The sequence below is a fragment of the Pomacea canaliculata genome, linkage group LG14 (genome assembly GCF_003073045.1).
Source record: "Pomacea canaliculata isolate SZHN2017 linkage group LG14, ASM307304v1, whole genome shotgun sequence".
Taxonomy (NCBI): Eukaryota; Metazoa; Mollusca; class Gastropoda; order Architaenioglossa; family Ampullariidae; genus Pomacea; species Pomacea canaliculata.
The window spans coordinates 11,161,594-11,231,353 of NC_037603.1; the positions used below are offsets into that span (position 1 = coordinate 11,161,594).

The 69,760-nt window shown below is 40.2% G+C and overlaps 2 protein-coding genes across 5 annotated transcripts in view; both read left to right on the forward strand.

Annotated features, from left to right (window-relative positions):
• The window catches only part of LOC112555300 (RCC1 and BTB domain-containing protein 1-like), a 19,924-nt gene extending 7,792 nt beyond the window's left edge, over positions 1-12,132 (forward strand). The window contains 5 exon segments of the mRNA XM_025223642.1: positions 1-50; positions 368-465; positions 4,029-4,159; positions 9,822-9,840; positions 9,843-12,132. The exon segment at positions 1-50 is cut by the window's left edge and continues 4 nt beyond it. Coding sequence (XP_025079427.1) covers positions 1-50; positions 368-465; positions 4,029-4,159; positions 9,822-9,840; positions 9,843-9,961 — 417 coding nt within the window. The 3' untranslated portion in view covers positions 9,962-12,132.
• A 9,415-nt stretch (positions 12,133-21,547) lies between these two features.
• On the forward strand, positions 21,548-59,387 carry LOC112555322 (acetylcholinesterase-like). 4 transcript variants are annotated; one of them, XM_025223674.1, is made up of 5 exons: positions 21,548-22,254; positions 48,321-48,467; positions 48,923-50,522; positions 52,809-52,996; positions 56,130-59,387. In XM_025223674.1, exons 3-5 carry the CDS (start codon positions 48,979-48,981, stop codon positions 56,453-56,455), a joined length of 2,058 nt encoding a protein of 685 aa, XP_025079459.1. In that variant the 5' UTR covers positions 21,548-22,254; positions 48,321-48,467; positions 48,923-48,978; the 3' UTR covers positions 56,456-59,387. The 4 variants fall into 4 exon arrangements, with proteins under 4 accessions (XP_025079459.1, XP_025079457.1, XP_025079460.1 ...); XM_025223672.1 differs by lacking the exon at positions 21,548-22,254 and adding an exon at positions 34,852-35,110; XM_025223675.1 differs by lacking the exon at positions 21,548-22,254 and adding an exon at positions 34,852-35,110 and having other exon boundaries at positions 48,321-48,463.
• Positions 59,388-69,760: the final 10,373 nt, after the last annotated feature.

The window sequence follows — 69,760 nt, forward strand, 5'->3', positions numbered from 1 at the left end:
GAACACTTCAGATCTATGTTTCAGTCATACTGGAATGAACATGAAAAAGAGTGAGTTTGAGTTATTCTTTCTTTATTCTGATTCATTATTAACGTATTCGTTTTTCAGAACTTATGATCCCCCATATCATTGAAAAAAGTTTTTTTCACAGCAGCAGACACATGCATTGAGGACATTAAATTAAATTAATATCCTTACACAGTGCTCTAGCATTGTGAAATAGGGTGAAATAGGATATGGTGTGGAGAGTGACTGTGTTCTTGTCTGTATGTGTATACTTAGCACACCTGTGTATGTGTGGGTGTTTAGAAGCATGCATAAGATATATTGTATGCTGTCACTTTGCTTTCTATTTGCCTCATTACAGCTCCATAGAAATAGTTCAGTATCCTTTTGCTGTGTACCGAGCTTTCCTACAATATCTGTACACAGACAACGTGGAACTCAAGCCAGAGGAAGCTATTGGTGGGTATAGCTTTGTCTTTTCAGCGAGCTTGATACGTTTCCAAGATGCAGTATTGATAATGAAGTAAGATGTTAGCTCTCTTGACAGTGGAGTACATTGTAAAAGAATGTTATGAATGGAAGACAAAGATATCTTTGTGTAGTAAAAAAAAATCTGGGAAAACAAAATCCCTGTCTGTTTTAAAGTTGCATGACCATCAACCTCACCATGTACAGTAAGAGGTCAAACTCCTGAAGTCACATTTGTATGAATACCTTAATCAACATAGATGGTCTCAGCTCCCTTATTAGCCAAGGCCTTGATGACATAGATATATCCATTTACAGTTGTCCTGACGTCTGTGCATGATGAGTTCGTTCTGTGCATGATGATTGTACTCCTGTATCTAGAGAACGAAAAGATTTTGCAAATAGTATAGTAGTATTTTATGCTAAGCATTTCCCAGTCATTCGCATAATAGCATTTTACATTGAACTTTACCCAATCGTTAGAGAAACCGACTAGACCTTTAAGGTAGGTACATGAGCATTGCTTGTGTCTAAAAGATAGAAAAGGGAAGGGGTGAAAGAGAAACACTTAGAACACCGGTTACATTATATTCATCTGACCATATCTGTCTACATACCTGTCTGTACTTGGCTAGATTACCGAGTACCCACTATACTCTATATTGATCAGTCCAAACTTGTCTATACTTGGTTAGAGCACCCGGTACTCACTACACTATATTGATCTTTGCACACCTGGACACATACGAATCAGTGCTACTACCACATGGACTACGATCAGTCGATGCCCATGACTCGCGTCCACTGATGCCCATGCTCATTATTTTGATAAAATCAATGAAACTCCCCCATGGGGCAGGATCGCTATAAGCTTGTTTGTATGCCATTTGGTTTGTAAAAGATTGGTTTCAGATAACATGATCTGAGAGACTTTCTTAAATTTTGGACTTGGAAAAAAAATGGCGAGATAAAGCTGTGGATGTCAAGCTGCTGCTCCGCTGTTATATCTGCTTGTACTCAGTTTTCCATGTTTCATCCTTGTTTTTACGCTTTTCCCTCCCACAGGTTTCCTGCAGTATACGTATTATTTCGTATGTTTTTCAAAGGGCGATTTCTTCGGTAACAAGAGCATACAACTGCTCACCGGCTTATTCGAAAAGAGCCATACCTTTTCAAAGGTGAAGGATTCAGGTCATCTTCCACCTCTTGCATCACATTGCTTTGCCGACTAACACGCTCAAGATAATCACAATACAACCTTCGCATTAGTCCGCCTCGTCCTTGGTTTTTTTGTTGTTGAAAAAATCAGTCCCCGTCAGCGCAGCACGTGACCGGACCAGACGGAATGTACTGCAAGGTCCACGGACATAGAGCACAGGAACCGATTGACGCGACGCCTGGCGGTGTTTGTCAAGGGTGATCGCTGCAACAAGCTCAGTGATAATTTATATTCTGGTCTCGTGGCCTGCCTTCCCGCCAGCTGCAATATCCTGCTGGTCCAACAGGGAGTCCCGCGCATTATTTGGCAATAGCTCCTCACTTAATCGTTGGTTACGAGGTCGGGAACAGCTTCCTCCATGCAATAAGACGGCCATCTTACACAGGAAATGACGCCCCTGCTTTGCGGAATCCTGGAAGGCGTGCAGCCATAGACATCTCGGTGGCTAAGGTTGTCAATCACTTGCTGTCATATATGTGTACGGTAGTCCCTCTTTCCTTCAGTCGGGGCTTTACCTTGGATTGGATCCCTATTAGGTTTACGGAGATCGTTAAGGGGTAGACCTTGCCCTGGCTTGCTCAGCTGGACTTAAGTTCCTTGTTTACCGTCCTGACCTGACTCATCGCAAGCTAAGGAAAAGAAAGAAATGAGAGAAACACATTTTGGATCAACTATTATATACAATTTTTCTGGGTTATTTACTAGATAAAGGTCCTGGAGGTCAATATACGAAATTATATACAGGAGATAACTGTAGATAGTAGCCACGATAAAATGACATGTAGCGTTTCTTTGTTCTGAAAAGAGAAGGAAAGAAAGATAAACGGAAGGTCTTTTCCACAACTTCCGATTTTCAAAGTTTTTGAACTCTTTCATGTAAGGTGTTTTGGCCAGAATCTGTTCCGTGATGCAGGATGCCATTTCAGCGCTTGCGGGTAGAAATAGGACTCGTCGAAGAGGAAGCAGAGAGGTCATCAAGAGGCAATATGAAGGAAGCCGGAGACCGTTGGGAAAAGATTGGCAACAGAAGCGGCTGGTAGCTGGCCGTGTTTATGGCCATAGCGTAAAAGATGACCAAGTCCGTTATCTTTGGGATGACCTTTGAAACTATCTCCCTAGCGACCTCTGTCGATCGAAGCAGAGGCTTCTGGACTGTTGGAAAAAAAAAACTTTTTGATTCAAGTTTTTTTTATTTTGACCGCGGGATTCGCCATGAGGCGGCGGTTAGTGCGTTCGATGTGGAAGCAGAGAAGGTCGATGCCTGGTTTGGCACGATGAACCACTAAGAGTTCCCTGCCCTTTACACTATCTTTTTTCTGTGTCCCTGTATCTGTATACACATGGGTATGATCGTGCATTTAGGCAAGCATCCGTTCTTGTAGCTTTTTAGAAGTTATTGCATCAAAGATGTTTGTAAAAAGAGTCCATGATCCTCTCTCTTCAAGTGACATCATACAGGTGGCTGTTTCCTCCAGTCCTCATTCTGGAAGTGTTGAGCTTTGTACCCCTCTCTGATCTTATCTGTATGAGCAAAGGTCTAATAGCTGAATGTTTATCCATGTGGATGTTTTTTTCCTTTTCTGCACTAACCCTCACTCGCAACTAAAGTGACGAACATCATTCTTGTGATTTTGCTGATGGTTCGATATTTGTCCTTCTTGTTCCTGCCGATGGTTCGGTCGGTGTGGATTGTCTGCCCTGTGTTCCTGATGACGGTTCGATGTATGAGGTACTCGGCAGCCAGTAACTCACGTACGTGTCGTTGCTGTGGTTCGCAGTCGCTTATTATCTGCTCCTAATTGCTCCCCCCTGTATGCATGGTCAAGCTCTGGCCATCGCTGCGCCGCCAATTAATCACCAGAAGAGGCGCAGCATCACAGCTACAGCCGAGTAGGTCACGTGGATTAGTGGAAGCAATCAGTCGTTGCTACAATAAGATGTGCAAATAAGAATTCCAGGAATCACGAACATTCTCTTGAGGTTATGTCTTAGAAATTATGCCGTGTTCCGTTGCCTGGAAACGGGTCAGTAGCCAGGAAATGTTTGCTCAAAGTTCACGTGAGAATTTTGCTTCTTCTGTAGGAACAACAAAGATTATCTGTTCTGATACTTTGTTGAATTTTTGAAGGAAAGTGCTTATGAATTAATACATTTGTGTGATACTGTAATTTCCATTCGCTATAAAAAAAATTGGGATATACTACTTATGCCGCTTTATAAAAGTATATGGCGCTGACTCAGTTTCAAAGATGCGTAAAGCATTATCAGATACAGATGTTATCCTGATATTCTGGCGTCACGTGATGTTTGTTTACACTTCCTCACTGTGTTGCAGGGCTTCTGGACTTGGCCAATGCCTACTGCGAAATGCCATTGAAACGGAAGTGTGAACAGATCATCTGTCAAGGAATCTCGGTGGACAACGTGGCCATGCTGTATGCTGCTGCCATCAAATTCGAAGCCAAGGTAAGCAGTAACTAGCGATAGTTTGTTTGAAACCTGTGTCAACAAACAACTGGTGGAGTTGTGATAAACCGTGAGCTACTGACCGCACGTAAGTGAAGCCAAAGTACAAATGGTAACTATCAGAAATATAGCTAGACTTGAGAAAGTCTTCTGTTGAAAACAGCTGCGCATTTTGTAAATAATTCCAACTTCCTAAAAAATGAGCTGCTGATGAATGTTCTTCCAATAATATAAATTACAGATTTTTACCGTTTTTATTATCCAACAAAAGCGCATTTCTCATTGCCGAACTGTTACTTGCAAACTGTCGATAACATGAGACGAGGTTTTTGTAGTTGGAGGTGAAGTATGTCGGGAAGGAGTGAGTGAGGGATAAAAAAAAAGTGTGGGACTCGCATATAGATAGGGATAGAGCGAGAGGAAAAAAATATAGGAAAGGAGATGAGAAGAAGGTAGCAAAGGAAAGGGGGGATGATGGTAAAGGACAAAGACAGTGACCTCCTCTTCACACACAACCCTCTATCATGTGCGGACCCCAGTCTTTTTTAGTCGCATTCCCAAACACTGGGAGATTTAGAGACACAACACCCGGCTGCTTCTAACGCGATGCGTGTCCCTCGCCACCCAGCAGCCTCCACTGAACTCGAGGATGTACAAGGGGAAGGAAACTGGAAACGTGCGCACGCGGGACCGCCGAGGGTCGGGAATGAAGAGGCAAGGGGAGACAATCGATCCCACTCATGAAATTCTCGCCTATTGATCCCCAATTTTCACTGCGGCCTGACGATGGGCCGAGAATTTCTCGCTTCTCTTTGATTTCCTGTTCTCTGCCCTAAATGACCAGCGGTCTGAGGCGTATGCTTGTTGCTACCTCCCCTCCCCCAGTCCCCATGTCTACCCCACTCTTCTCACCCGTCTTCTCTTCTCCTTGTACGTCTTTTTTTCAACACCACCTTCTTCTCTCTCTCTCACACACACAAAATAAAACCTCATCTTTATTTCGTATTAATTTTAATTATGGATGTTATTTATATTCAGTCTCTCAGTCAATGCTCTCAGTTGCTGCACTAGTTTCACGATTGGCAGTCCAGGTGATGCCGGGTGGATTCAGACGAAAAGTAACCTAGCTGGCTTTGCACGAGCATGGCACGTGACGTGAAAATAACAGCTTTACTGCTTCAGCAAAGGATGGAGGGAAAAAAGTTGATATATCACTGGCAGCTGGAGAAGGAAGTCATATATGGGGCTGGCTCGCTTCCTGCCACAATTAATATATCGTAAATGTTTCTACCAGTCTCATCTGCTTAAGCATTTCACAAGAACGCGTAAACTCATTTATAATTTAAATATGATTAACGGAAACACACCATTAGCAATATTTTTCACAGACCGGTTTTATTTATCATATAATTTTGAAAAAAAAATGTTTCAAACATGTCATTAACGTGCATCAGTGACGCAACAGGATGCTGCCTCAAGTCGATGCGATGACACGGGCCTGCGGTCTGTTAAACATTGTTACTGACATTCCCTGTTACTGAACTTTTGCTGCTGCTGAAAGTGAAAAGCTTAACAAGTCAAAAGCATTAAAGTATTAATTTAAATCCATGCCACATAAGAATGAAATTAGCTTATTTGCGGTATTAATAAAATCCTGCAAGAAGAAGGAGGGTCTGCTGGGTCAAGTGAACTGCGCTACATGGGTATCGAACCGGCGCGCCTCTCAATTCGGATGCCAGCGCTATAATCACTCGGCTATCCGTTGCCTCACAACATTACAAAGTCTCACCAATACATCATTTCTGGCTTTTCCATCATTTTTGGTGTGGATAATTCCATATTTTGATATAGGTGTTTCCATCTTTCGCTATAGCTATTTCCATCTGTTTTCATTGATAATCTCGTGGTGTAACGATTTCCATGTATGGATATTTATAATTTTTAGAGTATGCATAATTCCGTACTTTTATTTGTATGAATAATTCCATATTTGTATGCTGTCGAAGATTCCATATTTTTGTATGGTATGGATATTTCCATTTTACTATGGTATAGGTAATTCTATTTTGCAAGATATTGATAATTTCATATTTGAGTATGGTATGGATAATTTCGTATTTTTGACTGGTATGATAATTCCACTTTCTCACAATGTGAATACTTCCATAGTTTTATTGTATTGATGTTTCCATTTATGTTTCCGTGGATATTTTTCGTCATTCGCCGTGGTATATAGATGTTTCTAGATTTTGATCGAAGCAGAGAGGAAGATTTACACGAATGAAAAAAAAAAAAAAAAAACAGGAGGAAGGGTGAAAGGTCGGCGCTGAAATGCACGTCAAATCAACAGTTTTTAGCCAGTGGCGCGGCGGCAGCTTTGTCAGTCGCCTGACGGAAGAAAACGGATTTGGTAAATCATTAGCTGGCAGCGGGCAGCGTGGGGCTGTACGCATGAAGGCGATGTTGCTGCGGATGTCGGGAGGATCAATGTTCCCCCCCTACATCCAGACCTTCCTTCCGAACCTTTTCGCTGGCCGCTCGTCTTTGAACACTGTCACGGGGGAGCAGGACGAAACGAGTCGCGATTTGTGTCCTCCCGGCTGCTGCAGCTTTCTCCTCCTGTCTTGGCTGACCTCCCCTTGGGTAGCTCTTCAATGGCTACAGCCGCCTTCTTTTCCCTTCCGCTTTCTGTATCCATGCTTTTCTTGCATTTGCTTATTTCTGACGAAATCGCCTTCTTTTTTTATGATCATGTCTTTACTCTTGGTTTTTATCATGCTTCTCTCTCTCTCGCATCCGGTTTGAGTTTATTTTTTCATCCTGAGCCCCGTCTCCTTGTTGAGACGGTGTATGTTATAGCAAAACCTGTTTTCTCACTGTCTGTAGGTTCACATAGTTCGTCGGCCCTGCAAACAGGACATTCGAGGTGGAGTTAAACCCACAGGCCTTCATTTAATTTTTTTTTGTACATTATTTTTAGGAGGTATAATACTACCCCGGTTGTTCGACACTTTCCATGTGCTATCTCCGAAAACACTTGCAGCACTTAATAACCCCTGGTATTTAACAATCAAAACTGCATGAATCTGCTTTTCTTTGAGTAAATAAGGCACTACGAAATAAAATATGACCAAATAAGCATTTTCTGTTTATTTTGTGAGAGGCGGTGTCCCTCGGCACCATTTTGGCAAATAAAGCACACAAAAACTCCTCTCTTTCCCACGTGAAATCAAAAGGCTTTTTTTAAAGGGAAGGAGGAGTGAGTAAAGTGAAGAGGCCAGAGAGGAAGATAAGTGATGATTACAGGGCTAGAGACAGAGGAAAACAGCGAGTTAGCACACGGGCAGCTTCTAGAACTCTCTCTTGGCGGTCGATAAGGAGGTGTTGGCGCGAGTCTTTATCTCATAATCGCAGCCCTGGCATGGAGACTAATCTCCTGGCCTGAGACCCCCCTCTCCTGGTGGCTGGGAGGCTGATACAGCCAGAAAACCTCGTCATCCCCAGGAACAGGTTTCTTGCTTCATTTTAACATCACATTGGGGCGCCATGATCATGAGCAAGACTGTTCTGTTGTAGGGTGGGAATAGGTAGGAAACATCTTCTCCCAGTCTGATACCTGGATTTTTTTCTCTTTCTCATTAAATGAAATTTTTTTCAACGCCAATAATGTGTTCTTTCATTGTTTGCTAATGGTTATGGAATCTCATCATCGTGAAAGGACTTCTTACAGTTGTGAAATTTTTTCACCTGCACAATCTGAATTTTTATTTTGTGTATGGTGAAGATGTCTTCAACCTTTTGGAAATAATCTTTTTTCTTGTATAGTATTGACCAACGACGCCAGGTGGATGCAGATACATCTGTTCGTCTGTTAGTAACATCAGCTGTTTTGTGGGTACAAAAGTTGACCTTTGTAAATCCGTAACCTTACCTTCTACCCTGCACTTAAAAAAATCCTTTCAAGAAATCTTCTTTTGTAGTTAATTCAGCTATTTGTGAAACACCGCTCAGTTCATGTTTAAGGGGAGTGAAAAGGGAGTGGTATAAACTGCCGGCTTAAAGTGTTTAAAAAAGTTTGTCCTTTTCCTTAACTTTGATATTTGTTTGTTTGTCTTTAGCTTCTCAACAAATTCGCTCAGATTATGGTAAGATGGAATGGTTCAGATAATAATGGTAAAAAAAACTGTGTCTCTTGTACTCTGTGGTCCCTCGGGCTTAAAGAAAGCAATAAACGAATTCGTTTTTCATTAATTTCAAGAAAACAGGTTGATTGGGCAAATATCACTGAGGTTTGTGTTGGGATTTTTTTCCAGACGACGGGAGACGGGAGATGTGACTGAATGCTTTTTGGTGTGCTCGGGGTGAGGGTCCTGCTGGCAAAGTTGTCCAGACTAATAAATTAAAGAGCCAAGTGTGTTTTACTGGAGCATAAGAATTGGCTGATATTGGCGATGGCGGACTATTTTGTGCATTAACACGGCTCACGGCATGATACGGTTGTGGCAAGTGCCAGGCTCTGGCCAAGCAGTCTGTTTGCTGCAGACTCAGTTCGCCTCTGCGTGCTGGAGAGCTCTCTGGATTGAAGATGATTGGTGTTTCGTGCCAGGGAACATACATCTGTCCATTTGTAAATTGACCTCCCCAAGAAGCCGAAGATTGCTCTCGATCGAGTAAAGTGACGATGACGTTTGGCTTGGAAATCTGTTCTCATTCTTAGAGTTATTTGCGTCAGCCATCATTAAGGCTCTGTCGTGTCCAGTGTCACATAAATATATCGAGAAAGTCAGCCAGAGAGAAGGAGGGAAAGAGAAATACTGTGGGTGCTATTCGGTTCAAAAATTACACAGGTTGGTTTGCAAAGTAACCCGGAGACTGTCTTGCTACTTTAATAACGATGCCAGCAGGACCGCTTGTCATTGTTGCCTATTCTATGGACGAAAGAATTCAGAACTATTTTAAAATGTTAACTGATTACATCATCAATCATCATCATCGCTATTGTTACCATCCACGCATCATTATCTATTGACTCTCACGTATCAGTGCAGTCCATCATCCTTGAGCTTCGCAGGATTAGTCACATCCGACCCTTCCTCTCAGTTTCTGTCATCGAAAAGCTCATGTCTGCTTTTGTGTTGTCACGGTTGGATTACTGCAACTCTCTATTCGTCGTCTGTCCGAAGTCACCTGGATTACCAGATTGTCACATTATGCTATTTTCGTTATCCCCTCGGGCTCACCCCACCATACCTGTCTGAGGTACTGACGGCTTACCACCCGAGTCGGTCTCTTCTCTCCTCTGTGCCACTATCAGATGCTAGATATTCGGCAGTCGTTTTTTTTTTTTTTTCTCAGGCCCATCTTCGTCTACTTTCAAATCCTTTAAATCTGGCCTCAAAGCCCATCTCTTTAAGAACCACCTTGCATAATCAAGAGCATGTCCACTCTCACCTTAGTTCTTCATCCACTCACTTCATATTTTGTTGTTGTTGTTTCATGATGTCATCTGTTTACTGATGATTATATTTCTTGTGCGGACTGTTAGTTCCTTTAGTTTTACCAAATGGAGAAATGCGCTTTATTATTATTATTATTATTATTATTATTATTATTATTATTATTATTATTATTATTATTATTATTATTATTATTATTATTATAGGGTCTGGAAGAGTTCTGTTTCGTTTCGCCCTCAACCACCTGACGGCAGTAACACAGACAGAAGCCTTCTCCAAGCTGGATGGCGATGTCATGATGGCGTTCATTCGCAAGGCAGGCACAGCGGGCGCCTTCAAGTACTGAGTCTGGACCCACACCCTCGCCCACATCTTTGGTGTTCAAGCACAGATCATCGAAACAACTACTTGCATGTCTCAAGCCGTCTCTTCTACAAGAATTAATGTCTTTCTAGACTTTGGGCGTTGTGTAATTAATTAGACAAGGACACTTTTGCGAGTCCGATTAAAGTATTGTTTACAAGAATGGAAAAAAATATAACAGCAGCAGCAAAATGCATTAAATGTGTAGCTGTTTATAGTTTTTGATATACTATTGTAAAAAATGTCATTTATGTCTGAAGGCGAGTAGACAGGTGAAGGTTTCTTTTTTTGGTTAGGCTGCAATAAGGCTACAAGGCTGTTAAAGGAAGACAACCAGGGTAAGATTATTTTGTTAACGGATCTCTTCCTTAACCCATGGATCTTTGTAGCTACAAATCTTTGTTTAACCACATACACCATCCTAGATATAGACAGCCGAATGCACTTTTTGGTTGCCTTATGCCATTTTTCACTGAGGACTACTCGAGAAACACTAGAATATTCCGAATTACCTAAGTAAATGTGATATCTACCTACGAATTTTTTGACTGTTAATGCTGTCAGAAGAATACTTTTCTAACTTTATTCCCAATGACTTTTTTCTGGGACACTTCCTGCACCTTGGATGTACTTGAACTGTGTTATGTATATTTATTACAAGGAAACAAAAAAGCCACTCAGGCATATAGATATACTTTATTCTCCAAGTTTTCGGGAGGCTTGTCCGTACGTCAGTTGATGTATAGACGAAGATATAGGTTTTTTTTTAAATTTATGTAAAACTGGGGCAAACACCTCGTACCGCTTATCTCCACAGGGTCAAAAATCCTTCGTCAGAAATGAGAAATGCTGGGATACGAACGTCTGAGTTATTAAGTGATAAAGCGACGGATATATATGTTTTTCTTCACCTGTGTAACATTATTAGCAAGTACTCTCCTCACTTGCAGAGACTTGTTTCGGTGGTAAATAACATATGGAAGCAAAAAATGCTATAATCTAAGTCTGGGATTACACATAAGTAATAAATTACCTGCGCAGCGATGGTGAAAGGCTCGAACTGTAAGATCAAACACTTTGGCTAGATAAATTTCTTCGTCTAAAAAATGTGAGAAAATTTTCTGAATACGAATGAGGTAAGTGAGAATTTTAGAAATATACATGTAACCGCCAGTACACTAGTAAGAAAGGTGGAATCAGTGTCGTTTTGTTGTTCGACGAGTGTTGTCATTATCATGCATTCCACTGAAAGGAAATATTCCCTTGAGTTTCTTTCTGAAAAAGAAATGAAGGCCTTAAAAAATAAATCGGTCTCTAACACAATTTTTTTTTAACAAAGTAATGGCTCTCAGTAGATACTTAATTTTCCTTCCAGATTTCAGAAGATAATTTTTTTCCCGTACTGTAAAATAAAATGTTATCGAGGATGTATGTGTTGTTAGCTCTGAAATGTGCGAGGAAATGAATACAAATGGCAGCCATAGCTTCCACATGTTTATGTTTTTGTCTACAGAGTTCTTTCTCAGAATTTAATTATACATCATAAACAATTGCTCAATCACTCTGGTACTAGAAGTTCAAATACTATCAGAAAAGCATCACTGCGGCTTGTTCTGTAGCAGTCGCAGCAACCAAAGACATTATACAGAAAGAGAAAATAATCTTTCTGAGCATGTGCAATAATGGACAGAAATACTTCCCCCTTACCCTCTCCTTCTCCTGGGTGTGAAAGAACTTTCTAGGCTCGTGATCTCGTGAGCAAACTCCATCAAGTTGTCTATTTCCGCAATATTGCGCGTGTGAGATGTAATTTTCTGTTGCGTTCAGTGTAGTCGAATTTATCAGACGAATTAATTTGGTCGTGAATAAATGTTTTTCTCCCGGAAGCCTTCTTCTAAATATTTGGTGGCATTCTGTCCGTGCCACTTTATGGAAGTGGAAGGGAGAGTGGTGTGGAAGAGTGGGGGTCAGCGGGTAGGGGTCAGTTCCCTATCAGTGATGCCAGCAGGCACAAAGGTATTTGAGTCATATACATTCCATTTTGCTGGAGGTTAGCGTGTTAGCGTGAATGCTATCGCGAAAACCCATGTACGGTGCGTGGGGTTCAAAGGCTAAGAGGTCACTGAAGAGGGTAATTCTGGCCACAAAAAAAAAGTCAATAACAAAACAAACAAACACATCGTGTTTCGTTTTTAGGTCTTCCACTTTAGGCTTCTGTATTGAATGAATGGATTTAGTAATATTTCATGTGTGGCGAAAACACTAAATATTTGTAATAATTAAACATGCATTGGGTGTAGCAGGCATGGAATGTCGATGGATAAAGAGTTGCAGTTATTAAGCAGAGTAAGACAAGTAAGACAAGGTAAATACATCGATGTTTACCTGTGTTTTAAGTGATGTTTACCTGTGAGGTTTTCATGAAAAGCCATGAGCTGTCCCCACCCATGTGTCATCATTATTATTGTTATTATTGATGCAAATCTGTACGATAGCACAAAGACACAGCCTCCAGTTCTTTAGTAAATACCTTTGTGATGCAATATAGTTTGTATAGCTCGTTACCAGCTCGGAACAAGTTATGTAAATATTTCATTTGTTTTCCAGACCCGAACATTTCTATTGTCCAATTGCCAACACTCTCAAAATTAGATGACTGACACTGTTGCTAGTGATATTTCGTAAAGCTGTGCCATATTTTACAAGAAAATAAAATCTTGACACAAGCAGGTTTGGGTTATGTTTTGCCATCTGCTGTCTTCTGGATTGTTTTTTTTTCTGTCACGCTGCTTCTTTGCATAGACCACTTCATTTACCAGTGGTCCCTGATGTAACCCATCCTGTCCCTGCATTAGTAGTAGAGATTTAGCTTTCATCTTTTTTCTACAATTTGTTTGCCCCTGCTTGGCTGCTCTAGTAGTAGAGATTTACCTCTCATCTTTTGTCTACAATTTTTTTAATTGAATTTTCACGACTGATGCAGTCTGTCGCTTTTACCTAAATATGTTTCGTGTTTTTTCTTTCTTATTTTTTTTTTATTCATGTTGATGTGTGATGACCTTTTGTGCTCTGATCTGCTTTGATCAGTGTTCGTAGGTGTGTTATGTGTATTTTGCGTCTTTGTGTATTTACTTTTGGTTTATAACGATCAGGGTGCCTTCTGTTAAGCATGGAAATGCGCAATATGAATTTATTTTATTATCATGCCATTCTCACTGTGAGTTTAATAGAAAATGAAGCCAAACTAACAAGCTTTGATCAACTAAATTAGTCGAGAGCGACATGGTACTAGTAGGCTACAAGACCAAGATAACATATCAAACCATAAACAAATAAAAAATAATACTGAAATATAGAATAACAATACAATATAATAGGAATCGAGGAAAAATATATAAAATGCTGAGCCCTGCCTCCCCGAAGTCTATCAGGTTTATCTATCACGCGCGTGCAATTTAATACTATTCAAAATAAAAGGGTAGCTTCTGGACTAAACATGCTGAGCCGGGTACAAAATACCATCCCATAATATAACCATCGTTATGGACAACACGGTGAGGGGTGAGTCCTAACCATGACCTCCCAAATACATCATTAACATATTACTCTTTTCATTAGCTGTGAGCTTGTAAACATAGACGTACACTCTTGTGATTTCCTTGTTTGTGACCTATGTTCAGGTCATAGTTCAACTATTGTATATTGTACAAGCCAACAACAATCTTATTGCTAAACTTTAACATTCAATCACAAGTGGCCAAATAAAATCGGTTATCATTCATTGCAAAAATCAAGCATTCTAAACTGATTCTCCCCACCCAGCCACCCCGTTTCCTCACATTTGCTTGAATTACAAATAATCAAAAGGCAGACGCAAGTTCGACTGAAAAAAAAAATCAGTTCACAAAGTTCTCGTTTTCAGCTGTCAACTGAGTAATCGTTGTTTTTAATGGCGACCCCGGCACCGAGAAAAAAGTCGATGCCGCCTGAAAATTTGATGACGAAATGACTTCCGGTCGACCAGTCATCGCCGCGACACGTCACCGGGTGTGTGCGCCCATTCTGCTGATGTCTGTCATTGGCGAGCAAGATGGAGTGACGTGGCGGGCTGCTACTTGTTCAAGCGGAAGGCAGCGTTACATCACTTAATGACAAGCAGGCTTGCCACTTCTCCCTCCCCAGCCCCTCCATCTTGTCCGTCCACAGATGACAGACGAACAACTGTCCCGGGAACATTCACCTCCCTGGGCCTCTTCACTGTGATCTTTTCCCTCACACCAGACGGCGGCTTGATATGAAGGATGAAAGCAAGAGAGTTAAAATCTTTAAAGTGAAAAACGCGTTAGACGCGTTAATAATAACAATTTATGTCCTTCTATCTGTTCACATTTTTTTCTGTTATCTTGATTTAAGAAAGACATGTCTGTCTCTTTCTGTCTCTCTCTGTCTCGTCCCTCTCACTTCCTTCCCCTGACCAGTTTCACTCTTTCTTATTCTTGAGAAGATGTCGATGATGTTATTCTTTTTTTACATTTACAGATAAATAATAACACATTCTGAACAATGTTTATTTTTTTAATCATACCTTCTGATTATTGTCTTGATTATTGACAACTTCAATTAGTATCTAACACTACATGCTCAAATGTCAGTCAACATCCATAAATATTTATTCACATCCACAAACAAGTTTTGACCTACTAAAAGGTAAACAACTGGAGCAAGATGGCGCGAAAACCGTATTCCGAGAAAAACCAAGATCTCCTTCCCTGCGATAATCGCGCTGATGGTCGGCCAGGGTGGACAACTCGAGTTGGCGTTGGTCCACCGCATCTTTTCCACACGAGGGGCAGATAACTGGCTCCTGGGCTTATTGGTGCCGCGCTGAATGGCCTATAATTGCCAGGCCAGACAGAGGAGCCCAAGCTCAAATTGAATGTTGCAAACCTAGCATTTTGGGAACCTTGCTGCAGCACGGACAACACGCGAAGCCGGCAAACAAAGCTGATAGTTTGTGTCGTGCTAAAAGGCCCGTGCGGCCACCGGCAACTTAATCATCATTAGGCAAGTAGTATTTAGTCTTGTGGGGCTCTTTGAGCATCAGGAATCAGCTGAGAAATAGCGCCATTGTTTGAGGTGGTGCAGCCGATGCCATCATTCAAAAGTGTAGGCTGAAGCTTTGTTTATGGAAGACTTGCAGAGAGACATAGGTGGGTGAGCAGGTGGATGAATAAGGTTGTAGAACTTTTAGACTGGTGTTATCAATCATTTACTGTAGTAATCAATCTGATTGCATTGAACTGGGAAACTGTGACTGGTCACATGGCAAGTCCTTTAATGTACCTTGAATATAATCATGATTAGCAGTCCAACTAAATAGAAAGAGAGAGGGTAGGCAAATGAAAATTAAGATCATAACCTGCATTCAACATCCCTGACTTCAGATTGAGGAGGACAGAACTGACAAAAGGCATCTACTGACAATGAATACAGTTCCCTGTCATACTACGGAGTCTTGCCGCTTCCTTCAAGATATTTGCCTTTAGCTTACACAGACTTTTGTCCAATTAGCTGTCGAGAGAAGCCTGTCCCCAAGTCTTAATTTGGTCCGCATATTGACTCATCGCTTTTAACGACAGTTAAATAAGCCACCATCGACTGGAGCAACTGGTCTAATTGTCTGCAGGACTGCGCCATATCTTATCAACTGGACAGTAAACGAGATTACGACATTTCGTAACAACCGTAGCAGTTCTCGCCAACCCTTCGGTTCAGGAAATGGCTGTCGCTTGCGACAATGGGAAGTTTGTGGAAATGGTTCTACAATCCCTGTTGGTCCGCGTGTGCGTATAATCAGTCTTGTCTCCACAGTAGGAGTGGAAAGGGGTGGGGTCGGCAAAAATGTTCAACTTCAAAGCCTTGCAGGCCATTTTAGCCAAGAAGATAGATCGATACGCACGACTGCACTTGCCAGGTAATGTTTCCAGATTCGTTGTCAAGTGCGGACAGGTTCACGAGCTTTGTGCTGAAATTTTTTTTAAAAAAGAAAACGGCGTTTCTGGAGGTATTAGACACATGAAAGAATAATAAGCATGCTTCGTGCATGGCAAAGCGAGGTGACTCAGGTTACAACTAAAAATTTATAGCTATAATTTGCGTGGCCTCCATCTGACACAAAGAATTGATAAATAAAATTAATGAGCTTATGTCTGTACACTCAAGAAGGCAAGTGAACATAAATTGTTGCAATATTTCCGTCTCACAATTACTCGCTGATGTGGTTGATTGGTTTTACGATGTCGCTGTGGCATAACTGCACGTGGAATCGCTGAATGACATTAAAAGGAGAGTCACGTGATGAAACCCGCATGTTTAAGAAGTGGTCCCTTCGGGAAAATTTAGCTTTCCGGTAGAGTGCGAGTTCCTGGCGGGAGTTTAACCACATTTATCTTGCCTGACTGCACGCGCACTGTTCTACCATATTTTGTTCTGTGGAATGTGTACCCAGTTTTTTTTATTTGCCTGCATTACTAAGCTGCAACCGTTAGACAGGATGGACCACTTGAAAGTAGACACAGGACAGACTCCAGGTGTCCAGCAAGGTATTGGTGGCAACGACACTGTATAATTTATTATTGTTTAACTCAGACCTTTAACAGCAGACTCTTTTGGATAACAAACTCAGTCTAAGATCCAAGTTTATTTAGTGTGAACTAAGTAAACAGAAAAACGTTTTTACATAAACTTAACTGAAACTTATTTTTAACTTAAATAAAGACGGTAAAAATCTTGTGATGTAAAATATATGGGAAATATGTGAAATCATGCGTATTAATTTAGTACTTCTCGGTGATCATTTTTTTGTCGTGAATCGGCATTGCACTGGTATCCTGTGATCTGGTAATCCCTCTGAACGGGGTTACAAATAATGTTACAAATGGATTATGAAGTAATCAAAGGTAATCTATAAATGTTTGCTCAACTAGTCCTTGAATTTCAGAAATTAAAAAAGGACATAATTACCGACGGCATTTAAAAAAAAAATTTTTTAAGGAAACCACAGAAATTTGTTTTCTCAAAAGAAAAAAAAACCCCAGATTATCCACATGAACATTCCTAACGGACATGCCACCTAGACGTTGGCACTTTGCAAATGATTCAGGTAATAAGTCTATTAAAATGGTTTATATTTATATTTGTCGATATATATCTGAAAATTCCTTTTTGGTAAGACAGCAGAGAAGTCCTCTGCGCAACCTGTTCTAGAACAGAACCGAAAGAACAGAAAGTTCTGCATGAGACACTGCGCATCACTACCTAATCTAGGCTCTGAGGCGACAACTCTTGTTGACTCGTGAGTGAGTTATCGGTACTACCACAGATTATCCGTCATTCCAGCAGCATCCTGGAGGCCATGGAATCAATGGTGTCATCCGCGCCACCGACACCCACTTCACGCTTGAATGCAGGATAGAATGTCACGTGACCCAACACGATTTCTAATTTTTGTTTAACCTCTTGAGGTTGCTCGCGAGAGACACTCGAGGGTTAAAAAGATTTGTCACTTAGTTTAGAAGTGAGATATAACTGATGGTGTAATATGCTTTCATTTCTTTTTTCTGTCTGCAGAGCGAAGAAAACTAGTTATCTTTAGGTGCATGTGTGCATGTTTATACTGATTTCAATACCTATCATAATGAATGCCTGAATAGGAGCGAGAAAAGAGAATGACCAAACCGTGTAAGAAATCCTTCATCAACTGGTCCGTCTCACTACGAGCCAGTCACGCACGCAGGCTCGTACACACAATAACAATATTTACCTACACAGATACACGCACGCAGTGCACGTGCACTCACTCATCTGTGCAGCATGCACCCCACACAAGCGATTTTCGCATCCCTGGAGCGGAATCTACTTTCCACGCTGCACAAAAGCTTCATCACCGAGCCGGCAGACAAGCATCATTTCATTAGGAGAAGGAAAGGACAAAGTGGAAGCTAGAGCCAACACAACAGCTCCTGTAGGAACTGTGGAGCTAATGACCGAACACAGTAGTAGGACACCTCATTCAGCTGTGCGCACCAAGTGGCCAAATGACAGTAAATTGCTCATTATGTAGCAAGTGGCAACCTGAAAGTAAATTGCCAGTTATGTAAGAAATAGAAAATGGAAGTAAGTTGCTAGTTATGTACGAAATGGCTAAATGAAAGTAAATTTCTAGTTATGTAAGAAATAGAAAATGGAAGTAAGTTGCTAGTTGTGTATGAAGACGGCCACAGGCAATGGGATGCCTGATTGACCATCATCTCTCGAGACACACTTTTAATGAATGTTTTTTCCGTTGGCCATTTTTCTCGCTGAGCTACTAAACGTTTCCTTTTCGATTCATTGTTTCCGTTTTTGGCTCTTCTTGTCGTCTGCCCAAGTCCCTATATTTTCAAGACTAAATTGCAAACGCCATCTCATGCATATTGTCATATTTTCATGCACACAAGCAATCACACACAAAGTGTCAGGTTTTGGTTTTAAATCGTGTTCTGAATGATCTTCAAGGTTCATCACAGCCGGGAGCAGAGCACACGATCGTCAATTCCTGACATCGAAAACTCTATTGAAAACCGTACAAAGTATGTAAGTATGCATCTGAAAAAAAAAAGGCAAGAAACATCAGTGAAAGACGGAACAACACTCAGCGCAGGAAAAGACCTGAAGGCGAACCAGCAGAAGCAAAACCACAGGAAATGAGAAAGTCGCACAAAATTAACGATGAAAAACAAGGCTAACATTAAAAAGACAGACTGGTTGGCAGACCGGTGAACATGAAAAGTCGAACAGCAGCTGAGGCCAGATGGGAGGACATCAAAGAGCGGATGTTGTAGCTGCACATCATAATGACATACTGTAAGGTAGTGAGGACGCGGACACGACCTCCAACCGTGACACTGATCATTATAGTAGCCACCAAGATGTTAACGACAGCATCCAATCAATACAGCACACGGCCAGCCCCGTCCCCTACCTACCCTCCACATCCCCTACCTACCCTCCACGTCCCCTACCTACCCTCCACGTCCCCTACCTACCCACCACTTCCCCTACCCAAACCCCAAGCCGTCCCACTTCAACCTTTAAACCATAATGTACATAATCTATCATACCTTCCCTCCAGCTTTCCCAGACCAGGTAATTGTCATCTGATCGAATTTTCTCTGCACTGAACACCGTGTAGTGTTAGCTTTTTCCGCAATAGATTCGACCCTAACACTAGTATTTGTAAATGTTATTTTGGCACTAACACTATTTTAAACTGTTATTTTGACACTGATACTACTAAATGTTATTTTGACACTAACACTACTATTTGTAAATGTTACTATGACAAGAAAGTAGTTCTCATTTATGGTCAAGATGGTGTCGTGGTCACCAAGTTGGCCTCAGCAGTAAATAACAGCTGGTGAGAACCATTCAGACATTGAATTCTAAATTATTCATCTTAATACTGGTTATACAATGTTGTTTTTTTCTACATGGCTCTGCTTCCAGGATTTTTGTCTCCGCACATCTGAGATCTCGTTTTGAGTGGCGGAAGGATTATTACTGACGTTTTACACAGTTGTTTTCGTTGCAGGTTTGTTGTCCTCCAGAAAATGCTATATTTATGCATGGTTTAGATTCTGACAAGACGAATATGCTTGAGACTTGACAAAAGATATTTAAGGCTAACAATATTTACAAAATAATGGGACTCGCCACCACCAAATGAGTCGTTAACTCGCGCAGAGAAGTTTCGTAGTCGAGGCCCCGGAAGGTTATTAGGTCAATTTTGTGCAATTTGACTTTTCTTTACAGATTACAGGAAGATACACTGTTGTGTAAAAATAAAATTTAGAGATTGTCTTAAAATACGTTTATTCAAGATATCCCACGGTGATCCATCAATCCTGATTTCTACAGGAAAACGACGAAATTCAAAAGCTGTTTCGGTAGCAGTTCCCTGTCAGAACCCCAGCGTATTGTCTCTTCCCAGAAAACCCGTGACCTGTATTTTTAGTCACGTTAAGACTGCTTCCAATATTAACCAATCAAAAGATTTGTATGAATAGATCTGGACGTTGATCACGATACTACCCAATGTGAGAATTTGATACTGAAGTGTCCTTGGTAACGAAAAGAAAGGCTTTGAGCGATTGGCTGAAGGGGACGAAACTCGTTCCTTCCGCCAGGTTTTGTTCCCACGGGCCGAGAAAAGTGAAAGTATGGCTATTAAATCGTAGCTGAGTGACGAAGCATTATTAGCATTATAATCCACGAATCCAGTGAAACATTTTGTGCTTTTATTGAATAAAGGGGAAAGTGTTTATTCAGTGCTGAGCGAATTAACAGAACAGCACACGTGCATACACAACCACAATCTGGGATGAAAGTTGTTCTTTTTGTACTTTTTATTTTTGTGAGAGTCGCCAGGTCTCCAAGTTTTCCAGTATGTCAAAGCATGTAGTTTTCTTATTTTTTAAAAATTTTCTACTCATTTTGCCATACTAGTAGATATTGTTTAAATATTTTGCTGTTTCTGTGAGTGTGCATGGTAATTAGAATGCAATAACAGTTTTCATCTATTAACGTTTATTTAACAAGGCGCACAAATATTCCTTGATATATGTTTTTGAATTTATTTTGAGATAATGTAGCGTGCTGTCTTTTATCCTCTGCACAATTTGGTACAGTGTGAATGATTAGAAGTAAATGTCGCTAAGAAAAACCTAGTGGAACTGGTGAAAATCTTTAAATCCGCTTTTCTCAAAAAGTCCGCTACCTTACTTGCGCACTTCAAACCTTTATAATTCACTCTAGTTTAGGATAAGATAATAAATTTTGTATCAAAAGAAAAGTCAGAACCTGTAGATTTTTAAAAAATGCAATTACTCTAAATGTAAGAAAATGTCCATTGCAGAGCAAACGGATAATGACATACACTGAGAGAGAGAGGGACCAATGGAAGAGAAATGGAGGGAGCGAGTTAAATCCTCGTGGTGGCGGGCACCTCTCCTCTCCTTTCCCCTCTAGTCCCTTGATCTGGTACAGTGAGCACTGGTCAGCTAGTGGTATAAACTTACCTCAAATCGTTAACCAAAAGATGACTAGAATTTTAGGTGGAAGGGTTTGCAGCAGAAATCAGACACGTCGGGTACCCTTTCGAGTAAATAAATAAATGTAAACAAAGAAAGTATTTTATATTGTTTGATCTTGCATTACGACTAAAAATAAATAACAAAAGGACTATTTAAAAGCGAAAGTATGTCTTTCTTAACTTTCCGAAATAAAATTATATTAAAAATTTAAAAAAAACCAAACAAACAAACGCAGACACAGGAGGACTTCTAAACGGGTCAACAGGTCTGAGGCCTGGGTACTCTTTGAGCTAAGCAAGGCTGTTTCTTAATGATCATCGAGCCCCGCCACCACCCCGCCACCCCGTCACCAAACCCCCTTCCCAGCCTCCTCCCGTGTCTGTGGCCACCAACCTCCTCGCGCACTCTTGGTGGCGTTGCACAGTTGATCGCGGCAGCGCTGGTGGAAGTGGCTACGGTCGTGGCTGTGGTCGACGTCGTTGCGGCAGCGTCGCTCGAGCCTTAACAGTCGCGCTGACGTGTCCCGGGCGCCGGCAGGAAGTGACGACCAACTATTGGCGAGGAGGTCGAGAGTTATGCCCCTCTAGACACTTTTTTTTCTGAAAGGGATGTGCAATTTTCATTTGGCGGAGAGCTAGAATGTGCTTGACGGAGTGCGATCCTAGCGGGCAAAACGAGTTCAGACTGACAAAAAATCAGGTAAGATGTAAAGCTTGGAACAGATGAAGAGAAATAAGAGCATCTCATCTTTCTTGGACGACGGAGACACCCGACTTGTGTAAACTAAATGTTGTGTTAACCGTGGAGTTTTTTGTGTGGTAGACGGAGCAGGAAAATTTTTCTAAACGTTTTCAGCATTCAGACTAGAAACATGTGAATAACCAACCAAAGCGAGGCAATAAGAGGTCCTCCAGTATTTACAGGGACACAGTATCCTACAAGGCGAGCGAGGAAGGAAGACTTTGGTTAGCTCTTGAACTTCTGACAGTGAATTGCATACATTCAACCCAATTTGTGAATAAACTGTGCAAGTACTGCTTAAAAAAAGGGCAAAGAAGAAGAACCCTGGAGGCAGCAGGTGGCAACGACAGTCTCTAGCAGGTGAAGTGACCAGATGACTGGACATTAACAATCTTTGTCTCAGGTAAGTACGTAGAAGCTGTTACTTGAACAAAATGATATCAAAATAACAAAGAACACAACTTTCACACAATTATTGTACGCACAAGTTCCATTGAAGTCTAAAGTAAGGAGAAAAATAAGAAAAATGATCAAGAATGGAGCCATAAAGCAGACGAGAGAAATTCAACAATCTTTAAACCATCGTTTAGAATTTTCTTCCTACTGTCTTCCAACTGGGTCTCCGTTTGAAGATTTCAAATTTTGCCTTAGAAATCTTCATAAAAAATACTTTTTGTAACCCAAGGAGCTCTTCCGCTTTTTCCCCAATTCTTCATTTTTGTCCATGGATTCTGGTCTTGTTTGCCATAGTTTGTTGTTGCTTTTGTTTATCTGATGCATGGTAAAGTTTCGTTTTATTTATAATCTTTCGTACACAGCAGAATGGGCTCGCGTTCATACTGGGGTATACGGTCTACAAATTATTATATTATTATTATTATTATTATTATTATTATTATTATTATTATTATTATTATTATTAAAAAGTTTCTCAGCTTTATTATGAGTTCTGTAATATATATTTTTTTTGTTTATCGTTCTTTTTAAATTAACCCAGAGAGCTTAAGTAATTTTCTTCCTTAAGTTTTTTTGCCTTGCCTTAATTGTAAAGGAAACTAAATGGCTAAAAGCTCAAGCATGCGGATGATAATATTTTTTAAATTAATGCAACGCGGCGAAGAAGTATGACAGGACAAACACATGACAACAAAGAATGGGAAAAAACACTTTGCATCAAACTTCATACCTTTTTCTCCTGGCATAAGATGTTCTCTCTTTGACGAAAACTCAGATGATGAGGAACAAAGGATGTCGTTTAATGTCGTTCATTCAAGCGTCGCCTTATTTTCATCCACCTTTTCTGCGGCATCTTGTTTTGAAGACTGCCAGACCTTTTGAAGCTCGACACCTATTGACCTCCTCATTGGCAACAAGATAATGCAAAAAGATTAACATTTAAAAGACGTATGGAGAGAGTGAGAGAAGAGAGACAGAGACGGAGAAGCACTCTTTTCTTCTGATCTGCTAGAACTAGAATTTCACCTAATCTTTCTTCCACAAGAAAACCGCACAAAACCAACAAACTAGGTTTTAAAACCCCTGGAAGTAAGTAAAACAATTTATGTAGAATGTAATATACACTTCCTTCTTAGTGATAGCTAATCGGAAAAGCTAGGTGGCTGGTAAAACCTTAAAAATATTATCATACTTGCTTGTCTGTGATTTCAGTTGAAAGCGTTGAGAAATGTTTAGCCGCGTGTCCGCTTTGATCTCAACACAAAGACAAACAAAGTGTGGGATAAGGGAAGAAATTGAGAGGAAAGACGATAAGAAAGAATGAGAAAGAGAAAAAGGAGAAGTGAGAGTGAGAGAAAGAAAGATGGTAAAAGAAAAGGAAAATGAGGCAGTGAAGGAGGGAGAGAAGATTTAACTTCTAGCACAGTTCAGAACGGAAAAGAGCTCAGTATATTGAACAAACAAACAAACAAACAAACAAACAAACAAACAAACAAACAAACAAACAAACGACACTTACAGAGTCGTTGGTAGTGCATGACTTTTACAAATTGTTTGTAAAAAAAGGATATTTTTAGAAGAACCTTAAGCTGCTCACATACAACTAAGTTTTCATGGAAGAAAAAACTAAAAAATGTAATTGTACCATCAAAGCAAGTAGAATGTTGAAAACGAGGCGAACCACAGTCTTTTCATTTTCAGTTTATGACATCAAACATGACAAGATGTCCACAAACACAAGCTTATATCCAAGTTCTGTCGCTGATACACTGTTAAACAGGGAAAACATTTAATGAATAATAGACTAAGAGTTGATGGAGAACGAGAAAACTTACATTTATTTTTGTCTTCATCTTACGTTGAACATTTTCTTTTTTTCTCTCTCTTTTTCTCTTCTCGTTTTCTTTTGCTAATTTTTTTGGTGTGGGGATCGAAGAAGGTGAAGGAGTGGACTAGTCGTCCTGTGCAAGACCTACTCCCTTTCGCCCAAAACAGACAAAGGTTGCCGGGTTTATTCGTATTCTCCCTCTGTTACCTGTCAAGGTACTAATGAATAAATGGCTAACTTTCTTACTTCTCTTTTTCTTCCTTTCTTTAATTTAGTCTGTTCTTTTGATTTCTTTTATTCATTCCCTTCTTTTTGCTTCTTTTGTTCAGTTTTTTTCCTTTTTTTTTTATTTTTTTTTATTTCTCAACAATTCAAATATTTTTCTCTATGCCTACATTTACGCCTAACTTTACATTTAATGTCTTCTTGAATATCTGTTATAGTTACACCTATGCTTCATTAAATGTATTATTACAAACTGTGATCATTAAAAATTTAAATAGTCAAAAAAGTGTATGAATATTGACCAAAAGTACAAATTAAAAATAAAATGAACAAAAAAGACCAAAATGCTGAAGTATTTGAGTTTTTCAACACATTATTGTTACAGTTCGGATTTACACGCACGCGCAGACTCTTTGTCTCTCTTGTGATTGTGTGAATGTGTGTATATATGTGTGTGTGTGTGTGTGTAATATATATATACACACACAACGTTTCCCTTTAAATATGAGAGCAGCATCTGGAACTCTCGAACTAGTCGGTGCTTTCAGCGGTCGTGGCTAGCCAGGCAGTTCGATTTTCCCCACTTCTTTGGGGGAAACAAGCCGGAAGAGAAACAAGCGCAAAAGGGGGAGGAAAATCTATGGAGAAGATGTGAAAGAAACGAGCAGAACAAGATCGATTAGTGCTATTGCCACTCGATCTTGCATTTTCTTCGTTTCTTTTCTCAAATTCCACACCCGCCCTACAACCGGCAGTCCGTTGAAGGCACGCGCTCCCTTCCGAGCATCCTCTGTGTTCTGGACGGTCACTGAAGTTATCCTCTTCTGTTTGTAACAAAGAGCAACCTGCACACATCTACATGTTCCGACACTAGTCAAAACATGCAATTTTGCCATAAGTATGAACCATGGGATGCTAGTTTTTACTTATTTTAATACAGACTGTATCACTCGTGGTTACTGTCCACTCACGCGTTTTACTGTATTATAAATAAATAAATAAAAGGTTGATCGAATGTAGTTTATGGCAGAGTGATTTGTTCTTAAGGAATAGGCTGATAATCTCTCTTCTCTCCATTCCAATGCATTTTCTTTTTTTCTCTTCTCTATCATCTCGAGCTTGCTGTAGGCTCGAGTTCCAGTATGACAAAAAACTTCGTGGATCACCTGACAGGGTTTAGACAGTTCCAGGTGTCTCCCCATTCACAAGATGAACAGCTTTTGACACTGAGCTTCAAGTGGTAGCTGGCCCTCGAGGATTGAGGTTAGAGGTTGAGGAATGTTTAAAGGGCGACACGAGTCCAACAGTTTTTATGACTGGTTTAAGCTCATTTTAAAATAAGTATTCATACAATATTGGTACATAAGACAAGCTTTCTTTTTCAAGCTGTTTTCAAACATCGGCATTCTCATCTGCCAATAGATGTTTTCTTTTTCCGAAGAATGCATCTCTCATCTCTGGATTCCGTTCATGCAGGCGATGATCTTTTTCGTCGCTTACTGTTTTCTCGACAATCCAGATGTGATTAAAAGAAATTGATATAATATTTCTCGTGTCTCCTCCTCGTAATATGTTTTTGTGATACTTAATGCTCTATTTCCAGCGATTCTCGCTGAGCGCTCGTGTTGCCCTTTAATGAGTGGAGGAACATGGAGAAGCAGACGAGGATGTCTGGACTACCTTTTGACTGCCTCCTTCTCTTCTTTTATCTTCCAGTGTTCGGGACAATTAAATTTAACCCTTTTTTCACCACGTAGCACTCAGCTCATTATACGAAAATAAAAATTATACATCCGCCTACAAACAAATGCAGGTAGATACACTAGCACGCGCGCGCTCACACACACAGACATTTTCTGTATCGCATATCAAAGAGCTGCAGCAGTCGATCAAAGCAAAGCTTTGTGCGACATATGCCATTTCCCTCCATGCGTGAGTTAGACAAATAAATTGATAGGCACCGAACTGACAGAAAAAAGGGAGGAAAAAAATGGTCACGGCGAGAGCTCAATCATTCTGCCCCGTGACAGATGGTACTTCCTCGAGCTTAGGTTGAGCACGACCACTGGTCTTCAAGCCACTCTCGCACGCGGTGCCCGGCATCCAGAGGTAGAGAAGGGTGGATGGATGGATGGGGTGGATGGGGTGGAGGAACCAATCGATAAACCAGTATCACGTGACCGCAGGCCACAGTCTTGAAAATAATGCAGGATCATTTGAAGCTTAGCTCCCTTACGTTTAAAAATCGTTCGCTTAGTTATTCAACCAATCGGGGAAGGGGAATGCCGGGGATGCAAGACAGGCAACCGGCACGAACGTGGGCCATGACGAGTGTTGGAGTCTAGACACCCGGAGATTATTTCTGCCATTCCGACATGGCATTAATGCAGATTTCAAAGCTGTTTTGAGAAATAATTGCTCCAGTCGTATTTAGTCCACAAAGGTAATTCATCTAAGCTATTAAGCGCAGGAACACTGTTCCTGTTCATTTCTGAAAAAAAGCTGTGGTCAAATCAGCAAAAGTTCAAGGGATCATAGTAACGAAAACAAATTTTCTATAATAAATATATTAATACAACGCATATCTATTCAGTGCTTTATTGCAATAATACAATCACTATTCTAAGCACTGACATATTTAAACATTGAAAAAAAATTTACTTAACCCTAAATATAATTTAAGTTGTAAAATATACATAAAAAACAAAACAAAGGCATATATTGAAGAAATGAAGAAAGGCAAATAAAATCAATGCAAAAGATAGACAACAATACAAGAAGCCATAAAGTAAACACTACGTGAACATAAATTACAACAATACAAAAACATACATTGTAAAAATAATAAAAACAATACAAAATGCGTCCAGTAACACAAAAGGAAATAAATGACAGCAAACAAGTTTCGCACGATATGGTCTTTATCAGGAAGACTAGCAAATCGCGAGTGAAAGGAGAACTGTCATCTTGGTCTCTCATTCTTAATTTCTTTTTTTATTAGTCGTCCTGGCCTGGTGGCCTGGTAGTGAGATTCCTCCACAGCAGCCGTATGTCACTGTCAGCCTCGTTCTGAATACAATGTATGACACACATTGTACTGCCGGTGGTTGCCGTGTCCTCAAGATTCCAGGGCGCGCGCCAGTCCTCCAGCACAATAAAATAGAAGTCTAGTTAGAAAAAATACAAAATAAAAAAAATTATCTCTCTGAATTAGGGTAATGCGACACGATAAGAAAAAAGCATCACTGGAAATTATATCTCTTTTTGGCTTCGTTACGGATTCTGCAACAGTGGGGAAAAAATGGTAAGTGGGAATAAATGACCATGATTCCGTTTTCGATTTTTTTTCTCTTCCGTCAAATTTTGTGAGAAGTCACGTGATTAACGGGTCTTTTCCACAATGTCAGAACCTAGACAATAGATCTTTTCTCTGTGTTTAATGAAAGCTGCATCCACCCGACATGACCAACTTGTTTGTTCGTGTTCCCTTCTCTCGGTGACGATGTCTGATTCGCTAACTTGTCGAGAACCAGAGTGAAATCTTGGATCCTCGCTGTCCCTCGTAGCTTCTCGCTGGTCCACACTTGTTCAAGCAGGGTGAGACAGGGTGTGAGCCCACCAGGACTAAGTCTTATCGACGAGGGTACAGTGTTTTGCACCTAGCCGAGCACAGACCAGTCTCCCGTGAGATGCTGAAGAAGCTGAACATCGATCCACAGAGGAGTTGGAAAGGGAATTAACTCTCCGTGTCCCCAGGGACGCTCTTTTCATTTATTTGCTCCTGTGGCTACGGACTCTAAATTCTCGGGGTGAATATTTAAACCAAATATCAATTTATCTCCGGCTGGGTTGTCTGCCCCTTGGCCACTTGGCAGTTTTCCTCGAACGCATTAGTCAGTTACTGAGGGTTGTGTCAGAGTTAACTCCCCGGATGTGGGACTCACGAGAGTTTTTTTTTTCTTTTTTTTTTTTTTTTTTGATGCACAAGTTTTACTTAACTCCCAGGTGTGCATGTCAAGAATGCCTAATTTCTTCTTCCACCATTCCATCTCACCCCGTTTTTGGAGTTGTCATGTTGGCTGTGTGCCTGCTCAGGTGTGATTCTCCCCCTTGAATTAAAAGATCAGCAACAGTACATGCCATCATTTAGTTTTCCATGAAAAGTGTAACTGATCTTTTCACAAACAGCCTAAGCAAAACTTCAAATAACCACCTCCAATGAAAGATCTTACGAAGTGACCAATAATTTTGATATCTCAATCTATGTGTGGGCCATATTCACGAAGCAGAGGTAGGGTTACCTCAGGGTTTGTTGTGGCGTCCTTACAAAGGAGTAAACTAGAAACAAGCGCAGACAAGGCTTAAAATATAGAGGTTCTGATCTGGTGTACATACTGCCACAAATTGTCAACTGTCATTCGTTGTTGCAAAAAAAAAATTGACCAAAATGTTCTATAAAAAGATAATTGAATGAAAATTGGTGTGAACATTAATTTTTCATCATATTTTAGTTCTTTTTCTGTGAAGAGAACTTACAATACAAAATGTTTATTATGTCTCAGTACAAGCAGAATAAATTGCTTTATCTTGTTGTGGTTTGTAGTTTGAACAAACGCACCATTTTATGTCTCTTATCAATAACATCTTGACTTCCTTCAGCATCCTACAAAGTATCAGCAAATGCAGAATTGTTCATTTCTCTCTCTCTCTCTCTCACACACACACACAGAGTTTGATTTTTGCAATAAAAGAAAAACAAACAAGGTTACCTGAGTGAGGTGTTAGACCCTCTCTTATCTCAGGACAAAAGTTTTTGTGAAGACGGTGTCGACTGTCTCTCCCTCACCTTGTGCAACTCTCTACAGAATTAAGTACCCCTTTACGGTTTATTCAACCCTCTCCAGTCATGTACCCACTTCACGGTTTATTTAAGCACGAAGCCTACTGTGCGTCACACGGCTATCCACTCGGCTAGTGTGTGCGTGTTCGGGTTGTGATTCTTAACCTCTAACCTTTATCCGCTGACCCTCTGACGCAATGAGGGACACAGGACTGTCTAAAGCTGTAACACGACTCACATGGCTGTCAGATGAAGGAAGACGACCAGACAGCCTTCATACCCAGTAATAAGAACATCAGGACTGCCGCAGCAAGAAGTGCGGCCATCTGAGTGTCGGATGCAGCCCGACGGTTGTAGTGACTGCCGATCGAATGATGTCACCTTCTGGTGCGTCACGAAGCCGACGATCCGGGCACCGATGACTGATAATCTATCATCCCCCTTGTTTTCGAGGGTCTTTAAACAACAGGGTGACATGAGCGGACTGGACGGGCGGACAGAAAATGTCCGAACATGTTACAAGTCAGTGTCTCCAGCACAGGGATGGGGCGCGGTGGAGCGGGTACACAGGTCACGTGATCCTTGCTCCTGCAGCAGGCAGAGTATACCTCTAGCGAAGATTTTCTTACAAATTTTTTATCGACAGATTTTGTTAATAATGACATGAGAAAGACGATTGTCAATGCAATATGCACGTCTGTCGTTCACAGACAAACAGATGATGATGATGATAAAGATGATGATGATGATGGTTTAAAGAAAGCTTGTATTGGTTTGCAACTTTGATGGAAGATTTTGATAGCTGTTGAAGCATACAACAGCGTAGGATGGATGTAGTGTGACGGCAGCAGTAAAAATAGAAATGATATTAATAAAGCGAGCTTGAGAAGGCGTTTGCGTGCGCCATTCGTAATGACGAGACATTTTTCTAGCTTAACGATACGCTCACATGGACAGCAAGGTGGAGATAACCTTTTGCATCGCCCACTCGCCAAGCAGGATGAAGGACCGTCCAGCAATCTCTTTAGAAAAAACATGGCTTCATTTCGCAATGCGGAGGGAATCAAAGAACGCACGTGTGTGTCTCCGCGAAATGGGAAAAGGAGCTGATGTCTGCACATTGCGGGAAACAGGAGCTCTAACCGGCTTGCCTCTGTTTTCCTTCAACGCCTCCACACTCGGAGCCCCCGCGACAAAAGGGCGTGCTAACACTTCTCCACCAAGACTGTGGTTTCTCCCGTCCGTCCAGCCGGCCTCCCGCCGCACGCCAGTAATGACAGAGCCCAGCGCCGCAGCACGTCCGTCCATGTCGCTTGTCTCACGCAAGCAAAGGCTTTGCTCGAGCTCGTTAGTAAACCATTTGGAAGTGGGAGCACGAAATGTCTTACTTTAGTTTCACATCCCTTTATTAAAGCTCCGCAAGACTTCATTTATTGAAATAATAATAATAAAGTGGGTGGACATTAAGTATTTTCACACTCAGCAAGGCTCAATGCTCTTTACAAGAGAAAGTAAGACAAACAAAGTGGACAAAGTATTTGTCATCAAACAAACCGAGACACAAACAAAATGGACATAGTGTTTATCAAAAAAAATAAATAAAATAAAAATAAAAAAAAAACAGAGAAAGGGGAACATTAAAAGACATAAACAAGATAGATAAACCTGCGCACAAACCATATCCGAGAAGCGGAAGTTCTAGCTTGTATTTTGAAATAATTTTGTCTGAAGTTTACTACTGAACCCGTACTGGACATGTGGTCCAAACCCTAACTTCTATTTATCTTAATTAATATTTATCATTGTTTTCGCCTCGATGCATCTTCATATCCTATCTCCACCTGTAGAAGGACTACAGCTTTCAGACTTTTGGAAGATACCTCCCGTTGCTTGGACAATTACTGGTTTATATATTGCTACATGTGTTCTCATTTTCCCCTATCAAAGCTTTCTTTATTTTGTTTGTTTTTTTTCGTCGTTTTTAATTACATTTGGCTAGGTTTACTGAAAGCATGTGCGATTGTTCAGTCATCAAAACAAAGCTTGTAAACAATAGATGCAGAGGTGAGCAAGACAGGAATTTAAAAAAAACAAACAAAAAAAACAGAGAGAGAGAAGGAAAGATTAAAATAAATGGAGTAAGGAGACAAAGTATCTCCGGACATTTAAGAGTACACACCCAAGTAAGTTCACTCAAGGTAGATATAAACAACGATAGTCTGGTAAGGACAGAAAAACAATTTAAGCAGCATAGAAGGAGACAGAAAATTAAAAATAAATGTCGTTATTAAAAGGCTGGAACTGGGCCGGCCAGACATCCCATTGTGGAGGAATAAGGTTTGTGAAGCATCGTACGACAGGTCATTAAGGAGGAGTTATCATTAGATGTCAGTCCCACCCTAATATAATGCAACCTGTCGCATTGTCCCGGCGACCTCCCGAGCATCAGGGGAGGCCCTCGCCAGAGACAGTTACTCGCCCTCCTCCAGCGGTTTGGTCAGAGGTTAGATAACGGAGTGCGCATACTCTGACCCAGATTGTTGCGTACCTTGTCACAGGTTGTCACGCATTGGAAGGAGGTCAGGACAGTTGCATCTCTGCCAACAACTGCAAGGTGGGATATGTTTAATATGTGTTGTGGGAATTTTGACTGCGTTGAATTTTTTGGTTTTATTTTTTTTTTAAAAAAGGAAAGTCTCGTAGAATCCCGGGACAAACGAGAAAATATTTTTAAAATGTTCTGGAAGAGAAACAAGGGTGAGGGTGGAGGTTAGCCTTTTCTTGGGGGATGAAAAACTCTAGTCTTGGGTCCAACACAGACACCATAACCAGGATCAAAACAATGTATCTGTTTTCTGACAGCAAAATGTCCTGTTGGCACACCACCCATACACGCACGTGAAGAGACGAATGAGACCGAGAGATGGAGGAGGAATAAGGGGACCAAGATAAAAAAGATGAAAGGATGCAGACGAAGGGTGCCGATTTAACAATAAATCCAGCAATCTTCTGTCTGACATTCCATGGAACGCCCTGCAGGCGGCAGGACAGAAAACAATACCATTCACTCCTCACACACTTGTGTCTACTATTGCAGGCTGCAGGTGTCGGGTGCATGGAGGCGACAGGCGCCCACCCAGTGATAACCCACAAAGTGCCGCCATGTTTACCGTCTGCTTGCACCACAACACTCCTTCTCTCCATCTTATCTTTTCTGCCACCAGCTCCGCACTTGCTACACCCAGTCTCAGGTTTCGGAATTGCAAAAAAGCAGTACAAACTACCTGGAGAATATTTAAATGTTTGTTTTGACAAAGAGTATTGATGGGTGAGATGGTTGTTGTCCTGTCTTAAAGATTCTTTCTTCTTTCCGATATGATCTCTCTGTTTCGTGTGAGTTTAGACACTTGTTCTAGACATTAAAAATTTTGACTGGTATCCTAACGTGTGTATCCTAAAGTGTATCCTTAAATGAAAACTTTAATATTTAGTCTGTGTTCCAAAAAATGTAGCTCAATACTTGATACTGTGTATCAACATGTAAAACACTCTCAGAACTCATTCTGTGTCCTGTCATAGAAAATATTGTCTGCGATCAAGGTACACTCATTAAATTCTTTTGCTGTTGTATGTTTAGTAAAATAATAAAGTGTGTGCTTCTGTATTTTATGTCCAAAATTTTAAAAATAGGAATATAAAAATGTAAACAATTTCCTCCAAAAATATAATTACGCCTTCGATTTTTGTGTCCCGTGAATCACTGATGTAAGACAGAAGTTCTTTTTTTTTTAAAACAAACAACTTTTTCAGATTTCATCTGGCAATAGATGTAACAATGAGCAATCATGACGACGAGAAGTCAGTTTTCTAGTGAATGGGTTTATTGTACAGAGCACAATATTCTGCTTACATTGTACTGTATGGAGGTTACATTGCTAAGGTGTCTGTCTACCAACAAGAAAGTGTGTAATTTTTTTTATAAACAAAATGCAAAAAAAAAAAAAAAAAAAAGAAAAGAAAAAAAAAAAAGAAGGGTGAAGAAGGTTCTTAAGCCGACATGTCGTCTTGGTAATTGGAGCCAAGCTGAGCATCTATTTATTCTGTTATGAATTATTTCTTACTTACTTTACCTGCTGCTCCTGAAAAAGATTTTAAAAAAAGCTGTAGGTAGAAGAGATTTGGCATAATAACCTTAATCGTAATAAAATGAAATAAACCGTAATAACAAATAACCGTAATCCCATTCGATCAACATGTTTATCGGTCACTTTGTACCTCGACTATCAAAATATCATCATGAACCTTACAGCTTATATCAGGCTGATGTCTTCACTAAACTAAACACCATTCACTGTAAACACTGCCCCGACAAAATCGTTTCCAGAAAAAACAATAATCAGACAACAGACCAACTAAGATTTAAGCTTGTTCGTCCTTTTCTCATGAAAACAAACATAGGAGCATAAATATGCTATTTTACTTGAGTAAACACGGTACTAACTATAGTCAGTGATGACAACGATGGTGACGATAATCATTAAACCTACTTTTATTATTCAATAATTTAGTTCAGTCGGAGATTATCTGTCAGCAGAATGAGAGAGAGGCGGAGAGACAGAGCGTGCAGGATGACTATCAGGGGCTAGAGAAGATTGTAGAACAGTTCACAAAAGGTCTTTTTCTGGACAGAATAAGAATAGATGCGTGCACGTCCTTCAGAACTTCCGAAAGGAAGAGAAATGTAAGAATGAATAAAGTCTTCAGCCAGGCGCAAAATGTCATCGACCTGTGGAAGCTGCCAAGCGCATCGACCTCTTGGTTCCTCCCTCCGACACGCAACAGTCTGGCTTCTGATGTGCTTTTTGCAAAATGTTAAAACTACATTAAAATGTCTGGAGCAATAACGAGGAGTAGAGCAAGATGTATGATCGTCTGTGCCATCTTGTCTGACTTTTACATGGCTCACCTGTAATTCAGAGACATTTGATGCTACATTGATACCTGTCTCAAACTGTGACTCTGCCCTGTCTGCTTGTATAGCATTTAAAAGACTTTGTATGAATGAATAATTTTCAAATCTTCCTGCATGAAGTGCAGATTAAACATATCACAATACAATTTTTTGTAAAAATAAAATTTCTACGAAGTAAAATTTCCACATTCTTACAAGAGTTAAAAAGAATAATAGTACTTTAAATATAGGTAGAATTTTGACATATATAGAATTAGCTATAAATTTTAGAATCAAAGACAAAAAGTTCAAAAGTGACCCCCAAAAATATAATTCAGCAGTAGCTAACAACTATTATGTTTTACAATTCTGCGCAGCATAGTATCAACATTATAAAGACCTTGTCAACTGTACCCAGCTGTGCTCCTTGCACCATTCTTTGCCAGACATCTTGAGGACATCTCTGTACGGGACTAAAACACGAAACACAAACTGAAAATGATCTCAAAGAAACGATAATGCCGTGGACACCAAGACTTTGGGAGGTTGCAATAGGAGCACATGGCTGGCAGGTTCACTGTACCTAAATCGTTTGGTCCTTCGTTGTTCTCCAGCGCCAAGACCTGTTCTCCTACGATTGGTCGAGACTGGAGTAGGGTTGGTGTGTGCCGAGCTGTGGAAAGGCGATGCTTTATAAGCCGGCCTTGTGGGTTTTGTGAGGCCATAAGCTCCACGGCAGTTGTGTCGCAGACTTTCTTGCAGTGGAAATCCTGAGATGGAGCAGACGAGACACGGCGCCAGAGGAAAGTTTGTTTGCGAGTGAGAGGAAGCGGCACCTGCCGGCCCTGCAGCGCTCCAAGATCAAACAGAAGGGGAGACAAGGCATGTGCCCGGGCATCCTTGGCAGACGATCGAACGTCGAGTGTTGGCAATAGGAGTAGGACACGAGAGAGAAGCTGGTCAGTACTGACTGTCATTAGTGCCACATGTCACATACATATCTCGCATCTCTTCCATGACTTTGCAGCAACCACTCTTGTCCTCATCTTGTTCCTTTTCATGCACTTACTCCTACCTTTCCCTGAAATTACTTAGTACAAAAATAATATAGTTTAGTAAATTTAAAAACAAAGAATAATATGTAATTTTATAATATTTTTCCAAGGCCTGGTGGGCTGAAGAACAAATGTTTTCTTTGTCACGTGTGTAGATAGTTGAACATTTTCAATTGGTCACTAACACTTGGCAGTGTGGACAACCAAATACTTGTTTAAGGTATATATTTTGGCTTTTCAAGTTTGGTAATCAAGCACGTGACTACTTGTTGCCTTCCTACTGTGATTCTACATTCTATATTAACTCTAACCCTATGTGTTTGCGAGCGCGGATGTGTATGTACAAGTTCTCTATTCACTATCTCAGAACATGTGCTTGTCTTGGGGCTTGAGTCTTAGACAGTCCAATGATGGCAACAAAAAATAAATAAATAAATAAATAAAAATAAAATAAAAAAATCACACGATAGAATTCAATAGCCAAATAGTCTGGGTTCGAATACACAGTCCTGTGATGAACTAAAAGCACACAAACTCTCTTAAAACAATCTTATTTGTTCACTGTATTCTGATTGTCTTGAAAATCCTGTAAACAGCCAATATTAGGTAGGTACTATAAAGTATGAGACGTGTCCCCCTGAATTTAGTTTTATTTTATGTGTTTATTTCAATATTTTTGTGTGCCAATAACAACTAGTTATCTTCTACTGTTTTCAGATAACTTTCTAAACTGTTTTTCCCCGCACTTATCTTCTATTCTTTGCTCCCACAAAAATCTGAGTTCAGTCTTCTTGCTGTGCTCTTGAAGTCTGTTTGCGTTCTTAACACCGAAGCTTGCAGGGGATTCCTTCACAGACCCATCCATACCTCCCCAGCCCTCCTCCAGGCAAGCTATTAGTGACGAGTTGTGGCTGTCATTTTGCAGCAATTATCCGGGAATAGCGGTGTGGCTACAACTCGTGTTCTGGTCCTCCTGGTCAGGTGCTTCCTTCCCTCCATCCCAACCACCATCCAAGTGCAGATGGGAGGGTAACCGGGGCCTTGACTGAGGTGAGGTTGGCCAGTCCCTCCAGGCAAAGCTGTAGTTTATCGCTTCTTGGCGAAAGCAAACCAATTACTAACCGACCAACCACTAGACAAGACCCTCGAGAACAGTTGAGACAACATGAAAATGATGACAAACAATTCGTCATGATAAACATGATGATGATGGGTTGACATAAACCTTTCCTATTTCCGTAAACCTAGGTTTCTGGTCGTTAGAAGACTGACGAGATCCTACTTACAAAAATACTTACATTTTATTCAGAACAAGGTGACTAAGCACAACCTACTAACCAGTTGAACAAGACAAAGCAGAAAATTAATGAAGTAGAAATAAATCCTAGTAGTCATGTCTTATTGGTTTTCAATTATTATTTTTAAGAAGTCAATACTAAACAATTCCCAGACCTCTCTCCCAACTTTTCACAATGTAATTGATATGTGCTTTATACAGATATATAAGTTTTGTGTATATTTTGTACATGTAGTATGGTTGACATATGATCTGCGTTTCAATACATCGATACATGACCACACATCATAGGACGGTCTGCCGATAGTGTATGGGAGTTCACTGGCCCTCCTGGGCTGTATTCCCGCATTAATCATCCCACTGACACTTCCAGATAATTAAAGGCATAAAAAGTTTGCCGAGGATCGAGCCCCAAGAGATTACGGCCAGAAAAATGGCCAAACCCCTGAACGCCAGCATCTTTTGAGTGGCGCTTAAAGCCCCTGATGATATACTGACCGGTGCAAACACGGTCATTGCCACCAGCCAGAATAGAGTCCAGAAATAAATCTGAAGGAAGGTTCGTCTCTCAGCACTTCACAGGCTGGTACCTGCAAGCCACTTCCATCAGACGCTGGAGATCACTAACGAGGATGGTCGTAAAAATGGCGAAGTTCGGGTGGCTGGATGCTGGGGTTATGTCACACGGGGCTTCTTGATAATTTCCCTTGTGCACTGTAGACGATCTTGTGGGGATGATGTTCGAGCTGCAAAGATGTTCTGCTCATTGCAGCCGCAGTTTTTCTCCATAATATCCAGAAATTTTCAAAGTAATAAACTGAGTTCAAAGGCCATCTTCTGAGCGAGGGCAAAAGTTGTTTCGTGCGGTTGTCGGCACCTTATGCTCCCCTCGTCCCACATAATCTGTAAATATTAAACATTATTCTGTAAATACTATTCTGACAGGCTGTGGAGATGTAAAACTGTGGGGCTGTAGTCATGATGCGACATAATGTGACTTCTTGCACGTTGGTCGAGTACCGAGCAAGTGGTTGAACACCGATAAAGAATTCTCTCGAAAAGCAGTTCAAATCCTAAGCACCACTGTATTATTATATTTTACAGTAGCAGTGTATACATTTCTATTGATTAACAATTCGAAAGAAAAAGTAAGCAAAAAGCTTGAAAAGGCAGCTATCATCACCAATTTAGCCTTTCTACTTCCCATTCCTGAAAGATATGATAGTGAAAAGATTATTATTTTTGTAGTAGCTTTTCAAATACTTTTCCGTTTCTTACAAAATTAGTAACTTTTTTTGACTGTTTCATGCCTCTTAAACTATTTGCACAACCCTGTGTACCAGAGTTCAAGATACAGCATACATTTTTTCCTATCCTTGTTATTTATTTTATTTTTAATTTCATTCATGTCGAAATGCTTGAAAGTTTCTGGTTTTGTGCGTTTGTTACAACTCGCATGAACCTGACGGTTTTTTAAAATTATAATTAACAATGATCAAAGGGATAAATTACAGTAGTTTTTCTTGGTAACAATTGTCTAATTCTGGTCTAATATTTCACGGAGTCTGTGAAACACAGTTGATATTTAGAATTTGCAGCATAGAAACTAGAAACTGGAAACTGGAGGTGTGTTATGGACCTCGGTCCACTCTCAAAATAAATTGGTCGCTGACGCTTCTTCATCATTAAAACAGATTTAATATGCTGAAGAACCAGTTAGCAGAAATTACACCACTTGAAAAAAGTAGTGCAAGGTGTGGGTGGAGAAACCAGAGCCAGAGAACACAGACTCTTCATCCTTTTGTTGTCAGCTTGTATGAGCTAGTGATACAGCATGGATTTACATTTTTCACATTAGTTTGTAATTTTAAAAAAATCATTACAGAAATGGATGACACAGTGTGGATTGTATTTATCTTTAAACTCAGTTCTGTCTATAATCATCTCCATACAAAGAAAACAGTTCAAAACAAAAATTTCAAATAATTAAGAGAAAAGTACTCTGATTGTATAAAATTTTGACATCGACGTGAACATTTGACACGTGACATTCCTTGCACGTCTGATTTGCTGAATTCATTGAAGGATGATACCTCCTGTCCTGGAAATAAGAGCTGGACTAGTTAGTGAAGCTTTGATTTTCTGTGCCCGAACCATCCTGGAAAGGTTGTTCAGTAAGACTAAGCCGCTGCTAATCTCCTGACGAGATCGAAAGCAGAATAATCTGATTGATTGAACCTGATTGGCTGGCAGTGTTGACAAGTTGTCCTGGCTGCAGTTTGCATGGCCACCAAGCTGGCAGTCGAAGCCTTGGCAACGACGAACCCTTATGTATCCCGTGATGCCTTGCTACCAGCCTCTAAAATAAACGGAACATTTGTGAACACTGCGAATGAGGCTCTAGGCAAGATTCCGTTTTCAAAAAACAAACAAACAAACAAACAAAAAAAAAAACAAACAAACAAACAAAAAACCAAAAACGGAGCGACATATTTAGCTGTTACCAAGGTTGTCTACATTCCTTAATGACTACGCCTACATTTGTAAAATGAACAACAGACTTCAAGAATCTTCAACATGAGTAATGAGATCGAAAGATATGGTTTATTATGAAAGCCATGATGTAGACGGCGTCCCAACATCATTCGTTGCTTTATTGCCAACCGAACGGTTCCCGGTTTTCGCATATCGATATAAACGATGTAAAAATAACCGTAAATCATCCTCCATTATCTATCCGTTAATCAATTGTCCGGTAACTGGTGATTCGCACCTGAGATCAATCAGCGCCGCCAACAATGTGCTACGTCACACTAGTAGACCAATCATAACACTGCTTCCAGTCGAAACCAGAGAGAGAAATTTTTTGATTATTCAGATGCTAAAAGTCAGAACCGGAGGAAACTGCAACAAATAAAACTGAATATGTTCAAGCCAGAGGCTTACTCAGTCTCAAACACATGGGAGGCAATTTGTGATTGGTGTACTAGTGTGACGTAGTACACTGTTAGCGTGACGTAGTACACTGTTCGCAGCGCTGGTTGATCACAGGTGTGAATCACGTAGTTTGTTAGAGGATAATTAATTAACGGATGGATTTTGAGTCTGAAATTTTCAAGTTAATTTTACATCGCATATATCCATCGATATAAACCATTCGGCTGGTCTTTTGTTTTTGTTTTTTTTTAATGGACCTTCTCTGCACCCTGCGCTTTACCTTATGTACATCACCTAACACCATACTAACTGAAATCCCTCTATGTAGTAGTTTCCTAATTATTCTAAATATTGATGAATATTTCTATAATATGATAAGATATAAAAAAAAAATACTGTGCCTCCATTTTCTTCATTATCCGAGACTTTGCATGCAAAGACTGATTGATCAAGCAGACGGAAAGTTTACTTTAGGCCCAGTGAGCTGTGAGCTGTGAGTATTTGTGTTCGGGTTTTCTTGCCGCATATTTTTACAAGCTCGCCGGCCTATTTCTAGAAACAGCGAACGCATTTCGCATCACCGCCTCGTGCCGACACCGAGGAGTTCAACTCTCGACAAAGTCTCAACTCTTCCGCGGCCTGCGAGACAGGTGCTGCCATCTGACGTTACGCTGACGCCACAGGGTGATGGAGGGAGTGAACAGAGCACCTGTCGGCGTGAAAAACAAACGTGAGAATAGAACGAACTGAAAATTAAAAAATATAATGGTGAAAGAGTTTGTCAGGGAATGAAGCGCACGTGGAGCCCGGGAAAGTAAAAGGCAGCCGCTGGAAATACGATGAGAGTTGTAATGTTATCAATGATGATCTTAGCAACGAGACTTGATATTATTGTTACTTTCAATGTCGATGTTATTGTTCTCGTCTTATTTAGTCATCAGACGGACACATGAAGGTAGAAAAAGATCGCGATCAAGAGAGAGAGAAGGCGCACACGCACGGCAAAATTCGCACATTAGCAGACAATTTGATGGGAGACTTTCAAACCCGACTTTTTTAACGGCCGACCAATGACGTCATCGTGTGCGCGCCGTGCACGTGAAAACTTCGCCGCTGCTCGGTAATCGCTCAGCACGTGCACTCAGGCAGCTCCTTCTGACAATGTAGTCTCTCTTTCTCCATCTCCACATTGGCTGAACTCCGACAGGTAGTCGGCTGTAAGCATCTGTACAGGCAGCCTCTGTAGCCAAGGTGTTGGGGGAAGACAACCCCGCAGCTGCCTAGGGAGGGGGAGTGAATGGAGGGCGCTGCTAGCGGGCCACGGGAGAGGTTGAGCACCGCGCAGTACGTCGGGTGAAGTCGTGGATCCCTCAACCTTTGGGAGGAGAGGACTCCTGTGTGAACATGGGGCAGAGGATGGACGTTGGTCACGTGACAGACGAGCACTCGCTGGGTCTGGTCGAGTCGAGCTCTGCCAAGTTCTCCTCCCGAAGTATCCCCAGAGAAGCATGGATGTGAGTCGGCAAGTCTCGATGAAAGGACTTCGTAACTCGGAAATGAGAAAAACAACCTCGGCAGCCTCAAAGAAAGGTAGAGTTGGCAATTATGGCTTTCTTACTTTCCGAACAACGTGTGTGTTCGTTAGTGTGTGACAAACTACAGCACGGACTAACCAGCAGAAACATAAACAAGTAAATATTGTCACCGAGGCAGAAGTACTTTAACATAAAAAAAAAACCTCGTCGCCGATTTAAACGTGAACGAAAAAAAAAATTCGGGTAAGTGGATTAACATCTTATTGTATCTTTACCCGACTTCTTTATTTATGTCACGATCTGAGTTGATGTGATTCATCTCTTAGGTCAAAGGCTATCAACAACCAATCAGCAGCATTTTAGTGTTCTTTGATGACAGAAAACTTTTGAAGGGGAGAAGAATAACTAAACCGCATTTATTACCAAGAACTTATTTGTAGTTCTAACCTTCGTAATTACTTTCTCGTCTATCTTCAACCATCTTTGATTTTTTGAAGTAGAAAAAAGAGATGAAGATGGTTTGTTCTGTTAGTTGTCGCTAATAGTTGTTTACCTCCTCAAATCTCTTTGAAGATGTTTCAAGTTTTATTGATCTTAAACGGTTAATTTGTTTGTGTCGATCTGCAAATCATTTGTTTACATTTTGCTTTCATAGTGTTAAAGGGATTTTTTCAAACCGAGGCTCTAGTAAGCATGTATCTTCCTCATTCAAATTTCTAGATGATTTATTTTGTTCCATCAGATGATGACTGTCTTTATCAAGTCAGTAGATGATGTCAATATTTATTATCAATATTTATTATGTTTGTCGTTCTAACCTGCGTAATTTCAATGGTGTCTCCTTTTCGCTGCTGGTGGAGGTAAACAACTCCAATCAACAAATCCACAGTGAACTGTGGACATATCGCATTCATCTACACAGCAACAATGAAGTACACTGAGTGCAAAATACTCACCAGAGAATAAATACATTGACTACATTATCTCACCAGAGTATAAATATATTTTGTACATTACAATGCCTTAATAGAAATGCAGATATAAGATTGATAATAAGGTGTTAATAGGGTGTACACACACACACACACACAGACACACAGACACACAGACACACAGATGTACACATACACCAACAGCTAAACCGATGCATGCTTGAGTGACAGAGCAGGACGAGGGAGGTACAAAGACTGGCGCCCCATAGGAAAGCCAAAAGCTATTTTTAGTTGTAGGGAGTCGGAGTGAGGGAGTATTTTTGTTGGACGGAATGTTTCTCTTCCCCCAAACCTCTTCTCTTCGTTGCACTAGACGCAGCACCGACAACAGCAGCTGGTGAGAAGGGAGCACAGTAGTAGGGGCCAGCAACACTACTCTGAGTGGATATACAGAGTGGAAACTGAGTTCTTGAATCATGGAACCTGAATTTTAAGAGGTTCTATTTCAAGGAGATAGCGAATAAAAATTTGTTCCTCTATCACCTATTGTAGAGATGCTATTAATACATTATCTTTAATTTTTTACAGTCATTATTAGTCATTACTGAGGAACATATTTTCATACAAACATTAATTAATTCCTTTTTTTTCATTTTTAGCAAAGTTGTTTGTTTCCTTGTAGACAAATTGATTTGTTTACGGACATCAATAGCATCCTTACAAATACTAAACTGTAGGTGGAGTTTCAATAACTGAAAACAGTCAACAACATTTTGTTGATCAATTGTGTACTTGCCACCTGGAGACAGCAACCATTAAATCATCTTGCTTTAATGTCTGAAGTAAGAGGCTTAACTCTTTGAACATTTTGCTACACAAAAGTGGTTCAGCGCCATTTTGTCCCACACATGCCGCTGAGCTGCGAGAGTTTGTGGTTTTTATGCGAGAGAGAGAGAAAAAAAAATAGTAGTTTGTGAAAAATATGGAACTAAAGGATGCCAGAAGGTGGATGTTTCAGTAACTACTTTACAGTTTTACTTCCAGCGGTTTGGGGGGCAATGCAACAGCTCCAGGATGGGATGTTTGGTAGGTACTTGGCGAGTATTTGTGCAAAAATAAAATGAAGAAATGAAATTGGAGATGTGGGCTCCTGGCTGCTTTACAGCTTGACGAGGATGTTTATGACGAGTTTTTGATCTCCATTATTCCTTCGTCAATGCATCCTGCACGTGCGGCGAGGATGTTTGTTTTTAAGTGCACAGATGCAAGTCCACACCCGGACATTGTAAGTGTGAGGACCGGGTGCGAATCCCATGGGGTGGGTGGAACTAGCTCAGAGCCCTTCTCTCTGTCTCTTACTCTGAGTAAAGTTTACACGCGTTTATCGTGTATAAACTCCAATAATAAGTTTGAAGTGTAAACCCGGGTTTTACAGGTTTAACATTGTAGAAATACTGAGGACTGGAGGTAAACATGAAAGAGAGGTTTTGAGGATTTACGACAGATTTATCATGAAATTTAAAAGGTCGACTTGTCAGTCGAGTGGCGAGTTGTCGAGGGTCGTAACGGTGGTCAAGATGTTGCACACGTCGTGAGGGCGTCACCCTGATGACCAATGAATATCAACACCTTAGCAACGGTATCCAGGGGTAGCCTCCATGTCATGCTTCGGGGCCACTGACCCACAGACCGGACCACATCGCCACAGACGTTCATGCACGCACACGCACGCACGTGCACATGCCAAGGGTATTGAGAGAAAATGCGTTCGTGGCTGAAAGTGTCTGATCTTCTTTCACTTGTGCACGTGAATACAATCACACCTTTTGTTGCCTTGTGGGTAGCACCGTGAGATCAAAGTCTCAGACAGGTGCAAGAGAGCAGACGTTACAGGCGGTGAGTCACTGATGGCTTTAGAGGGTCGGCGGAAAGAGAAGCCAAACACACATGAGATTGTCGGCGTGTGTACGCACGTGTTTTTATCATTGTGTGTGTATGTGTGAGAGAGAGAGGGTCGGGAGGAACTATTTGCATCAAAATTCAGGAAGGAGTATGTAAGAAGGACGATAAGCATGTTTCCAAATGAGAATAAGAGATTGACAGACCTTCAGGAAAAAAAAACATAAAAGCTAATGGCAGATATATCGTAACGGCTCCTCGTTTGCTGAGAAAGTGTTGTGCATTTTCTACATCTCACATCGTAGTGATCGAACATCTATAATATTATCTCTCAATTTTTCCACACAGATGCACACGTGTTTCCATGTTCACACATACACATACTCATCCTCCAGATGGTCACAGACTTGTCTGAGCACGTGACACGCGCTTGGTGTGTGGAGTACCTCGCATATTAGTATTCCAGAAAGTGATAGATAAATAAATGAAATGTTCCACATTTATTCATTTCTTGAACGAGTGACGATCAAGGACAGCTGTGAACAAACGCTGTGTCCGGTCTCTCGGCTTCATTCCGCCAATTAATTACTTACTACCTATCAGAGACCACCCACCGAGACATTTTTACACATTTGCTCATAAGTTCAAGAACATCAACCTCTTCTCTGCTTCCTCCATGGTAAATGCACTTTCACCGCTCACATTCTTTTGATCTTCGTTACAGGTAGCTGCCTCAAGTGCAGCAATTCCTCCACCAACATCTTCAGGCGCTAAAAATAGTCCCACTTTTTTTTTGATGGGGAGAAAGGTTTGCACAAGTAAATATCGGAGAGTATTTATGAGTTTTTGTGCTCATTGCTCATTGCAGAGAAATGCTGTTTTTTTTTAACCAGAATACCTTGAGAGAGTAGTGCTATATTTAGATTGTCTACCTGACGTACCTAATCAGTGACTGCTGTACAGGTATGTATGGAAATGTTTAGGTGACAGGGTGCATCGTCATGGCAGTCAACCTCGACAGAACTTAGGTGCTTTCTGTGATTCTCACTCACTTCATGTGTGTGTGTGTGTGTGTTCGTGTGTGTGTTTTCGTGTGTGTGTGTGTGTGTGTGCATATGTACGCGCACAATATAACTTTATAATAATCTCCCTCTCCAGAGAATCTATGTTTTGCTTTATTATTTCCGTTGTAATTATTCTCGATTCTTGAAAATTATTCCTGGCAAATACAGACGCCATTAAGGACCTATTATGCAGTCGATAGACACATGCAATATGCTGATTTTATCTTTAATGTGAAATAATTGGAAGATGTCTTTTAGTAATTACAATAAAACCGCAACAGAAGGGGGCGGGGTCAAAAGGGCAACAGACAAAAATATTCTCGTCTACTGCGAGAAGTCCCAGCAAAAATCCAGATGGTTAGACAAAGATTAATTTGAGGACTTCAGTTATACAACCTAATCAAGGATATATGACAAAGACTGAATGTCAGAGCGTATGCACGTGTGTGAGGGGAGGTAGGGACAGGTTAGTGTGTGTGAGTGTGTGTATGTGTGTGTGAGTGTGTATATGTGTGTGAGAGAGAGAGGATGGTTGAAAAAGACTGAAAAAGTGAGAAACAACTACGAAGGAAAGCAAGGGTTCGTTTTCTTTCTTCTCTCTCTCTCACAACAAGTCAGATGTTGTGAGGAAGACAAGCATGTAAAGGCTCGTGACCCCGACTGACAGACGAGCACGAGAGGTCAGGGAGGCTAATCTCGTTTTCCTCCGATCGCTTTTCAGTCGTTTGCAGAGACTGCGTCTCGTATGACAAACAATTAATTTTGTGGACCTTGTTTGCTTGATAATTCATTAAAACAAATGAAGCGCAACATTATTTGAATGTATTTTTGGCATTGTGCAAAACTGTTTACAGACTTGCTCTGCAATGTTTTCCCGAATTTCGTAGAATTTCCTTCAGCTGCTTAGTTGGTCTCTAACAGTCTTTTTTTTCTCCTCCCGTCTTCACATCGTATATTTCTGTAAATTGTCTATCTGTAGCTTTGTTTAGACTCATCGCATACTTTGCCATTATTATTATTCTTTTCGAAATTTTCAAAGAGTTAGTCAAAGATAATTCAATGAGATGATTTATTTGTTCATGCACTTTGCGCCTTCCCACTCACCAAATTTTTATACTCTCCTTTTTTCTGTCTTATATGTGATTTACATCATTAACACGAACATTATGGCGCCTGAAAATATGTGTCGATTGTTTATACAAATCTTGCAGCCAATCAGTAAGAATGTGGATACAATCCTTCCTCGCTCCGTCTCTGTCAGTCCTCCTCGCTCCGTGCTGCAATGTCTACCTTCCCTGGGGGTCATTAAGCATGCAGACAATTAAGCGGCCTCTCTGGCACTTAGAGCTGGGGTCTTTCTCCAGTCACACAGTGCTGTCGGCATTTTATTTCCCACAGGAATGGTAAGTGGCCCAAGGTGCAGGTCAGCGCCTGTGGCCTTATAGCCAGGGTCTAATCAAAAGTCTTTTTATTACCTGTCCTCACTGCTTTCCTGACTAATGTCTCGGCAGGATAAGAAATGTGTCACATGATACTAATAAAATGAATAAAGCAAAGCATGTGTTTTAATTTCACACCACCTTTCAGTCTGTTGTTAAGATAGGCCTTTGGTGATTAGGGTCAAACTGATTTTTTCTGGAGGCTGGTTAATTCGACTGGAAATTTTCCCCGCCAAGTGGTGATGTTGCGCTGGGACAAAGGTCGATGAAGAGGAAGGAAACTGGAGAAAATCCCCGATGACCAAACTTTAGACAAGTTCACATACATAGCAAACCTGACATGCGAGCTTAAATCCAGTCCAGACTGTAGAGCTGACTATTGAGAGTTAAACCTGTTGATCGCCTCGAGTCCTTTCATGAAAGGTTCAAAGGTTAAAAAGACAGTGAACCGTCGGTCACTCAGAAAATGATTTTCTATTTTTATAGTAATTTTTGTTTTTTTCTGCTGTGTGCCGGGATGAGCATGTTTATTGGTCAAAATAACCAAACTTTAAGACATGTGCTTGTATTTCTGATCTTTGACCCACGCCGGACTATGGCAACGACACATCTGGAAAACCACCAGACGGAAAACAAAACAGTCTTCACTAGTTTTCCCCCTTTGTAAGTGTCGGAGAACGGTCCAAAGTTGTCCAATGGACGAAAGCTCGTGAGTTGGGAGGGGATGGAGGGTGGAAATTAGTTTATCTGCCCTCCACAACGCAGTCAGTCACCAGGACAGATGACTGTAAATTATCCAGGGCGCCACGTGTCAAAGAGAGTAATGAAGGTCACAAGACTGCGCATGCTCAGGAAAGGGATACAGCTATTGCCTCACGATCCCTCTGTGGTTGGGGAAGAGCTGGATGCACATTGCTCATCTCTGCTCGACTTTCACCGAGCTCATCTCTTTATCTCCTCGCTGTCCCTGATAACCCAGAATAAGAGGGGTCACTAGAAGGTTGGAGAAGGGTCGCACGCAATATCACAGCTGATGTTCACACAATAAATATACATCTCTAAAATATACCTTTGAGCACATTAAGTAAACGCATGCTAACATGCCTTTGTCGTGTTCACGTGGAAACTTTAAGCATGTGCAAATGTTAAACAAAGCATTCAGTGTGCGCGAACTCAGAATGGCGAAAGTTTCTGAAAGGTACTGAAGATTGCTCTAGGTATTTGCTCCACTTTAAAATTATATCGTTAGATAAACTTAACAAAAAATACTTGTTCACTAATATGTCTTTACTCAAGCGAATCAGCCTGATGCCAGACTACATCCATGTCTGTGAATTTTTTTTTCCTTTCGCACCCAAAAGTTTTAAGCAACGAGCCATTTTTTTCTTGTCTTCGTGGCCCGCGTGTGTTTGATCTTCTGTCTCCCATCTGTCTGCGTCTTCCATCAGCCAGCCCCCAGCTTCCTCCTGCTTCCAGCACTGTTTACTCGTTCGTCCATCACTTATGAGCACTGCTCATCTCCCATTTCGTTTTTGTTGCAGAGCTGTTTCATTCTCATCTGGTTTCTATTTCCTTCTGACCTTTCTGACCTCCCAGCTGATCTGCTGTTTGTGTACATCAGTCTTCCCTCGTCCTTTCTGTTGTGTATTTACCGCTGATTGTTCTCTACACTTTGCTGCATTGAACTGCACTCTTCTGTACGGACTTGCATTTCCTGCCGGCTGTATGGTATAACACACGTGTCCTTTACTTCGGTATATATGTCCCCCTGCTTTTTCTTGTCCTTCCATAAACATTTTTGACCTAAACTCACTCATCCCTTTCACAAAATTTAGATGTGGGTCACACAGTGGAATCAGTATTTGTTGCATGCACGCTAACATACAGGTAGATACACATATGAACAGGAAGATATAGATAACAATTGCCAAAATATTGTTTTCTCTAAAAATGCATTTTTAGGTTACAAACTTTATTATCTTTTAATTTTTTCTTAATGGATTTGTTTCAGATAATTTCCAAGCATTTCCAAGCATTACCGGATATCTTGCCAAGCTACAAAGGCAGAAATTCTAGGATCGCACCTGCCTTGAAGAACCTGTCGGGAAAAAATTCAAGTTGTCCTTCAATGCCTCTTCTGAGACACTTCAGAACGTTTGTATGGTTCTCCTTGGTTCACACTCCACACGAGACTTACACTAAGCAACTATTGCTCTCTTTATTCATGCCAGTGATTAGTCATTTGTGGCCATTTTTGTGAACCTAGAAATTTTTTTCTGGCTAGTTTGTAAATGTTTTTGCGAAAGACTTCGTTGTAAGAAATATAATACAAAAATAATGTGAGACTTACCGTGCTTAGTGTTAAACATCCTTGTAAAGAATATTAACAACGATTACTAAAATAAATTTCCATTTTGGTAAGGTTTGTAATTTCGTTTTCCCTGTAACAAAAATAGAAAACATACCTTAATCTATCTTGAATATAAACATTAGTCATTACTAATTAAAAATCGTAGAGCCGTGTTAGTGACATGTAACTCTTGTGGTATACAGACATGAAGATACTTGTCAGACCATACAGTTTTCTAAAAGTGAACTTTAATATCTACACAGGCAGAAGAGCGGAAAAAGGCGATAGCCATTTTGCCTGAGGCCGTTGAAGACAGCGCATGCGCCAGATGATGGAGGACCATTTTGCTACCTTGATGCTGGCGGCTGTCTTGGTGCTGCTGCTGCAGGAGGCCCGACTAGTCTCTGGGTTCGGGCCAATAGTGGACACGGATAAGGGACAAGTGCAGGGGAAGACTATATTCGTCAATGGAAAGAAGCTCGATGTTTTCTATGGCATCCCCTACGCCAAGCCCCCTCTGAAGGAATACCGCTTCAGACACCCTGAACAGATTGACAGGTGGGAAGGGGTGTTGAACGCAACCGTCCTCCCCAAATCCTGCATTCAACCGTGGGATGATATGTTTCAGAACTTTTCAGGGTCCCAGATGTGGAATCCCAACACCCCGATCAGCGAAGACTGTCTTTATCTGAACGTGTGGGTGCCGAGGGTGAACCTCCCATACCGACACAAAGCTGTGATGGTTTGGATCTACGGGGGCTGCTTCTACAGCGGAACGTCCACCCTGGATGTCTACGACCCCAAGTACCTGGCAGTGGAGAATGATGTGATTGTAGTGTCGATGAACTACCGCCTGGGTGCCTTGGGCTTTCTGGTTATGAATACCCCTGAGGCCCGGGGCAACGCCGGCTTGCTGGATCAGCGAATGGCCCTTGAATGGGTCCAAAGAAATATCGAGAACTTCGGGGGCAGTCCTCATAATGTGACTTTATTCGGAGAGAGTGCAGGTGCGGCCAGCGTGGGGCTTCATCTCGTGTCCTCCCTCAGCCGGGGACTTTTCAACCGAGCCATACTCCAGTCAGGAGCTCCACAAGCCTCCTGGGTGACCTACACCCCATCGGAAGGCCACAGCAGGTCGCGGAGACTGGCATCCACCCTGGGGTGCGACGGGAACCTGAGCGATGCTGAAGTGGTGCAATGCTTGAGGCTCGTCAACGCCCATGTGTTCTTCCAAAACGAGTTTTCTGTCGTCAAGGGAATCGTTCAGTTTCCTTTTCTGCCTGTCATCGACGGCTTCTTTTTGACCGAGAGCCCATCCGAGTACTTGCGCAGAGGTCGCTTCAAAAAGACCCCATTGCTCCTCGGCAGCAATGCCAACGAAGGGACGTGGTTCCTCGTCTACGAAGACACCGAGAATTTTAGCATACACGAAAACAAACAAATTAGCGATGAAATGACTGGACACCTCATAGGCAGCCTGTTTTACTACCATCCTCAGTACCCTACTCCACTGAACAAGTTCGGCAAGGAGGCCATCATGTTCGAGTACACGGACTGGGCCCGTCCAAAGGACCCGTGGTCCCGACGGGACCACATTGCCCAGGCTGTCGGGGACCTGCACTTCGTCTGTCCAGTCAACGATCTAGCTGACCACTATGCACAGAATGGTCAGAGGGTCTACAATTACTGGTTTGAACACCGGTACTCCCTGAACCCTTGGCCCGCGTGGATGGGCACACTCCATGGCGACGAGATTTTCTTTGTGTTCGGCAAACCGCTCGACCCCGCCCTCGGCTTCACGGACGAAGAGAAGCAGCTCAGCCGCAAAATCATGAGATACTGGACCAATTTCGCTAAAACAGGGTAAGCTGCCATTTTTGATAATTTATTTTCGTCCGTGAAACCATTTAAATAACAATTTATTTGGGGTTTTCATTAAAAAAGTACAGAAGAAAGACTCATAGCCGAGAGACCGGAATGAACTGTCGGTGATGTGCCATCAGACCTATGCTCCACTGGGGACTAATAGAAACAAAAAGAAGAATATGGCTCTACTCTACACATGTTGAAGACATTGTAGAGAAGGCAATGGAGAGAATGGGTAGACATAGAGAAAGATAGAAAGATGCTTTAAGTAAATGTCGTTTACAATCACAACCATGCTTGAAGGCTGCTGCCAACACTCACCTCACCCAGAAAAATGTCCCTTTGCCACATAAACAGTTGTGTGTAGGCGGGTATCTGGTGTGACAAGAAACAGCAACAGGTGTCGGAGAGTACGACAGCACTTTCACCTACCTGACAGGTAGGAGTGTTGCAGATGCTGAGAGAGAGCACGAGCTGTCTGCAACATTCTCGCTCTCCATCGCTCTCCTTCTCTCTGTATGTGTGTGTTTCGATTCTATGTGTGTCATGTTTTAAAAATCATCATCATCATCATCAATCAACAACATCAATCATCATCATCATCATCATCCCTAGTTTCCGTCCATTCTCTATCACGTGACCGTGACTGTCCACGTGTTCCAAAGACCTGGTGATCACATACGAACATAACTAAACTATTTATTTGTCTGTAATAGTCGTGAAGTGGCTTAACATAAATAAATAACCAAACCGTCTCCCCCACAATCTTCAGCGCAGTTGTAATTATTTCTGATTGCAATGACTCCTCTACTATGCATTCTATTCTAGGTGGTGTTTATTAAAGCATGTGAGACCTGATCTTCCTCTCTCACCCTATGTGTTAAAGCCCTACTAGAGCCTCTATATATCTACCGGCTTCTACATTCTGGCAGAGGCGGGAGCTGCTTTGTCCAACGGCCAAGATGCCATTTTCCGTTAGACTTGTCGGTGCGTCAAGCAGACCTAACCTTTCCAAAGTAATAACAAAAAGAAAAGAGGAATCTCATAACACATACAATGTGTTTTCCTTTGTGATGTGGACACAATTTCCGGAAACATTCAAGCGGAACAACAGAAACTCCGAACTGTAATTTTTGTGCAATATCATTTGTGCTGATGTCGATCTCACTGAAGCTTGATCACATGATCAACCCATCGATACAGGTCTTCACAAAAGATCAGTTTCCCCTGAAATAGGTTTGCTTGAAACCAGCAGTAAAACCAACTGCAAGGAAATAAATGGACGCCATTTTGTTTACAGAGCAAGTCATCATCAGTCAGCCAGTCTTCATAAACATGCGTGTGAATTGAGTGAGCTTATCATTCAACTAATAATTCAAGAAGCTTCAACTGAAAATAGGATAATTTAAGGAACTTAATCTGTTTAACAGTCAGTGACCAAAGCTTAGAAGTGTGTTTAAAGGCGTACTGGGTACACAATATTTTGAATAACTGGACTTGCAGAAACTAGGTTTTCTTAACAAGCTTTTGTTTACACCGAACCTGACCTATTGAATCCATTCATTAGAGGTGCAGAACTTCAAACATGGAGGCGATCACTGACGTCACTGAAGTACAAGAAATACACTTCCGGGACACGTGATCATTCTGCTTTTAAAGTTAAACAAAATAATAACGACTATCAAATGAGTCAAGTCTCTGTAAGCTGGAAATGGCCAGGCCAAGGGTATTACATACAGAAGGCGGAATACACGTGTGTCTTATTTCCTTTAAAATTTCTTTCTTTCTTTCTTTCCTCACTGTGTGCTATATACTCTGTCTCCTGATGGCGGTGACCTGTCAGTTGATTCCCATTGAAATACTTACACTTTAGCTTTAAACTTGAATGCTCAAATGTGGTGACCAGCTTCGACCAGCAGCCTTGTTGACATTTACTGATGTGTTTTCCAAGAAAACATGCCGAGGGCTACCGACATGCAGCCTGGCTTCATTGTAATTAGGCGCTTGTGTGACAAAGATGAAATGTGGTTATCTCAGACAACAGACAATAACAGAGTGTAACGGACACAGTCTACATCCAGGTTCAAAGGAAACAAAAGATAAATAATTGCATCAAAAGCTAAATAAATGTAGGCAAGATTGAATGGATTGGACAGGCTGACTTATCGATCCATCAACAATCAATGATTGTCATAATTACATGCGACTTATAATAATTTTAGCCTCATATCAGCTTAACAATGCTTGTCTTTCTTAAGCTTCTTTTCTTCGCTTTTGTAATAGGGATCCGAACCGAGGCCCCGGAGAACCATCGATACAAGAATGGCCCGAGTACCGACACCATGAAAGGAATTACCTCAACCTGTCTCTGTCCTTGCTCAAGACCGGGTACGTGGATACCCATAAAGCTGTTCGGGCTCGTCAGTGCGCCTTCTGGCATCTCTACCTACCCAGCCTCGTGGCTGGCACATGTACGTACAGACTTGCATACACCATGAGCTCAGTCACATCTACAAACACCTTGCATGATACAGAAACATTTATATAACATATATAGCACCTTGCATATATAGAACACCTATAACACCTTTCATATTACAGAACACCATAATTGTTTTAATTGTTTAAAGTTTATAATCGAGACATTACCTTTATTCTCTGGATCATCAAGAAAAAACTCCGAGGTCCAGAGAGTAAAAGCCGTGTAACTGTCATCGGAGCATTGTTTGTAAATAATTTTTTGTGTCTGACATTGCAATGAAGGGCTTAATATTCCCTCACATACTATCTTTGAAAAAAAAACATGTCAGGTGTGGAATGAGAATGAAAGTGCTAACAAATGATCATGCAAACTAACAACAGATTTTGTAAGCACGGGTTTGTGACTCGCATGCCTTCATTTAAACAGATTGTGTAACAATTGTTTACACAACTGCCAGAGAAATATCCTGCTGCTGATAAACTAAAAACTGTTGTATATTATTTGTATGCCCCGGATGTTACATTGTATCTACCTGTGTACAGTTGTCACTGAACAACTCTCACCATTGTGTGGTCAGTGATAACAAACCTGTAAACAAACACGAGCATGTGTGTTGCGTGTGTGCATGAAATATCTGCTTTATGTTATAACACACTTTGCTGTTGCTATCCACATTTATCATTGTACTGTTGCTTACTTATCAACTATTCATATATCATAGTTCACGAAAACACGCGACAATTGTTAGTTTGCTGATGCTTTAAATAAAAAACTTCTTCTCGGATGTTTACAAATAATTCACACAATGCTACTGTTACAATATCGCCTTTTTTTAAAAAAAATGCGTTAACTAATAAATTGAGCTTAAAATATAAATATTGAGCCAGAGTGTGTCTCTAGCTAGTATCCCAGAGTTAGCTTCGTGAGAAGTCGAGGGTAACAAATATTAATCCACTCACTAATTTCACCAATAACCCTTCCATTCCTTTGTTAACTTTTCCCGCATTTTTCTCTCAGCAAACTGAGCCCACAGCCTGCCATCCAAGTGAAGGTGGTCAATTAAAATAACTCCTCTCCCCCCACAACCCCCCGGTCCTATCGACAGCCCTACATGGCGCCCTTCTCATTGATCCTCCGTGTCGTTCGGCCCGAGCTCTTTAAAATCATTGCAGACACGTGACGTGCAGATCGAACTTGTCTCGAATTTCAGGAAGTGTTCAAACACAGGTTAGAAATTATTCTACATTTTGCGATTGATTTTTCGTGTCCGTAAAATCTTCGTTCAGAGGCGCGCGTGCCCAGGCGCCCGTCCTCCCTCGGAGGAAATGAAGGTCGTAATCGAAGTCCATTCGTCTGAAGCTTGAAACACGACAATTGATTGGTCTGTCCCGATGATACCACCTCTTCTTTCTTTCTTTTCTTCTTTTTTTTATAATCCTCTATTTTTTTAAAAGTGAGTGATTCTCTTTTTTTTCCTCCTTGTTTGTGTTCATCTTCAGAAAGCCGAAGGTCGTTGTTCACCAGTCAAGATATAACCGCGTTTAAGGAAATAACCGCGTGATTTTCATATAATATAACACCTTTGCGAAGCTCAGTTGAACGTCTGTCCATATTTTTTCTTGTTAAGAATGAATTTATTGACAACAAAGTTTCAATGTGACAGCTCTACTCGATCACGTGACAATTTTTACCATTTATTTGAGATTAATTTTGTAGTAAGAATTATTGAGCGAGTTTGCGAACGAATTCAAAAGTTTGAAGAATATAATATTTTTAAAAATCATTTGTGTGTGTGTGTGAGAATTAAACTGAGGAAACTTCTCAAAACCGCCTTTTGTGCGTATATCTCACGCTTTCCTGTGTTTATATTTATTGCAATATTTAAAAAAAAAATAACCTTTTGTATAACCTATTATTATTTTTGCGACCTAACCCTTTGATTGGCATGGTATGCGATTGGCAGATAAATAACTGCCGGCTTCCTAACATTTCTTATGCCCTGCCAAAACCTGTGATTGGCAATTAACCTACAACAGCCTGCATCTCGCGTCTGCGCATGACAAATGACCTTTGCCTCACTGCATGGCAACGCATGGGAGGGAAATAACGAGGCATGCACAAGCATCACAGGTAAATGCTTTTGACATAATTGTAGAAGACGTTTGGTTCTATTGGTGCTTGTCGATATTTGCCAAGAAGAAGCTGCGTCCATTTTTTCTTTTTCGTTTTTTTTTTTTTTTGTTTTTTTTTGTTTTTTGTGGGTTTTTTTTTTTTTTTTTTTGATCGACAAAGATAGAGCTAGCAAATGTTCTTTTCTTTTTTTCTGTCTGCTCTGTTGAGGTATTTACACACGTCTTCAGAAGCATTGATTATTATCAATAAATAAAAGATGATTGTCTTTCATTTACTATTTTATTGTACTTTGTCATTTTAATTTTGCAAGAAACTGCTTTAAAAAATATCTTTTGTCAAAGCAAAATTAGAAATATAAAGATTGCAACATTTGCTAATCTGCATATAAATATTGCTTTATTGCCAAAACTTATTTCCTCTGAATAATCTTAGACTATGATAATTTTATGAGTCATCGATGTTTTTATATTTAGTATTCTCAAAGTTCTTGTATTGTCAATAGTCACTGTCAATGTAGGTGTAGTTATTGTTACATCTACCAGAAGTACAGAATCAAAATAAACTTTAGAGTAGGAAGGGTGATATGCATTGTTATTGTATTCTTATGAAAAAGAACTGAAGCTTGTTTTAAATTGTTTGCATATATTTAAAAAAAATCAATATAAAGTTCAATATAAGTATTTTATGTATAATTTAAAACACTACAAGTTTATATTCTTTAATATAGCTTTTTCTAGTTTTTAATTTTACAGTGTCCTAACTATAGAGTACAGTGTATTTATGTCTTAGTCTCAAACAAATAAATAAACTGCTTTTATATACACTATTTATACTCTGTACTTCTCGACTTTCTGTCTCCCTCGTGAAAATCACACACATACACTGGTGATGTAATCATGAAAGCAAGTCGAAATTGCAGCTTGTTATGAAAATATACAATATGTTGACATGAATCCCGATTCACAAGAGTTTTTTTAAATAATTTTCAGCTGACATTTCTGCTGTGGAAAAAGAATGGAAAGAAGAGTTCCACGAATGGAAGACTCGCTACATTGTGGACTGGAAGCACCAGTTTGATAATTTTCTTAACAATTACGAAAAAGAGGATAAAGACTTGCGGGAATCCTTGAGAGAGAGTAGCTTCACTCCATTAAATGTCATTAATGTGGAAAAAACGATCGTGATTAATAATAGAGAGCATGCATCTTACATCACATTAACACACTCACTCACTCACTCACTCACTCACTCACTCACTCACTCACTCACAGCAGCAGAAAAACTTCCAACAAACTACTTACAGTACATAGTGTAAATAATTCTCTCCTAGAAATGTATTTTGTCTTCTCGTACAAAGTGTAAAATAACATCATTTTTGTTGTTTCCAAAATACGGAAAAATGGCGAATTCACACACATGGGTTTAGCGATATTGTGTACATGATGCTGTTATCATCTAAAGGGGGAAATGGGAGAAAGCTAACGGGAATTCACGCTTCACCTTCATCGGTACATGACCAAAAAAAAAAAAAAAAAAACAGAAAATCAGTTCCCAAAACAAATCTCTTCAGGAATGTCTGAGCTGGATTTCTACTTCAAGCAAAAGGTGGAACAAAAGTTTGCTTGCTTGTTAGCTTGTTTGTTTGTTTACCCTATTTTAGGCCGGTGAATATTCACATAAACATTAAGCGTGGGTAATACACAAACTAACATTCTGTGGCAACTTACAGCTCATTGTACATTCATAGTTTACTACCTTTTGTATGGTGTTTCGGAGATCAAATGTACCCAGCCTACACACACACACCTTTCCCTACACATACAGAGAGAAGAGAGAAGGTGGGGGACCATATGGAGATGCACATCAGAAGTCAGGAAGGGAAGATGAACGCAGAAAGAATGAGTAAAGTTCATAGTGTCATCGGACGATAATGGCGCCCGGTAGTGTAGTGGTTTGTCGGGTCTGACATTTTTAACATTACTGAAATTATTTTTTTCTACATTCCACCTGTTCTATTAGGTGGATTAGAGTTAATAAAACGCTTCAATATATATATATTCTTTCTTTCTGTCATTTTGTTTTTGGTAGTGCATTTTCATCTTCTAAATACTGGGATGGGTTTAACGCCATCTTTATGTTTTTCCCCCGAAAAATAAGAAGCATATTGCTAGAATATATCCAATTTTTACTGCTGTGCTTTTTTTGTATCGATGTAATTTTGAAAGAAATATGTTTCGTTGTTGCCATTTTTTCTTCTTGCGAATGAGCAGAGTTTTCAGCTCATGTGACAAAGACATAATCACTGTGTAAATAACATCTAGCATCAAAGTCCGCTAGGTGCTTTATTAATGACAACCAATACAGGAATTTCGTTTGTAAAATTTCATTTGGAAAACTAAATCAAACCGAAGTGACAGGGCAGAGAACTTCATCATACAAGAAAGGCATCTCAGAGCACCGGGCACATAGGCAGGACTAAGAAAATCCCAAGAGAAGGATCACTTGATGATTGTATACAATCATAGCAGCTTCAATCCAAAAGTTTCAGGTGACACTAGTAATTCTGGTATTGACGCACATAGTCTGGGATGGGGATGGGGATGGGGATGGGGATGAAGGTTGGGGTCCAAGCCCGGTCTCCCGCAGGTTTCTGGCACTGTAACCGATGGCTTTCATCTGTGGGCTGGATGCCTCACGAAACATTCTACGACAACAAAACTTGACGAGTCTGGCCCCAGTGGAAGCCAGAGCTGATATAATTCTCCATATTGCTTTGCTCTCCCCAACCCTTAACTCTTCTCACATTCTTCCAACTCGTTTCTTTCTGTCCGCAAACACTTTTTTTTAAACTGATATCGTCACCTATCTCCCCTTTCACCATCCCACACCCCTACCCACACACAACAAACATGATATTGTAATTCAGTATTCTTCCGTTTGAAGCAAATATTGTAAATATTTGGAATAATTTTTTTTTGTCTGTTCATCCTGTCTTGTCAGTATGTCTGTTTTTCTGATTATTTTCTCTCTTTATCCCTCCCTTCCTCAGCTCTGCTTAACTGTTCTCGTGTTCCTTGTTATCTCCTCGGCCAGTGTTTGTACTTGCCCTACACTGACCTCACCCTCGTTTGTGAAACTGATCGCAGCTTATTTACACGCATCTTATTTACACCAAGCTTATTTACACGTGACCATCTGTGCCGAGTGTAATCGCGGAGACAGGCACAGAGAGGAGGATACCCTAGCTACTGTCAACAGTTTGCTTTACAAGAATGGCTCAGGCCTGATTATCCATTCAATTTGCAGTCTGAGTTCTTCCCTCCGGATGAGTGGAGAGCTGGCAATGTGACTGTAGTCTTATTGCTTCCAAGGGAAAGAAGAGTTCCGAGGGAGGTATAGTGCAAGGGGTGGCTCACAATTTACTGGCTAATTCTAGCACGCTCGTAGGTCTGCGAACGACTTAATCGCTCTTCCCCCTGTTTTTTTTTTCTTTCCCCAAGTGAGAGGAGTGGTCCTGTGGTGCCACAGTCAAGCGCCTGTCACTAAAGCAGTGAGAGGTGTGGGCCGCAGGTTCGGATTCCGCCTCCGGCACACTTGTTTTCTCTTTAGATATGGCGCCTGTTTAGTTCGCAGTTATATAGCTTTAACTGCTGGTTCGGAATAAAGTATCAATAACCAACCAGACAATTAACTATCAGGAGTTTTGTGAATGGTGAAAGACATCTTAAGACAATTTTTATTAGTAAACGTAACAATAAACAATAAACATATAAATGTATATAACTCTTACTTCTATACTTTATATTTGTGACAACAGCTTACATTTTAATCTTCCTTTCTACAAATTCCATCACTTAGTATGGGATTCATTGCAACCAGATCATTTAACTTGTTTTTCTTTATTTTTCCCATTGAGTTAAATAACTTGATCACTTACTTTCAAAAAGTTGTCATTTTTTATTTTCCTTTATGTATCAATCACTCTATCAGACAGCTTTTATATTTATCTAAATTTTAATTTTAAATGTTTTGGGTGTTATAGTACTTGGCATAGGATAAACTTTCTTTACTTGCATTGCTACAGTATTATTCAATGAAGAACAACAGATCAACATCAGTTTCCATGTTAAAAAAAACATTGTGATAAAAGCTATCTTCCATTATTGTACCAAAAACAGCAAGTATCATAGACGACATACCTCATAACTCGTTACATTTTGAAAATAAATTATATTCGTCTAAACATTTAATTTTGTTTTGTTTTTAGTCTAAGACATTAAAATAATAATAGTTACACTGGTTGATTGACTGACCGACAGAATAAATGAATGAATTAGTGAATGACTAAACAAACAAACAAACAAACAAACAAACAGACAGAATGACTTTAAAGTGTTTTCAAACTTTTGTAGGTATCATATATCAAGCAACATCGGGTGTAGCTGCCTCGTGAAAGACATTTTGTATGTTTATTCCTCCAACTAAAAATACAAGCAGCTACCTAGTTACCATTTGCATCCTGGGAGCGAGTTTCCATTTTCAGATGCACGGGAAGAGTGCCAGATATTTTCACTTCTGTTCTCTTTAGCTCACTAATTGATTCCACGTGTGTTTTCTTAATCTCTGCCGACAGCAGAAGTATAGACAACTGACAAAAAGAGCTTGAGCTGCTCAGTGTGTTTCCAGTCCAGACATGCTTGACTGCCTGCGCCTAGAGTTTATTTCGGGAGAGAGAGAAAAATGGAGCTTGCTACCGTAAATTCCGAGTATGCTGTATGTGACTTGTTTATTTCGGTTGGTTTGCAAGCAGAATATAAAATGTACATGATAAAATGTGAACCTCTCTGTATCGGGTAGACGGACTCCCTGACCACGAGAGGAACAGTTGTGAACATCTGCGTTCAATACAACCACCACCGGCCATCTTTACCTGCCAAGGCTTTGCACGTCAACCCCGTGTCTGCCTCCTACTGTAAACTACAGCAATTTCCAATTTACTCTGACATTCCTTCATTCCCAAACCAACTGACTGGCATTTTCAAAAGCTTCTCAGGTGATAACCACAATAACACCTGCACTCTGCCTACAGTGCCACCACATTTCAAATGCATAAATCAGATCCATGCCAGCTGGTCCCGACTTGAAGGATGAGACAAGAAGACTTGTAGGAAGAAAGTTGTAAAGTATATTGTGTGACAAGAAAGATGTGAGTCGTGATTAGAAAATTGCAACATACTCTACAGTAGCGACAATGGTTTTTTCATACCTTCATCTTACGGGTAGATTTTGTCCCTCTTGTACTGAATCTTTATTTTATCGATGCTTCTTCTTTTTCTTCTTTCTTTCGTTCTTTCTTCTTCTTTTCACATCACAGAAAAACGGTCGCTTTCTGTAATCTCCAGGTTTTGCTTTTTTTCATTCCTTCATTGTAAAACCATATGGTGCTGGAAAAAATGTCTAGCAGTGTTAACATCTATCTCTCCTCTTTCATCCACCTCTCCGAAGTAAACATGTTTTGAATAAAATGCTTTAAATTACAGCAGAAAAGTGATAAGAGTTTGTTCAACATCCAAAAGATTTATTTCCAAAATGTCTTAGATACGGGCACCGTAAATTTTTAAACAAAATTATCCAAAGCGCATCCGAAATTTTTTTTCCGAAAGCTCAAAATTCAGCCTGTGAAATTAAAGTCAGTTTGCAATAATCTACCAGCGTCTGGATTCACACTGTTTTCCATTTTCTGATATAAGAAAAACATTCTGTAGCGCCCTCGTGAAAATCCACAGGAGGGAAATGGTTTGAGTTTCTACAGCTGACGGCCCCTTCTAATGGAGTATGTAGGGAGAGGGAAGATTTTGGTTTGTTTTCACTTTTTAATTTGTTTTGTGTTTTAGTTCATGTTGCCACGGAGACATCCAGATAACCAATAATAAAATAAAGCATTTAAGCTTTCATTTCATTCAATGAATCATAAGAAGGCCATTCCAACGGCACTGGGACTGGTCTCACCGACAAAAATATCTGTTTACCTGTGGAACCGGGAACACGCCTCCATCACAGAATAGAAGGAAAGAAAAATACAAAAAGGATAGGAAAAGAGGGTAGCTGGGCACCTGGTTACCTGGCATAAACGGTTTCCACTACAAACTTACACAGGTCTGTAGTTACTATGCTCACCCAATATACTGGGAGCCACGTGCTTTGCTCCATGGAACAGAGAGAGGATAGCAAAAAAAAAGTCGTGTATACACAATCAGTACTAACCAGTAACCACACGAGAGTGGTTCCAAACTATTACATTGCTTATAATTGGGGTAAGTCTTATATTACTATCATCCGAAAAAATCATTGTAAGGCTCATGTTACTCTCATGTCAGAGGTAAGAGGTGATGCAAGACCATGCCGAGCAGGCAGCTGAAAACAAACACCAGCACCAATGTGGCATCCTATGATACCAAAAAGTAATCAACAAACGCAGATGTTCTCTTTTGGGGACGACAGAAATGTGTCGCCTAATAGATGACAGGATGATTGTTTTTCTTTCTTTCTTTCCTTTCACTTGTCCACCTATCCATTTGTATGCCTCTTTCTGTTTTTTGTTTCATTCTCCTAACGGACAATAAAAAGTAAACTGTTTAACTCAAGGAAAAAGTAGAACTGAATGGATCCCCACACCTTCATCAACAACTAAATCGAAGTGACCGGTGTATGAAGTCGTATTCCTTTCGAGACAGTTGACACTTTTTTAAGGGCAGGTGTGTCGGGATGAAGGGGGAGAGGCAGAAGGTGGAGGAGGGCTTTGAGTAAAGTTGTAGACCACATTACTTCTGTTATCTTTAGAGTATGAACCATATACTTTCTAGTATCTTTGGTTGAGCCAAAGTGTTGGCAAAGGGCCTCTCTCGACTGGACAGAAACTTCACTGGCTGAAGATGAAAGATGTTTGTACTAAGGTTTTACTAAAATCTTCTATGTTCCAAATGTGCAGCGATCTCCCTTGTAAATGTGTGCTAGTAATGACTGTTGTACCAAAGAATTATGATTTGATAATTGCACCCTGTCGGATATTTATGCGCATTGTGAACTATACAAAATGCATTGTCCGAAACAAAATTCATGCGTGATATGTCAGTGGAAACAACCCAAAGGTCGTGATGCCTAAAAAAAGTTTAAAAGATAAGTTTGGATTATAATTCTTCTATTACTTGCTATATCACGGTACATATTTGTCTTTTATTTTGATATTTCTTGGTGATGCTGAAATGCAAATGTGTTAGTGTTGTCAAAGTTGCATAAAAATATATCCACTGCATAATAGGTGTGTTACAATATCAATGGTGCATAAAACTGGAATTGGCATTCACACATTTGAAAAAAACAACTGTATACTTATGTATATTTTATTTTGTGTGTACTTCACATTTGAAGCATTTCTGTGCCAACGTCATATATTATTTGTTTTACCCTATGTGAACATTTTGCATTCTGTGTATATAATAACATCTTGTGCATTTGTATTGTTTCTTTTAAATATAATTTTTCCTCATGCCTGAAATTGAGAAATTTCTACTATACGTGACTTCACAACTGAGATAATGTTGTCTGCAGACATGACACAACAGTAGAACAATACTTGCTGCTTTATATGCTTTCTGACATTAAGACTTTAAATCAAAACAAGACCTAAAACAATTTTTTTTAAACCAATAGCAAATGCATATGTAAATGTAGATAAGGAGCATTTATATTTAGTATTTATATCTCTCATTCTTATTATTTAACTACCAGTAACAATCATGCTCATCTGATCAACTTTGATAGAACATGCCAGCCTATTGTAATGTAGGAGAAATGTTTTAACTCTGAAAATAAGCTGGAGGCTGGAATATGATGATCTGTGTATTCATAAAAGAAAAATGAAAGAAAAGTGTGCTTTTCATATTCTACTCCTTCCTACACACTAAGGTTAGTTAATTGTAGAATAATAAACCCAAACCTAAGCTATTGTCTTATTTCATGACCCCAGAATCTAGGTTTGATACCGTATGTTGTCACGAAAAACAATCTTATATATACACTAGATAAATGAATTGCAGATAAATGATTGCCAAATGCCTTATGTATTATGACTTCATCCCCAAGCATCTACTGTATAGAGAACTAGCAAACACTACAGTACCACAAGGGTTATTCTCCAATAAGCTTTTGTATATGGTAGCACTTCTCTAGTGCAAATAAGTCACGAAAGCTTTTGATCTATGAGTCTGCACTTTGATATGCAAATTTATTTATAAATGATGAAATAATAATACAGTATTTTAAGCCTACATTCTTGCTACAACAATTTATGGCACAGACATACACAAACATTCCTATACACACACATATGATATGGAGGAGAAAGAAAGGTAAGTTTTAAAAAGCTGTTTAATGGAAGAGAGAGTAGGTTTTCGGTGAATAAATGAAATGGCACTTTACTCCAGCTTAGAGGATCAGAGACATAAGGAAAGTGGACTAAATGTAAAAAGTCTGGTCTGACAGCTGCTTTGACCCCAAGACAATGAATTAAATGTTTCTATTTTCAGAACTCATCTCTGCAAAACTCATCTCTGCAAATAAATTTAAACAAACTCTGACACATATAGGCTTCTATTATTGTATGTCGCAAGCTTAGTATGCATTTATAAAATTATTTTTAAATATTATATAAAATTTAAATTTTGTAAAAGTGTACAAGTAAACTTGCAATTTTGTCATTTTATTTACTCTTAACCTCAAACAAGCTTTCAAAAGCAAAGTAAGCTTGCCATACTCTCAGTACCTACATCTAAAAGCTTGTATCTTTCTCTCCCAAAATTTTCACTTTCAAAGCTTTCAAATCATTGGCAAAAGAAAGTCTGACATATATTAATATATCACATCTGTCAACATTTGTACAGAAATTACACTGTAGTCCCTCGCCACTCCCCTTTATCATACTGAAGCTCTGAACCTTGAGGTCCTGGTTTGGAAATCCAGACAGGCTGCAGTGACTACCAGAGAGAAAAAGTTGTAAAAATTAGCTGTTAGATAACTATTCTCTCCGACAGTACAACTAACTCTGACCAATTTTCCCGAACTCGCGCAGCGTAGCCTAGTCAAAGGGATGTAATAATCGGAAACTAATAAAATGTTTGAAAATTGTTCCCCTTGGACATCTTATTTTTGAAATTATACGTGTTTATTGGGATTTGTTTTATTGAGCTTTTGATAGTGATGATCATGATGATAGGTTCTTGGAAACTGAGACTTTAAGCAAATAGAGTTTTAAAGAAACAATTGCAACCAAGGCTGTATATGACTGGTAGACAGGTGAAGACAGGTGAACAATACCTATAATTAATTCTTGCAGTATCTTTCTGGCTACAAAACATCTCCAAATTTTTAAGCAAAGACCCAAACATGTGTGAGAAACTCCCGCAGACAAGAGAGAATGCCACATGACACCACAGATAGAGTGCTCTCTCTATATGTAGATATATATTATGTATATACTGTATAACTTTCTGAGTAATGTACTTTGAGTAAAACGACGTTGAGAACTTACTGCATCTACAAATAATATAATATATTTTTAAAATTTCATGAAATAAACACCTGTACTGGGCTATTCACAATCATATGCATTTCGTGTGTTTTATTTTTAAAAAAATCTGTGAAAATAAAGACAAAGTAAAACTATAGCACGCGTAGCTCGTGCGAACACAACTAGTTGCTTTATCTCCCTTTAGGACAACTGCGCAGGATACAAAGTAATAATAAAACTTTTAAAAATATAGTTATTAGATATTCCGAGACATTGTAAGGCTTTGTAGACTCTGTGATAGCGACTATTTAGAAGACGATTTTCATTATGTCCTTCAGTGAACTAAGTTTTTTATTAACGGTAAAATTGCCATAACACCCAAGTGACAGCTAGGTGAGTCCAGGTGAGAATAGTAAAGTCAGAGATGTTCTTTTGTTACAACAGCTCGTTTATTGCTGTTCATCTTTTGTTGCAGATAACGATGTGGACTGTGGTGTCTGCGTGCAGAACATGTCTGCAGGCGCGCCGGCTGTCTATCCTAGTCTTCTTCTATTTTCACTCCTGCTTCTTCGTGTTTATCTTTTCCTGGCCATCCCCGCGACGGCTTCCGGGACACAGGTCATCTCCTTCGCTTTCTCTGGCCACCATTAACCCTGACAGCTCGTATCCACTCAGATGTTCGTGGTTGTGTCATGACAAGACTTACTGACGACAAGACAAAAACAAGCAGATAAAGGCTGCGGACTAACTTGTAGGTAGTTAGCTCACCTGTCGATACCGGCATTTCTTTTCAGCTTTCAGCCAGCAAAGACAAGTTTCGGGGACACATTCACAAGTATAGTTTAAGATACAACGATGACGTAACTTCCTCCTGGTTTGCGCATGCCTGCACACACCCGCATACACCCACCGAAAAGGATTATACATTCTCTCTTTTTCTCTCTTTCGTACACTCTAGCGAACTTTGTGTTACAGGGAGGATCATAGAAGGGACATAAATCAAACTGAGATGACCACTCTTCGTTAAGATGAATCACTCGTCTGACAGACGATCAACAACAACAGCGGCAAAGATACAGATGGCAAAAGTCATTCACCACACATACATCCCACAAAAGTACATTGTCTTTCCTTTACTTCAGGGATGACCAAAATCATTTTCTTCTACTGCTTGCTATTCACATCGCATTTTGTCTCAACTCGGTGGGGCCACGTCATCAAGCAGATAACATTTACAAGCCTGAAATGAAAATCAAGAATCGTCAGCCAGGCAAACTAGAGATATGTGTGAGGAAAGAGCTACAGCACTAGACATGGTTAATACAGTCAGGCAGCATTCTTAAGAGATTTATAATCTTGAAAGTCAACCCAATCCAGCATTCTGAGAGTTTTTCCGCCCTTCCATTGTTCTGTGTACACGTCGATGTCGGCTGACTAAGGAATTCGATCAGTACATGGTGGCTTCCGTTGATAAATCCGCTTTGTCGAGAAATACCATTAATTAAAAAGCAATAATAAAACTATGCATACATCCTTCGCACAGTTAATGAAGCTAATATGTTTTGTCGGCTAATATGTTTTGTCTTGCACAACTAGTTATATTTTGAACTTCAGTATAGGGATTGTTGAGATCCATTTTAACCAATCGAAACGCTTCTCTCAAAGCCAGATACTTGTGGCTTCCTGAGGACCTGATAAAAATATTAATAAAAAATTAATGATTAAAACAACACTTCAGCGTCCTTAACTAGTAGATGTCCTACTCCCACTTTGTAAGTGTCAAAGTTGATCAAAGTTACTTTTTACACTCAGATAAGTACTGAATGGTATTTTAATTTGAGATATCGGAAGCCATTTTGTCTCCACGTAAGGTTACGTAGCTGGACTACGTTCTGCCCATCCAGGCCTGTAAGTCGCCAAAGACGATTCATTAGTTAGTCCCTGATCACCAGAGGCATGACCTTTTAGACTGGCCGTGGCCTTGACCCCGGCTCTTGTATTTCATAGACTCCACTGCAACATTCTGTCTTCATCTCTTCCATTCTATGGTGGCGTGTGCTTCTAGAAACTTCCACAGTGATAAGCTTTCGCTGACTCATTCTCCTCTTTGCATGTGGAAGATGAATGTTTGTCTGAGCCTTTTGATTTTTTTCCTATTTCACGCCTTTCTTTCTTTTTCTTTCTTTCTTTCATAATCAGTTTTTTTAAAACTTACTTTCTTCGTTGATTCTCAATTGTCTTGTTTCTGACTCGTATTTATATCCGGTGTTCGCAAAAAAAAAACTATTTAGCATTTGTTGTCGCAACTTATGCAGTTGGCACATTCATGCGCATGTTTGAAGATAAAGTTCGACTTGCGGACTACCCAGGGAGAGATTTGTTTCTGGGGATACTTGCCACTGATACCACGAAATTCTTGGGAAAGCAGCGATGCCCTGAAACATGCAGCCTCATTATCATCAGGACGAAGGAGAAGACAGATAATGTGTGCGATAACAACGTCCACATCAGAGACGGAGGCTGCAGCGGGCGGTTGATAACCACATCGAGGTCACTGCCGCCAAGACGATGAAAGAAAACAGAAGTATTGGTTGATCATGCGTAAATACGTCGACGCAAGTTGCGTATTTTTACGCATTTACGGACAATGATCTTTGCTAACCCTCGACTTCGGGCAGTGTACATATTTTGTTGAGCGTTTCAATACTAAATGATGCAAACTGTTTCGCTAGAAATCGCGTTCATGTTTCTTGATGCTGTTTCCTCTCATTCTGTCATAACCCCAAAATTATTCCCCCTCATCAATGGTGGCGACTTGTAATGTATTCTTCTGCTCGTCCTCTCTGTTTGTCCATTTATTCTCTCACTAGATCCCAGTTTATTCTGTTTAGTGTGAATTCTTTAGTGCTAAAGCACTTCTTCTAACTGGGATTTTACTGCCAGACTGTTAACCCTTTCACCTCTGCATCATTAACACTGCCTACACTTTAATTATCGTTGTTAATTAGTGTGAGCATGTTAGCAGAATTACCTCACCTTCTTTTGGTTTGATATTCCTATCGCAATAGAGATTATTTGCCAACAAATATGGTTTTTTTTTTTTCAAACTCTAAAAGTTAAGACATTAAGATTGTACAGGTGTGGCATCAGTTTGTCGGATATCTGGGCTCGAATTCACGTGAACCCTAAACGCGTTTAAGGCGGGTCAGGCGGACAACTTCAATGCGTTTGCTCATTACCACCTGGCGCCGTAGTAATGAAGCGAGAGAAAGTTGTTTCTCTATGGCAACATCTTGGAAACAAAACGCTTTCCTTAGAGTTTGTCATGTTGCCCTAGGCAACAACTTATCCTCGAGGTAAGTACAGCTGTTTTAGCTCATAAACTACAGCTCCGACGTGAATTTCAGCCTTAGTCCTTCAGACTCCTGTAGTTAGCCAAGTCCAGATGGATCTGGATCAGTCATCCACTGGATGTTTACGTTCACAAAACACGTTTTTTCGGCATTTTGCGACACTTCCCAAATGTTTTCCTTCAATCTTCGTGTTTTGCATGTGCGTTCCCAGAGCAAAGATGTAAATAGATGATTTGCTACCTATAGTATTTTGTACATTGATCTCTATGTGAGTAGCAATGCTCTATAGGTGTCTCACAACTGCGACAGTGAGATTTTGTAATTATTTGTACTTTGTCTACGCGAATTTGAAATACATTTACACTTTTGTACGAATTATCAATATGTAGATTATTGACATAAATGTCTTTGATAAGAAAGATCAAACATCGATTACATGTGGCTGTGTAATGTAATATCGCTCTGGTGTGTAATATCGGTCAGGTTTCAAGCGCAAACATCGGAACATGTTCAAAAGAACAGTAAAACGATAAACTTTACATGTATGTTGTGCTTTAATGAGTTGTCCTTTAACTTAGTCTTTAGTTGAAATATTTTGTCATTTATTTCTGAAGTCAGGAAGAACATTTTGACCATGTATTGCAACTTGGATAATTTTTGTGACGATAAGAAAGACAATGTGTTTATTTTTGAGTGACTTTGTGTTTAGTTTAATTTAAAAGTCGGTCGCAAGATGCGTTAAGTAAACACATCAGTGACTGTTGCTAGGTAACGCCAAGTACAGGTGTGTTTTCATGATAATCCGTTGCTGATCTAAAAGCTGTTTTTTTGTGGGACACATAGACGAACATTTAACCAAGTATGACAATTTATTTTAGCATGATGGTTATATAACATGATAAATGAACTTTGGTGGTAATGTTAGTAATGTTGCTTTAAAATTGTTTGTTTTTCTATGTGAAGTAGGTGTTGGAGTCTACAATGTGCATTTGTGTGCATCACTTTCACGAATGTTTCAACTTTGAAGTTGAAAGGCCACAGAAGTGTATAATAGTAATAATAAAAACCCGTTTTCTCAACGCACACGACGATCTTTCACAGGTAGACACGTGCATAGTGGCATAGCTTAGTGGGAACGACACCAAAGATGTTGTGGAGAAAAAAAACTCTAGTGCATACGTGGCTGTAGTTGAGCCTGAAACTGAAGTTGATGTCGAGACTAGACAAGACAGTTGAATAGACTTAGACAGTAGTGTTAGTTTTTTACCGAGATGTGTTGAGGTCAGGTAATAAAGAAACTGTTATAAAAATGCTTATTGTGTTTGTAGTGCGTTTGAAAATTGCAGACTTTGCGTTTGTGTGAGTGTGTTTGTTGTTGTGGTTGTGTTTGTTGTTGTGGTTGTGTTTTTGTTGCGGTTGTGTTTGTTGTTGTGTTTGTGTTTGTTGTTGTGGTTGTGTTTGTGCTTGTGTGTATGTTTTGATTTTGTATTAAGTCTTTATAATGCGTGTATCTAATGAGCGGGATGGAGGGAGTGTGTGTTTAGGGGGAATATTAAATGATGTAGATGCTATATTTATGCCCTTGTGTATACTTTTATCCATGATCAGACAGTTGTCTCATGCGTACCAAGTCGGTTCCTATGCACTTAGTTGTATTTCGCACGCACACACACAAACACATTTGTGTTACGTCAGGGCCGGT

What these genes read in the sequence shown, in the direction of transcription:
- LOC112555322 (XM_025223674.1), top strand. Translation starts at nt 48,979, where the DNA reads ATGCGCCAGATGATGGAGGACCATTTTGCTACCTTGATGCTGGCGGCT. An exon ending in ACCAATTTCGCTAAAACAGG is followed by an intron (nt 50,523 to 52,808) that starts GTAAGCTGCCAT and finishes CTTTTGTAATAG; the next exon opens with GGATCCGAACCGAGGCCCCG. An exon ending in CAGCCTCGTGGCTGGCACAT is followed by an intron (nt 52,997 to 56,129) that starts GTACGTACAGAC and finishes AATAATTTTCAG; the next exon opens with CTGACATTTCTGCTGTGGAA.